We start from the raw sequence: 72,089 nt of genomic DNA, 5'->3' as shown, positions 1-72,089 counted from the left end.
GGAGCTCTCGTATATTAAGTGGGTGTTAGGTTAAGCGAAGTAAGAAAGATAGGAGAAGTCTACATGGAGCAAGTAGAAGGCGTAATCTATGCTTCAGTAGAACCCAACAGAAGAGAAACCACGGGGTGGGATTTTTATTCCACAGAGAAATGGCAGGAAATATGGAGGAGTTTTTCGGCATTAGCGAGGGAGTCGGGGTGTTGTGATCAAGCTAAGCAAGCGGTAAAGATTAACTAGTACAGGTGGATGCGCACACAACTAGCTACGATAATGAAGCCGTAGGCAGCTTCTACGAGAACGTCGAATCAGAAATGAAGAAGGCAGCAACCCAGTTCACGATTGTGAAGGGAGACATTAGGCCAAGGTCGGTACGAAGAAAATGGGAGGAAGGTAAAGGGAGAACTTCTGAATAGGCAATAGCAACCATCCGGAAGATACACTGGTGGGTTTTGCAGAGAGAAACACCCTGAAGTGGATGAACACATTTTTGTACATACAAAACATCAGGAAATGAACAGGGAAAAGCCACGATAGTACAAGAAAACGCTAGGTGGACTTTATTATAAGTGGCAACTCTGGTATAGTGCAAGACGTAGACGCGCTAAATAAGATTCGGAGGAGCGATCAAATGATTGTTCGAAGCAAGCTAGCGCTGCATTTCTAAAGGGAAAGAAGGAAACTTGTGAAAACTAAGAAACTCTGCATGGAGACAGAAATGGCACGATCGCAGCAGTTCAAAATAACTCTTCAAAACAAATTCTTGTTTCTGAACAAGCAGGCAGAGGTCAGTGTAGACAGGCTAAATGAGAACCACATATTGGCACTCAGCGAATGAGCAAGCTGTGGGAGAAGTACCATGCAGAGGAAAAATTAAAAAAATTAGCTATGTAAATGAAGGAACTACTTGCCAAACATAAGAACTTAAAGTTGTCAATTACGGTAGATAGAATTAAGTTAACGGAGATCTGTAAACTGATTATTGGAAATATAAAAGAGACATTCGTGGATATATAATGGCAATGATAGAGCGAACGCTGTAAATAGGGGGAAGCTTGAAAAAAACTAAGAAAAAGGTGGCTATTGACAAAGATAAGATGTACGCACTTAGAGACGAGCGGGGTAACATTATGAGCAACTTCACGAGATAATAAAGGTAGCATAACGATTCTACACTAGGCGTTTTGAGAGCGACGTTAGACAAGGGGAAACTAATAAACGTTCAAGCTCAACTTGCGATGTCCTACTAGTGACCAAAGGGGAACTTGCAACGGTTCTCAAATGCATAAAATTAGGAGAAGCTGCAGGTGACGACGCCATAACAGTAGATCTTTTGAATGAGGGAGGAATTTTGCACTGGAAAGGCTTACTGTACCATTTTCGGTATGCTTGAAGAGTTAATCATTGCCCATCGCTTGGAAAACGCTAACAATATTCTGATTCATAGAAAGGGAGCTCCCAAGGACCTCAAGAATAATCAACCTGTCAACATACTGTCAGTTGTCTAGAGGTTGTTTACCACAGATGTAGTTAGCACCACAGGTGACACCATGAATTGCGACCAACCCATAGAGCAGGCTGGGTTGGTTGCTTAGAGGTTGCTTACTGTACCATTTTCGGTATGCTTGAAGAGTTAATCATTGCCCATCGCTTGGAAAACGCTAACAATATTCTGATTCATAGAAAGGGAGCTCCCAAGGGCCTCAAGAATAATCAACCTGTCAATATACTGTCAGTTGTCTAGAGGTTGTTTACCAAAGATGTAGTTGGCACCACAGGTGGCACCATGAATTGCGGCCAACCCATACAGCAGGCTGGGTTATGGAAAGGGTACTCAACCACTAATTACATTCATTCCGTTCATAAAGTCATAGAACAATCTAGAGAGGCCACTACATCACTTTACATAGCATATGTAGATTATGAGAAACAATTTGATTTCACCGCAGCCTTGCTAGAAACACTGAAGTACGCAAAAAATAGGTAAAACACACAAGAATTCTGGGACGAATATATAAGGAATGCGCGGGCCGAATACCCCCCTCCCCCCCTCCCGAAGCAAAGTGATAAATTTTCGATCCAAAAGAAAGTAAAACAAAAAGATACGATCGTGTCAAAACAATACGAGCATGTCTCTGGAGGGCGTATTTATGAAGCTTAACTGGAAAAACATAGGAATTCAGATAAACGGGGAATACTTGAGCCATTTGAGTTTTGAGATCGACAATAGAGAGTTTTAGCAGTCCATTCGTTCCGTTCGTTACGTTGTTACCGGGTTACCGGGAGCAGTCTGCGTCCGCGCGCTCGGAAGGGTGAGGAGGCGGGGACATGGCGATGGCCGGCCGGCGGAACTAATCCCCCTACCGTGACGAATGCCCAAGTGACCAGACGGGTCCCGGTCAACGCGCTAGCTACGTACGCGACGGAACGTACGGACTGCTAAATCTCCCTAGTGTCCTTCTGCGTGCGAGTACAGAACACATGCGAACAATTCTTAAAGAACTACCTTCATAAAGCACGGCCGTGCGGCTAAAAATAAATATGACTAAATCTAACGTAACAAGGAGTAAGCGTGCCAGAAAGTCTTCTTCAGCTTAGGTAGCGAAACTCTAGAAGAATTGAAAGTATGTGACCACCTCGGAGATATGGTTAGTACTGACCGCAACCACGAGCGATGAATTCGGCGCAGAATAGACATGTGTTGTGGAGCACTGGGCAAGCACTCCCAAATAAGGGGTAGTAAGCTGCATCTGTCACTCGAAAGAAAAATCAACAACGAGCGCATACAGCCGGTGATGAGATACGAAACTGAATCTTGGAACCTTACTAAACAACTAGATAGCAAAATTGCGTCGGCTCAGCAGGCCATGAAACACATAATGCTAGGAATAACACTCAGGTATAGGAAACAAGCCACCTGGATCAGAGAAAAAGATAGAGAAGACGCCATCATAGTTCAAATAAAAAAGAAATGGACTTTGACTGGTCTTGTAGTGAGACGAACTTTCAATCGGTGGACAATTAGGGTAACAGAACAAATACGAAGAGATGGGGCTAGAAGATGGCTAATGAAATAAAATAAAATATTTATGAAATCAAATGGAGGTATCAAAATTAGTGAAACAATGGAGACGATGAAACGATGGAGGGATGAAATTAAAGAAATTGCTAAATAAATTAAACAAATTTAAGAAAGGAAGAAACTGTTGACTCCATCAGCGCAGAACAGGAGCATTGGACGTTAATAGAAAATGCCTTCGTTCTGCAGTGGACCTGAAGAGTCTGAATATGATGATGATAATGGTGTAATGGTGGTGATAATGATAATGATGAAGAAAGCACCTCTGGCAATCACGCAATCTCGTCATCCCCACAGGTTTTCAGGCTTTCCTCCAACAGTCTGTGTAAGCAAATTCTGGAACTCTGCGTCACCACGTAAACATGAGTCGCATTTCAGTATTACATATGCAGGTGTCCTGGCATATATCTTTGAAGGAGTCAAGCAACATCTTCTAGAACAGCAAAAACAAAAGCAGTTTATTTGTTAGCAGGTGCAAAACCACGTTTACGAAGTTTAAAAATAACTCTGAAACCAAATCATGTATGTCGCTCTGTGCCTGGTTCCTGAAAAATAGAGAAGAAAGACAGAAAAAACCGAAATTAGTCACAATTGTTGCCCACCGTTCATGGTATTAGCGTCAAAGCAGTCCTAACATTGCCTAGAAGCTTGCTGACCTTCATAACCAGGGCAGCTCTTTCGGCCAGTTATGAGGTTGCTGGTTTATTGATGTTAGGTATTATTCGGTTCTGGTTAATATAAACCTGCATGTAATGTTGTTTGTGGAATCTTGTAGACTTCTTATTTTTAGTGCATGCGAGCACGTTAGTAACAGAGACACGAGAAAGCACAGCAATTCATATCTCTTATTGTCGCATACTTCGAGCTGTACACTACAAGCTGTAGTAAAAAAAAGACGACTAGAAAACCAGCCGTACTTCTGGCAAGCTATTCAATTTTTGCAACGTCGGGCAACGCAAATGTTCATTAGGCAGTCGAAACAGTACACGAACGTTCATTTATACAAAAGGCTTCTAGCCCAAACTCATTTTTTGTTATTACTCCAGCAAGATTTGCCAGTAACGCAAAAAAGTATAACGCCTCCAGTCGCAAACAACACGTGATTAGGAAGTTATGACGTTTTGTTTTGCAATTTTGTGGTTCTTGTAGATGATATGGAAGCTTTATAATGGCCAGCGAACCGTTCACAAATGGCAAATCCAACGCATTGGTAGAAATCTACGCAAGGCGGTGCAGTTGTAAACGCGTCGAGAACCGCGAGACCCACAAGCGTCAAAAACGACGTTTGGGACTAGTCAGCCACTCTTTCTGTTTTGGGTGGTGCCAGCTTGAGAAACATTTTTTTATTTATTCATTTTTATCCATTTAATTACTCGGACACCCCAAAAGGCCTTTCTTAGTAGGGTGTTACATGAGGGGGAGCATTCGCATACATCAAACAAACCATTGAACACTTGCATACAACTCTCAATATGGACCGACAGATCAAAACATTATCAGCCATTGCACAGAACTGATCCCGCCGCCACTTTCTTAATGCCGAGTGGCCCGGGAAAGCGCAATCAAGCAGTTGTTCCCCGCATTACCTAAACGTCGCTTTTCCGGCCACCACTTGTACAAGGCACGCTGAGTTGCCTCCCCTTACTCTCACGCTTGCAGTGTTCGCGAGCACAGGGAACATGTAGTGTGTGTGCGTGTCCCTATTATGAGACCCCACGGCTAACCTCCAAGGGAACTTAGGACTACGTGCTGATTAGCTCTGAAAATTTGCGACGTCATCGGTCTATGGCAGTCAACTGCCGCGGCAACACGGAATGCAAGGGCTTTAGCGTCATTTGCAATGTCTCCGGCTTGTACGGAACCCTGCGAACGTTTGCTGTAACTTTACGGCTGCGCTGGGCTTTGAGCCTGCTCCTGCGCCTGTGAGTTTCGGTGTGCTCATTAGGATTTCTTATGTTGTTGTACTAGATTTTGTGCCTTCGCTTCCTTGGCTCATTTTTGCCAGTCTCATGTTCATGTGGAGTAGCAAGCCAAACTCGCTGCCAGGCTAACTTCTCTTCATCATTTAAGACATCCTTCTTCCACCTACAAGCGACCATTTGTAGCATTCTTTCTCAAGTACTGCTCCAGCCAGGGCCGTGTAACGTTTGGCGTTTGCACAAAAATGCAGATTTAGCTTAAGTAAAACATTTATTTTTTACAATGGCGTACATGAAGATACATAGGCGAAAATAATTTTGAGAGACAAAAAATTAAAACAAGCAAAAAATGGCTCCCATATATCTGAATGAAAACTGCACGCTAATACACCCTGTGAAAATGTTTGGAAAGCGAAGCTCTAAACGAGACCCATAACGATTACCCATGCAATGTCACTTGAAATCCCCCGCATCGATCTACAAAAACTGAAAGAATAGACAATTAAAAGTTCTTAAATACACCATTTTTTACTTCAAAGCTTTATTCTCGGACAAGATTGAATCAATACATTATTCCTGAACTGTGGTTGATTGAGTTGTATTGGTGCAGCTCATTTTTTTAAATTAGGGCAAGCTCAAACCCGCTGTTAAACGATCTTACTTCTCTTCGGTTGCAGCCGCGGCCTACGGAGGCGACGAGATCGGCGCCAGAGACAGAGGAGAAGTGGGATGCCATGCGTTGGTGTGAGTTTCCCCTAATTTGTATAACTCCTATAACTCCTAGCGCATGCGCACTGCGCGCACGCGGCCGCTACACGTGCTGTATGGGCAGCTCACTGCGGCGCGAGAGGTCGCGTGACGCTATCACGTGGTATTCAGTGATAACGCAGCGGTAAAGACGCAGATGTGCTCGCTGAGTGCGCCGTCTTCCTCCCACGTCTCCGCATGGGCTCGTAGCCCTATCCGTAAGGCAACGGGCTCTCACGCCGTTTCTGTACTCGTTCCAGGTACGATTCCTGGCGGAACCATTAACTTTTTTTATTTGTTTGCTGGAATTTTCTCTTGACACCAACTGTCACTAAACAACCATTGGGGGTAGAGCAAAATGGTTGTCTTAAAAAAAAAAGAAAATAAACAAGTCCGCTCTCTCTGAAAGCAGTCATACTCTGTGCAGGGATTTGCCAATGGGGCTGGGGTGCCCTCACTTTACTGAGTTAAGTATCAGCTCGGTGTAGATACTGAAACTAAGGGGAGAGGGCGCCGCAGCCGCTGGAAAGGCCGATAATGAGACAGTGGGTTAAGTTTTTTTTTATTTTGGAATAATTGATGGGATCAATATTGGTTTTCTCTGATTTCGTACTAATCTGTACTTATTTGCAGGCTAGCAACGGCAGGTTTCGTAGCAAAGGAAAAGAGCAAAGAGAACCTCCAACACTTTGCATATAGGTAACGTACGCACTGGTATTCACGTCGGATTTTTAATGGGAGGCACTCATGTTCGATTGCGACCAGAAGAAGCAGTGTTCTTTTCGTAGCATTTGTTTCGGTGCATGATGTCGCAGGATATGGTTACTCTCAACGAGCTACGACGAGAAGCCAGGACCGGCAAGTGATATGCCGATAAAATGCGCAGCGTATGCATTTGTTAAGAAATAATACCCCCCAAAATATCCGAAAAAAATGTTCGGACTACCAACAAAATCTAGCGAAAATGAGTGAGGCGTGATAGTGCCAGTGTTTCTATATCGATGCATAACTCGCACAAAGTAACAAATCCTTCTCTACAATACCGTAAATGAAAACAATTTGTCCAAAATATCTTTGAAAAACCAAGCATTAGAGAAAAGAAAACGAAACAAAAATTGCCGAAAATCATGTAACATAAAAAATATATATTTATTACATCTCCTGCAAAAACCGAGTACACCGAAAAAACTTCTGATATAAGGTTGGAACGACGAATACAAATACCGCATAACAAACCTCCGAGCAAAAAGCGTTGCGTCTGCCGAAAAAAATGTAAGTGGAATAAAAAATTCATTTATCCACTATACAGGCGTTATTTCCACGTTGAGCGAAAAGAAGTAAACATTACCTAAAAAAAAACCTAGTGACCCCACGTGATTTGCTATTCATGCTTTTGCAAAATACAAGTTCCTTAGAAGTAGCGTCAAAATATTCGGTTTCAATACGAAATTCTCTGAACTGGCCACATAATTTACACAGTTAGGCTTCTCTAAAGCAGTGGAAACCGAATTCATTTCCCCTCATTTTGGATGAAGAGTAACAGAAATTTGTTCGCAAGGCCAGTGATCCTCAGACAGAAGTTTTTGTGGTGGGATGTGCACTTGTGATGACGCCAACGTTTACGCGTATGGGTGCAAAAACGTTCGGCACATTGCAATGCTCACACTTTTTAATTATTCTGATTAAAAATAACCATTGCTTAGTGTGTCAGCGACAATGCACTGTGCCGTCCAAAATAACAAATAGCCAGCACCCGACGAACTGTGCGCTAGACAGTACCCAGAGTTCAAATAGTTCTCATGAAGATGCCATACAGAGCAGTCACACGGTGCCAAAAAGTAAAAACTATTTTTCTCACTTACCAGAATATATCCAATCACATATTTTAAATATCTGTATTTTTTATGTGTCTATAACTACAGGTGAACCTAAATCTGTAAGTAGGTGATTGATTTTGCAAACTTCTGGATGTTATATCTTTTACTTGTTTTACGCTCACTCTAAGCATTTCTTTACTCCTGCTTTTCTCTATGTAATAACTCTGTTTGGAGATTCTAAGGTGTAACCAGTTGTTTCTAATTGTAAAAATGTTCTGCATTTACTTTTGTTACGTGACTGCACGAGACTGCACCCGGCTCAAGTGTACATTACTGTTAGACCCTGTCTATACACTAATGCTGTGCTATTTATTCTGCTTAAACTGGAACTGAACTGAAACTCTTCTCAGAACTAGGAATGATGCGCCTTTCTGAAAAAATTGGTCGCATTGTCGAACCATGTCGTGGGCATATTACGCTTCCTCTGCATTAGGTGTTTCTTATATAAGAGAGAGCGCCTTCACAGGGTTCAGTTTTAATGCGAATTGCACGCGGTGGCGTCAAGCCGGCCGCCTACTGAAGTGCTAAAAGTAATTCCTCGGCTGCTGCAGCAAACAAAAAGGTAAAAAGTATTCTGCGTGTGGTGGGGAGTATTACATGGTCCATTGTACTATACTCACTGCGTACTGTCTAAGAATCTGGACGTTCGGTGAAGTAGAAGGCCATATATAAGTTCTTGGTTCGGGCGAACTGATGAACTTTGTTGTGTCGTCAAACGTTGTTGTCACGAGAAAACCACCATTTGTATTACGAATGTTGATGCTGACCTCCGCATCTCTTTTCACTTTATTGAGTGGGAAGTCGGTGTTGACTGTTTTGGGGTCTGTTTTTTTAATCTGTAGTTTTACAACGAGCCTGAAAATAGCAATTTATTGCACAATTAGGTTTCAATACTGTTTCGTAATTACCAAAACAAAGGTAGAGATTTCAGTTGCGGCTTGGAGCGTATACAGCGCGGGAATAAAATACCACGGAATCTTTTTTTACAGATAAGGCAGAGCTATACGAGGTAAATGCTCTGGTGTGCATGATCTCGGCCAGCGCCATCCGTAGAGAAGAGGTCGTTTAATAGTGAATACGTCTTATTTCGGTTTCCCATCGTTTTCGGATATTTTGTGCATCGCCTTCAGCATTTCTTCGTTTTTGAAGGGAACAGAAACTATCTCACTTGTTTCCGATGTTTGAGATAGGAAACATAGAGTGAGGAATACGTTTAAAATAATTTTCTAGGATTTTGTTGATAGGACTCAGGCCCTTGGATTGAAACGTGTCTCTCAAATTGGAAATGCCACGAAAACGCAAATTGTACCCCCCTGGAGTAGTATGAGTTGAGTGGAGCTGAACCATTTAGCTACAAAGATTGCTTGTAACTGTGGGAGTTTTCTCAGCTTATTCTGACATAAAGACTGCGAATGAATGCGTTGTGGAGAAATTCGCGGCGTCGTTTTTTGTAGTCTTGGAGGGCTAATCACTTGGCCATCGACAATACTTCTGATGGAAACACGCTCACAGCTTTTCACGCAAAATCACGAAAGGAAGATAGGAAGATACCCGCCATGCTTTCGATCTGACAGAACAATCAAACCAAAAACTGGGAGAACTGAACCGGTTGCTAGGCCAAGAAACATGAATAAAAGAAAATTCTTTGCAACAACGCTGTGGGCAGCCTCGTTTGCCGTAGAACGGCTTCACTAATTTAAGTTGGCCTTGAAGATAAAGTTTTTTATACCCGTCAAAAGGGGCTTAAAAAGCAGAACATTTAGGAACGCAGTTCCACTATTCGAGGAAAGTTGCATTTTGCTGAAATTGAGTGTTTCGATCGAATGCGTGAAGCTATCATTACTTCGCAAAGCGCCAAAAATGTTGTGAATTGACCGTTTACATCGTTTTACTTGCCGGAGTTTTTGGTCATTGAACGTTGCGAAACCACACTTTGAACAGGAAAGTAACAGAAAGCTTGCAATTATGCCTACAGCATTGCACCGCCGTAGGCTTACTCTAAAGACCCGCCCGGCGCGGCACATTAGTTCGTTTACGATCTCGAATGTGGTTTGGACCACGTATGGAATTTTTGGCGCAGGCCTGGCCGCACTCGTGATTACTGTTGGGGTCAATGCAACGTGCACCGGATAGTGTTCGCGCCTCGGGTTTCTGAAAAAGCTGTTGCCCCGGCGCAGCTGGAAGCTAGAAATTCGAAGCACTGTGTAGCTTCCCTTTATTTATCCGTCGTATACTGCACTGTTTAAAACCTGAAGAGAATAACTCCTCTTTCAGCGGCCGTATTTCCGCCAGGAAGTGCCTTCTTAAAGTATTTATTTAGGTTCTAGCCGTACAAAACTAAAGGACTCTAATTTATGGCACTAATCAGCATCCCCTGGGGAAGCCATTGATGTGATTTTCGTTTGCAATTTTTTCAAGATCACTTCAGCGATCGCGATCACTTCAGTGAATACTTAGGCTAAGTTCTAGAGCTTCGCATAATTATTAATTACCGGCATATTTGTTTAAGAATACGTGCGATATATTGAGAGCTACCGAGCATTTTACGCTTGTTCTGGAGCCAAACATTCTCATTGTTTGTCGCTCTGCCGACTTACGAATGCTAGGTTGATAACAAAAAATACAGATCTTCGCTGTAAACATCTAAATATCTCGGCATCGCCTCGATGCAACAGATGTCCCTGAGTTCTGCAGCAAATTTAATACAATCAATGCTTTCAGAGGGGTGCAAGCGCGTTGGCGACTTGTAATTCTTTACAGACGAATTGGTTAAACGTTGATTTGTGAGATACATCATCATGCGGCTTGAAGACGGCACTGCCTCGGTCAGTTATTTGCGCGCATTTTCTCGACCGGCTTCCTATCGGCACAAAATTCGCCTTACCAATGCAGAGTTATTCAGATTATAAAGAAAATCTACCTAAGCTAGATTTTCGTTATGGGCTGCCCTTCGCCGATTTGCTACGCTATATCTGCACATAATCGCAGCGCCCCGGCTGGTCCCGCAAATTTAGGAAAATTTGTAGTCTTCCAATTCATAAGTACGTTCGAGTACGGCAGCCGCCGGTGGAAGCTTGACGTTTGTAGCGCAAGCAGCACTACGCTACCTGAGGCAGTCTTCTCGGGTGTTCACTTTTGCCCTTGAGCGCTAGAGGTCAAACCACGCCCCCTCATCCCCCCCTTCCACAAGCGCCCAGCACGGAGAAGCAACCCGATGGTGGGGAGAGATAGGCAAGGAGGGAAAGGAGACTTGCGACAGACGAGTGCGCGTGGCGTGGTCGAGGAAGGCAAGGAGGTCGCCGCCGCAGGGATAATCGCGCGCCAAAAAGGAAGGCCACGAGGCAACGAGCGGCGCAAAACCATGCGCGATAGAGCTAGACGAATATCCAGATTCGGGCCCCAGCACAGTGGCGAAGCTTAAAAAGCACAGCATCGCCACCTTGAAGTCTTTAACATCAGTATGATCTTCCTTTATTTTTTTCTTCATGGCAACTTACGAGCTCAAACCTGGAAATGCTGTCTCCTAGCTTCCATTGAACGGATATTCTTTAATAGCTTGAAGCTACTACCACACCGCTTGCAGTAACCCCATCACAATAAATCGTGAGGATATATTTGCTAGGTGTTCCAGTAGCCATTCACAGAGCCGCAGCGCCCAAGCTCTAACTTCTGTGCGGACCTTGCAGTCTGTGACCTACGTATACCATCTAGTCGAATAAGGCCTACAATGGTAATGGCGATGCGTTCATTCTTGAACTCATGTTCTCAGTCCTAGAAATATCAATTTCGTTTGGGGCCAATCGTTCGATGCACAAGTGTCATATCGACCGATTGACGTCCCAAGGTTAACAGAAGACATCGAATCCGGGAAGTGGGCGCTCACCTCGAAAGACACTGGCAGAAGTGATGTGCCGAAAAAACTTTTTCAACTTGTTGGATCCAAAATACAAAAGAAAGATACATCTCTCCTGAGCTGCTAAAAGTGCTCGATGGCGAACGAGTGTGCTGCCATATATCTTTTTCTCAATCTAATATCCAGGGTAACTGCTTGCTTGAATTTAACTACTGCGACTGCTTGCTTTCCTTGTGCGCGAAGGACAGTACACCTTTCGTTGTCTTGCGAATCCGGGCTCTCCAGTCCAGTCGACCAATAATTATTGTTGGTGCATGGCATAAGGCCGTAAAAAGATCTGTGTCCACACTCTACAATACTTTCTCGCAAAGTGGCTGAAGTGGCTGGTGCAGCTACCGTATCATTGAAGCCAAACTACAGCAGGCAATGGAAGAAAGAGGTTGTGCTTGTAAGGTGGGCATGTGAACTGAGCATTAAAAATGGTGTCGCTCACAAACATTATTCTTCACTATTTCCCTCTGCGGCCGTTTCTGGATGGTGTGGAGGCAGGACTAGATGGCAGTGGACCTAATGTGCTCAAACTAGTAATTCCGCCGGTGCATGTGTTAGGGACATGCCAAATTTGGCTGTGAAGCAATGTATCCGCGAACCTTGCATTGGTTTGTTGATGTGTGTGTTTCGTTTTACCATCTGGCCGCGCCATGCTCTGTTATCTGTGTTGGAAGTGAATCGCCCGTTACATTTTTTTCTTTTTATGCCACACTGGTTATCTGACTTGATAGGGATAGTGTTTTAGCGCTGTCTTTACTGGACTAGAATAACCTTCTGTGATCACCAGTGTTGTAAACGTAATTCGATTGTTCGAGAAACGATCACGCAGAGCGATAGATAATCGCCGAGCAGAGTCATCGCCAGTGTTCTAGATGTATTGCGACGGTTCGAGAAACGATCACGCAGAAAGATAAATGATCGCCGAGAAGACGCCGCGGCATTCGATTCTTCGACACTTGCCTACGCACTCCAGTTTGTTGACTACTGCTTCGGCGCATCTGTATTCTTTGAGTTGTTCAAAGAGCACAAGTTCGCTCCAATAAACGTGCTTTTTTGAACACAGATCGTTATCTTTCGTTACGTGACATCTGGTAGATGTGCTGGGTACATGCACCATAAGCGCTCGTCAAGCGGGCAAGCAAGCCCAACTTGGGTCAGCTGTCGACAGCAAGGTCTTCAGCCGGAGATTGGACTGCAGTCGGGTAAAGTGAACGAAGATGTTGTGAAAATCAACATGAAAAATGCAGGCACCATGACCAGCTCTACCAACCAAGCCATTGTTGTTCGGCAACCCAGGGAGCCCCAGTCATGCGCAGGATTACCTTAGGAGGGTCCCGAAGACTGGTTGGAGCAATTCGAGCGGGTCCTGCGGCTTAACCAACGGGACGACACAGAGATACCCAGGCAAGTGTTCTTCTACCTTGAAGATTCAGAGCGGATGTGGTCCTAAAACCATAAGAGGTCTCAACTGTCTTGGCACAAATTCAGAACGCAGTTTTTAACGGCGTTCACCATGGCTGTGCAAAAAGACAGGGCCAAAGTGTTGCTGCAAACGCAGACACAACACCCTAGGAAAATCATTGACGTGTTCGTGAAAAAGAACTGAATGGTTTTTCAGGCGTGATGACCCTAGCATGACAAGATAAAAGAAGGTACTCTTCCTAATGCGCGGTGTGAAAGAGGAATTGTTTGCTGGACTTCTGCGCAATCCGCCCAAAACCGTCCCCGAATGCACGACCGAAGCCAGCGAAATTGAGAGGACCCTCTAAATGTATGCTCAGCAGTATGACCGCAACTTTGTTGGCACGGCCCATGGAACTACGTCGACAGCATTCGGATTGCGGCATATACCCTTGGCGGGACTATCCGCGCAGCGGTGAGGTAGGAGCTGCGGAAACTGGGAGATCTACAAGGCCACATACGGGAAACTAAAAGCAACAACGTGTGGACGTAAAGCAGCACGATGGCTGACAAATAAAATACCTCCATATAGGCAATGGCTCCCGAAGACCACGATTCAAGACATGCCCTCTGCCCGACCACCCGATCTAACCCGGACGTGAATCGGAACACGTCAACAGTAAAACGGCACGACGCGCACCCGACATGACCGACCCTGCCACTGAAAAGGCGACGACGACGGCGGTTCATAGTGCCCGATAGTCAACATGCAGAAGCGGAGATACGACGTCCCGCCGCACCCTGAACTCCACGAAGGCGGCGTCCGATGTCCTGTTGGCCATTAATGGTTTTGATGTATTCACCCACATAAAACGGGAGCCGACTACTCTGCATTGAGCGGAATATTAGCGTGTAAGCTAAAGAAAGTGACGATGAGGTGGTATGGCGCGCATATACGCACACTAGGAGTCCATCTCGTGACGCAAAGTGGGACGTGCACATCACGCATCACTATAGACGACACCACGTACTCCGCTGCGTTCGTCATTTTAACTAACTGGTCCCCCGACATAATTCTTGGAATGAACTTTTGGATGGACAACGGTGTTACAACTAATCTGCAGAGCAATTCGTTAACTTTTTCCTCCGACCCCTCCATGACACCGGAACCGAACCCCTAATACCGTTCTGGTGTAGGGATCGCCGATGATCGTGTCACCCTGTCACCTCACACAAGACTGCTAATCATCTTCTACTGTGAGGATGCTGCTAATAACGTGGAGTTTATTGTAATGAGCGAACAAAGTACGCTTCTAGACCGTGGTGTCTCCATCGCAAGAGGCATTGCGCGCTTCAATCAACGCCAATCCCACATTCTATTCACGAAATTCACCTGATGCTACTGGAACGGCGGCGTGTCCCAAGCGCTACCAACCACGCCAGCCTGTCGTGTCATGCGCTAAGGCTGGAGCTTGTTCGTGTGCTCTTTGTGCTACGGACGTTCCACCGCTGCAACCTGCCAAGACCTTAGAAACTGCTTCCTAAGGACGACCAGACCTTCCGTGCCACGCTGGTGCCACCCAGCTCCCTCCATCGAACATCAACCAGGCAAAGGTCTTCTGCAAGCGTTCGCCCCTCAGTGCTCCATCGCTATCATCCTTACTCTCGTATGTTACCTCCGCTGGTATGCAAGCTGAAAACCTTAAATAATGTCAAGCTATCAGGGCAGAAATACTAACCTTGAAGCAAGACAATTCACTATTAAAACGCGGAAACAGCCTCCTAAAACAAGAACTGCACACCCCTACCCCTCCGTGCAATCGGAGCAGCAGTCAACTCCTGTGTCCCAGGAGGTTTCCAGCCCTCCCATTTAAGAGAAAAGCCCCGTTTACCCCTACTACCTCCGACACTACACCTACCATATCAGGTGATCACTTCGCTTGGGTAGAGGCTGCATGCAGGACAGCTCTCCTGCAGCAGGAGACAGAATATTTACAGCTCCACCAAATTATCTTAGCTAACGAGGCAGCCATACAGGCAACCATTGAATCGCTTTGCGCCGATATGCGGGGATTCGTCGGGGAATCCTAATGCGGGGAATAGTTACCACTACAAGCGACCATGCGTTTCTGCAAAATAGCCCTTTTTTGACTTGTGAACTTGACGATGAATCAGCCGGACACGGAGTGTTCTGTTTGGCAGTGGAATTGCAGAGGCTTTACCCGCAAACGCTCCATTCTACAGTTCCTTCTCTCGAGAGAACAAAAATCCCCTCTTGCAAGAGCACTATAGAAACATGGACCAAATATTAAGATGATGGGCTATTAGGCCTTCCAATCTCCAGATCACCCATACCCTGCGGTATTGGTTCAACGTAATATTCCCGATGGACGCTCACAGTTTGAAAGAATTCATATTTCATTTTATTTGGTTGACCTCTACCGCCCCCCCCCCAAGGGCAAAGCCTCCCGATTGTACATTCTCAACACGTACAGTAGATCGCGTGCGTACTCACACAAATTGACCTTGACACAAATTGACCTTTTTTACCTTGCTATTCACGCTTTGCAACCTCACACTGCTCGTATTAGGTGATTTCAATGATCCCCACTTGGCCTGATGTTACACACACTGCCCACGAGGGCCGCCTCTTATGAAAGCTTACCCAGGGACAGCGCATAACAATCAAGCCCGACCCCTCCACCCCCACAAGAATCGGCAATGGCGCGAAAAAAGATACTTCCCCGGACATTATTTTCTCGTGCAGGATACCAGAAGTGAAATGGCTCAGCACACCACATACGCTCGGCCGCGACCACTATACGACTCGATCTACGGCTCCGATCTGAAATTGTGCGAGGAAACCGACAGCAATACCTTACAAATCATAATGCCTTTAGGAAAACCTGCGCACTCCTGAAATTTCCTCTTACACGTATCATACCTAGGTCAGTCAAATGCTCGTTAACAAACGCACTCACGACAATCGCGTAGACGCTAAAACACAGCGGAATTGCTAGATGCGTGCCTGCATCATCCGTGGGGCGCTTATCGTAGCATACACCGTAGATGGCGAAAGTAGAAACAAAATAAGGGCCTTAACTTTTGGTTAGCCTCTCTCGCTACAACAATAAAGACTTATATATCTTTACTTCCCTGTGTTCGATGGGGTAAGGTATGTGAACAGATGAAAAGTAGTCTCTGCATGAGGCGTACTTGGTCCCCCTCAATAAAAACGTGTTCAATTCCCGTCACTCACGAACAGCTATAAATAATCAGCTCATGAAAATGATTCAACCATTCCCCGGTGGAGATACACAACTCCAGGACCGTCTTCGTACACCCTGCATAGCCTAAGGTGGTACCATAGGGCTTCCGGCATACGCAGGTGACAATATTCCGGACTTTTAGAAAGCTCAGAAATGGAGGCAAGAGCGGCACTCATGAAGATTTGGCCTGGATTTGCACCTGGACAAGAAGGTCTAACCAAAAAACTACTACGAAATTTAGACAACTTCTTCTGCCTCCTCACACAGTGCTATAATCTCCACTGCACCAGAGAAACTTTGCCTCCTTCATGGAAATACGTTAAAATAACACTGGTTGCTAAACCGGGGAAACCATTGAAATTTTATTATCTCCGCCCCATATCCCTCACTTCATACGTAGGGAAAGTTCTTGAACACATCATTTATGCCCGCTTAGTTCAACCTCTTAAGAAAGCCAATGCACTTTTACACACCATGCGTGGCTTCAGGCAGGGTCTGTCGACACAGGATCACCTTTTGCCACTCACGCATGAGATCGTTATCGCGGCCTCAAAGGCAGAAACAGTTGCTGTTATAGCACTAGATATCACCAAAACGTTTGACAGAGTGCCAGACCGAGCTATACTCCAAAATCTTTCAATGACAGACCCCGGCCTACAGTTATACACTTGTATTAGAGAATATCTTACTACCCGTACTGCCTTTATTCACGACGGTGACTTAGTATGAGACACCATTCAGATGCCCTCATTTGGTACACCTCAAGGTGCAGTCCTTTCGCATCTCTCTTTTAATGTGACTCTCCATAGTCTTCCTAAGGGTTTAGCTCAAATTACTTGTCTTAGACATAGTCTCTATGCTGATGACATTACTCTGTGGGGCACCGGAGGTAGTGATGCACAAATTGAGAAAGCGCTTCAGTCAGGCACAGACATCATCATAGCAGGAGCGGAACTAGGCGGACTGTAATGCTCCCAAAGTAAACCAGAGCTCTTCACCCTCCCTTCCCCTACCGGTAGGGTCCACTCCAGACGTAACAATAACTGTACAGAATGATGCTCTACCATTTGTACCTATGCCCAAAGTCCTAGGTTTGATCATACAGCCCAACAAAGTCAATACACGATATATCTCTCAACGCACCTCACATGTAAACCAATCTATTGGCCTCATACGTAGCATAACAGCTCGAAAAGAGAGAATGACGGAATTTGAGCGCCTCCAGCTGGTTCAAGCGTTTGTGCTCAGTCGCCTGACATCCGCTCTCGCGTACCTTAACCCAAGTAAAATGAAGCTATCTAAATTCAACTGTCTCATACGAAAAATATTCAAAACGGTGCTTCTACTTCCTCAGAGTGCTTCCACTGCCAAACTGGAGAACTTAGGCATTTATAACACCGCTAAAAAGCTCTAGAAGCCCATTCTGTCAGTTAACTTTCCTGCATTTCAACCACTTCTACTCGCAGATACATCCTAGATCGCTCTTGCTTCCTGCACCGATTGTTATTGACCGTAGGGTATTCGTTCCTCCCCACTTGCACAATTGTCTTCTTGTGCGACCGATATGCACCCGGAGTGCAATAATGAACGCCGCGAAAATCGCGCATGCGTCCTAGCCCGCAAGTACCCATGGGCCAGTCCACCGTAAATTTGGACGCCGCTATTTCTACCCGTCACGACGCCTACGCAGGCCCCGCTCTCTTTTATCCAAAAGCAAACTCTTTCCACTCACTGACTATCCGAATGCACTCCACTGCCACTGCAAAAGAGGTGGCTATTGCGCTAGCGCTCACTCAATGGACTACCCCAAGACTCCTCCCCGCTTCGAAAACGGCCGTTCGAAATTTCACACTGGTATTTTTCCCCGCAGGCTTTCAAAATTTTCCTTCAAACTCCTCCCACCTCCCAGGCCGAGCTGATGTGAAGTCCTGCCAATGCGGGGTTGAAAGGAAATGAAGCGGATAACCTTGCAGCTAGAGAGCTAACCCACCGAGCCAGGCCAGGCCACCCCTTTCCCATGAAGCCCTGTAAACCCGCCGCTGCCTTCTGACTTTACATGAATCACTTGTAAATACCGCCTCTCTCGCCGGCGCTACCCCCCATCCTATTGTCACTCCATATCACAAAGGTAATATAGAGATGGCAAGAGATCCCTATATAGAGATTCCTAGAGAAGGCAAGGGTTGCATTGGGCGGCACAAAGTTAGATAGGCAGATAATATCTGGTAGTTTACGGGGATAATTGGTCGCAGTTAGCTCATGACCGGGGTAATTGGATATTAATGGGAGAGGCCTTTGCCCTGGAGTGTCTGTAGATAGGCCGGTGATGATGGTGCAAGTGCTGAAGCACCTTTTCCGCCATAAAACGTGCACTGGCCCACGCCGCTATCCTCGCTCACCCTAATCCAGGACGTACACTCGCACTGATTACTCGCGCCTCAAGTCCTGATGTGGGCACTGTCCTCCAACAGCACGTAAACGGTGCGTGTCAGCCCTTATCCTTCTTCTCAAAACGCCTAACCCCACCGCAAACCCGGTAAAATGTCTTCGCACGTGAATTTTTGGTAATTTACCTGGCTGTGCGTTCTTTGCGACATTTTCTAGAGGGTCGTCAGTTCACCATCTTCACTGACTACAAACGCTTGAGGTATGCCGTTAGCCAAGCCGACACCTATTGCGCCCCACGAGAAGTGCGGCAGCTTGCCTGCTGTCCAATTACACGACAGATATTGAGTATGTCAGTGGTTCTCAGTCCACACTTGCGGATGTTCTAAGACGCGTAGACGCCATTGGCTCCATTTCGCCACTTTTATTTCCACCCGACCTCCATCGACTGGCTACTGAGGAAGCAGACGACACTGAGCTCCTCCACCTCCACACATCGCCGAATGCACTCCAGCTCGAAGACACTACACTCGACGGACAGCAGATGGGTTGCGACTTTTTGACCGGAAAGCCACGACGTTCGTACCGAAAACCTGCTGTCACGAGCTCTTGCAATCCCTGCATAACATGGTACATCATGAGATTCATGCCACGCAGAAACTCATCCCGGCTCGTTGTGTTCGTCCTCGCATGAACGTCGATGTTCGCGACTGGGTGCGCACCTGTGCTCGATGCCAGTGTTAAAATCTTCACCAGTACCCAGTAACGCGAGGACAAAGATGTTCTTTTAACCTTATGAGAGCTTCGCAAGTGTGCGCATCGACGCACCGCTACCGCTACCTACTGACTTGTGTGGAATGATTCACACGCTGGCCTGAATTCACAGCGATACCCTACATCTCTGCGCCCACGGTAGCGCTAGCATTCGCGTCAAGGTGGGTCCGCCTGGCGGTCCGCGGACCGTTCTACTCTACCTTGTTCGCAGAGCTCCTTGGCCTCCTCGGCACGACCCGTTTCCGTACTGCAGCGTACCGGGCACAAACAAATAGACTCTTCGAATGCTTTCACCGGTAGCTTAAGGCCGCGCTCACAGCACACGGCTGCCCAACACAGATGGTCCAACTGTTGCCCCTCACACTTATGAGAATAAGCACCACCTACAAGACTGATCTCACGTGTTCTTCGGCTGAGCTCGTTAATAGCACATTGCTTCGGCTACCAGCCGACCTATTGGATGTACCGTCGGAGGCACCTTCCGTCGCGGACTACGTGAAATTTCTGCGAATGATTCTCGCATGTCTACCACCGCAGCCTACCCGTGAGCGAAAACCCTGAGCAGCGTGTGTACATTGAACAGGTAACACGTGTTTTTACACATTTCAACCACAATACACATTTCAACCACACATTACACATTTCAACCACAATACGTTGGCCCTTTCCTGTGATTAAGCGACACCCTTCGAGGTAAGTCATCGACATCAACAGCTCTCACGACACCATAGCCCTAAAGCGCCTGAAGCCGGCATACGTCACCGTCGCCTAAATTACCCCTAAGAGCCTTCCTACGGTGGTTGCACGCCACCACGCCCGTCATGTTCGCTTGATTGATCAGAGCGTCGCACTAGCTCCTTTCTTGGGGGTGAGCCCTGTATCGGCAAGCCACAATGCCAGCGGCAGCAGGGCGACGTAGGCGAACGAGCGCGCTCACCCGCCGGAGGCCTTGCGCGCGCCTGGCATCAGTAAATGAATACCCGCCAGCATTCAGAATAAATACCCCCTTGGTGCGTGGTCTGCTCCTCTCATCCAGTGTCTCCGTGGCATGCGCTGTCGAAATTAATTTTGGATTAACCAAATATACCTATAAAATTTGCTTCTTACGGTTGTGTGGGGTCTTCCACGACGACCTCCATGATCCAGTACCCGCCTATTCCGCAGGAGGGCTCGTACAGGAAGAAACTCTGACCCTGAAAGAAACAAAATGATTTGTTGAGTGATCGTATGCTGCTGCATTGCTACGTTTCTGTGGCTGGGTACTTCAAGTCAGCATTTATTCGAAGTCTACAGCTTTAGTTTGCTCGTAACGCTCGGAAAAATAAATTAATGAATGAAATGTATTTATGAAAAGGGCATCAGCACTGGTGGGGTTAAGGGGAAAAAGGAAGTGGATGACACTTATTATAGATAATGACTACATGACTTAGTAATCGCTCACACGTTCTGTCCAAGTTAGCTGCAGGCATGGTTTGAGTGTTGAATTACGCACTGGTCTTTGATATGTGAAGCGCTGTCAGGAAGGTTCACACTGGGACAATTGCGTGCAATAACACTTGAAACCTGGTTGACAGTCACTACGCTACTCTATACAGACCATTTTGTCCAGCTGAGTTTGCTACCGCTTCAAGGCTGCATGGATCACCTCTAATAAGCTACGAGTCTGTTGTTAGTGATTGTGGGGCTGCCTGAGACTCTAGGAGTTGCTCTCTGCCCGTTGAGAATTGTGAACAAGGCCAAATTAACGAAACAGATTGGGGTTACTTTGGGCTGCACATAAGGCATAATTAAATACCGAAGAGTCGTGTCTTGTTCATTTAGAAATTATGCCCAGTTTTTAAGCAACATCCGCAAGCACCTTGTTGGCGAAGGCTTCTCGTCTCGATAACGTTTTAAAGGTGTTACAATGCGATGCGGAGAAGCTCCAGCCAGTCGTTGCCTGCTGAGTTGTTTGAATCGTCGGTACTTTTGTTGCCAGTTGGTTGCGAGTACGCCTCTTCGGGGGGGGGGGGGGACGTGGGGGGGGGAGGGAGCGCGCTCAGTGACGACGGGATGACCAAGGGAAGATTTTGTACACACTCCCGGGCCCGAGTATATGCTAGTTAGCTGCCTTGCACTCCCGGAGTATGTGCTGACGTCACACCTTGTAGACTTTTATTCCTGAAAATTGACTTCTTTAACTGTTTTTAGTACGGAAGTGCCGGTAATCTTTTGCATGAGCCATTTGTTAAGCTCCCAGAATGCTCGTACGCGTCTGTTACGACACTGGATTTGTGTGTTGAAGAATGTTTGAAGGGTTTTAGAGTTGCGGAACAAACAGTGATTTTTTAGTGTCAGTTGTTTATTTAGTCGTTTTAAGTTATGCGGTTTCGTCGATGTATTCACATATACCAAGAAAAATCCTCTTCATCAGCCCGGGGAACATGTTTAGTACGCTCGCCACCAGCTGCATTTGCTTACTTGCGACTGAGTCGTCGTAGTGGGCATCGGGCATATCGATGTTTAGAATGGTTATCGCTACCAACACTTCATGTTTACTGTCGGACGATGTCTTCCTCATTAACATCGAAACCCTCGTGTGTTGCCCTGCTCGAGTTGATTTTTTGCCAGAAAGCTTTACATAGATGTAATCCAACCCGTTATTGGGCTAGTGTTGTACAAAAAATGCAGGGAACACTGTTCTGCTTCAGAAATATTTATAAAAAATAAAACAAGACCTTAGTCAGTGACGCGCATTAAAGGGGATAGCATAAGCGAAACTTTTTAAAACAGCCCTCAAAAGTGCGGACAACAAAGGCGCAAATACAGAGTACCGGCGCTAATCCTTTGGATTGTCTTCTTTGTTGTCCATTTCCCGCCGCATTGCTTTACCATGTTTCACTGCTCTAACCGCGTAGCCCCCATTCAAGCATTGACAGAAACAGGGTCACGCTACCAAGTAGGTGGAACTACAGAGAGTGTAGGTGAGAAGAGCCAGGCAGGCTAGGGTACTGAATACACAATACGTTTCTGATGGTGTCGCTGCACTAACCCGGCGAGATGCTGTGACTTGGTAGAAGGCGGTGAGAGAGGCGGCTGGTGCTTGACAGTGGGGACAGAAAATCTCGATCCTGAGCTGAGGTGCTGTTTGTGCGCTTGGTCTGATGATCTCCAGAGGCGACCGTGAAATGCAGCCACGCCCTTGTTGGTCACCGTACGTGGGAGACGCAGGAGGCGGCGATCCCGGTAGCTTTGGCAGCAGCGGCAGCAAGACCTCCGACAATGTTTCTCAGCCTCGCTGCGTAATCTTTACAGTTAAATAAAACGCCACCATGCCGTGACGCGCCGTCGCCGCGGGAAAGTACTTCGGCGTGCGGAACGCCGATCATCGGGATTTATATCAGCGGGCCCAGTCCGAAACGGGACATTGCCGCTATATCAGCGGGCACTGTAGTCGAGTCAGCGTACTATGAGATGCAAGCTGCATATTCCGGCTGTCACGTAGACAGCAGCGGCAGCAGAGGCACCGACATTTTTTCTGAACCTCGCTGCGTAATCTTTACAGGTTGGTGTTTATCTAGACCTTGCAACGGTATTCGAATTTGCTTTATTGCTGCTGTTGCTGCCAAAGCGTAACTATGCTTTCAAACGCGGATTGTCAAAAATCCGAAGACGCATTTATTGAGTCTGATGTGTCTATTGCACATAGTGAATGCGACTGCAGATACCACATTGGCAAGTGTGCTCGTATTTTAGCACTGTGAAAGCATAGGGCAGTAGTCTACTGCAAAGCTTGGAGTTGGGCGACGTGCAGAAGTGAAAGAATGCGCTCACAACCAGAGAGAGAGAAGGGTCTTTATTAGAAGGGTATTAGAAGAAAAAGACGAGATGTTTGCCGGAATTGTGACACTGACATGCTACTCGGCGGGGGAAGGGGGAGGGGAAAGAAAAGGCCCCATAGATTACAGGGCAGAAGAAAGAGGAAGAAAGAGAAGAAATAAAAGAAGACAGAAAAATAACAAGAAAATGACACTCAGTTTGTGAGCAGTGGGATTACAAAGTCTGTCAACTAAACTCTAAATCACTGCAGTGACGCCAATATCGTCCAGATAGTCGAACAACGCCTCCAGTACTTTTCGTTGAGCTGGTGGAGATGGCCATGGACGAAGAAGTACTTTCAAGGTCATTGGTCCTGGGCTGAGGCGCTCTAGTTTCAGCGCAAAGCTGCATATTGCGTGCATGTATGCAGAGCATTCCAGCAGCAAATGCTTCACGATTTCCGGCGACCCGCCGTTGTCGCAGTAAGGGTTTGTGGTGACACCAAGTCGAAAAAGGTATGTCTTCGTAAGCGCTGCTTTGAGATGAAGTCGGTGGTACAATGTCTCTAATCGGCGCGGAAGTACCTCTGGCAGCCTCATCTTGAGCTCAGGGTCTATGTAGCGTAGGACGGCATGGTGGTGATCTGGAAGGGACCAGAGGCGGTTCTGTTCCATTAAAACGAGCGCCTTCGCGACAGTTGTTGCATCACGCTTAGTGAAAAAAATCTTCCTCACATTGTGCATTTCCAGGCCCCTGCGAGCGGCTTCGTCCGCCTTCTCATTTCCTAAAACACCACAGTGACCGGGAAGCCACTGAAACATTATACGATGTCCAGCGTCGTTGGCAAGGTGGTGCAGGTACGTGATGTTGCGAGAGGCATGTTCATGTAGGGTGAAGCAGTCGCTGTGTTGCACGTTTTGGAGAGCCGCCTTCGAGTCGGTGAAAACAGTTCATTGCTTTGGCTGCTGGCGTAAAATGTAGCATATAGCTTCCTTGATGGCGTGAAGCTCGGCGGTCATCGATGATGTCGCACGCTCGAGGCGATAGGAGAACGTCTGGCCAGTTGAGGGGATAAATATTCCGAAGGAACTGCGCTCAGCTGCAGGAGCCATCTGCGAAGATGTGGTTTGCGTCAGAGTACAGCCAGCTGATATGGTGAAGTGTTAATTGTAGGAGTACGCTTTGAGGCATGCTCTTTTTGGAGTCGATTCCGGGGATGCTGCATCTGATATATATGTAGGAGCGAAAGGGTCCAGGGTCGAAAATTAGACGGCATTGCTTTTGGTGCCTGGGAGGAAACAAAAAGATTTAATGTCCTGAGTGTTTGCCCGAAACTCGAATTACTATCTTCAACCATGCGTGTTGAACAGTTGAGCAGGGACGCTGAGATGCAAGAAATAAGAATGTGGCTCAAAAACCATTATTGAAAAGATAGATGAGGTATTCGAAGTGAATGAAACGGTCGAAAACATTTACAATTCGCTGCAATTCATGAGTAAGCAGTATGACGAACTGGTGGCCCATACAGAGCAATTTGAACCGGCCGTCAAACACGGGCGTCGCTTGCTTGACAAACATAAAACGCGAGATAAACAAATCGCTAAACTATAATCTGAATTTGAACCACACTCGAACTCCTCAGCAGGTCTTGTCTCTGCGGCCGGAATACCAGTGAGAGGTTGGAGTAGTAAGGTACTTTTGGGAATGAACCGTCGGTGGAAGTTCACCAGTCTCAAGAACACTCGCAGCTGCTTCATTGTGATAGGCTGTGGAAAGTCGTGGATCTACTTTACCTTTGTATCGAGAGGCCTGATGCTTTGTTGAGTGAGGAGGTGGCCCAGAAACTTTGAATTCTGCACTCAAGACACACCAGCCTTCGTTGTTTTGAAAAATGCTTATCCATCAAGCCGCGTGAAAGGGGTTCGCAAGTGTGCGTACTGCTCCCAATGCGATGGTCTTGGGATCACGATATACTCTACTTAGGCAAAGAAAGCATATAAACAACGACTAACCTCGGCGATGACACGTTGAAAGGGCGGGGTGCCGTTACGTAAGCAAAAGAGCACGCGGACATACTTGAAGCTACCGAATCGGGTGATGGTGTCAGTCTTCGGTATGTGTTCTGGCTTTACAAGTATCTGGTGATAGGCTTTCACCTAAGTCAAGCTTGCTGGATATCTTGCCGCCTGCAAGATTAGCGGTAATTCCCCGCAAATACGGCAGTGGCTGCCGGTTTGTGACGGTGATTGCGTTGAGGCCATGCTAGTGACCGCTTGGCCTGCATCCACTGTGATCTTTCTTGGGTGCCTTGTACATGGCTTACGCGTAGCTGCAGAAAGTAGACAGGTGATCCGCAGTTACAGCTTGTGCTTGAAATCTCGATGAGCTGTAGAGTAACGTGATTCGCTGAGACCACGTGGTCTAGCGAAAATAGGCGGTCCTTTATAATAATATAGTGGGTGATGTGCATCACACGAGACTGTCCGTGTGAGGTGTTGCGATGACACGAACATCAGCAAGGAAGAATGTCCTTGCTGATTTTCGTGTCAACGCAAGATCTGACGCGGACATTCGTTAGTAGAAAATCTTGAACTCCCGTCGCCGGTCTGGGGCGAGGAATGGAAGCTAATGGGTCGGGTTTTCAAGGCGGCTTTTAGGCCCACAAAGCGTGGAGTCCTCGCTCGGGGTAAAGGACGTACTGATGACTGCGGCAATGCTGTGGACCGCAAGTAGTCCGCGACATGGTCCGCCCGTTGCGCGAGCTGGTCTTCTCGCATTTATTAGGCAGCCGCGTGGAACAAAAAGCAGGGAAGGATTGTACTCCTGAGAGATGGGAATTATCGCCGTGTAGTTGCCGCATCCGTTCGAGCAGCTGGGAGGGTCGCCTGTTGCAGAGCTCTTCGGTGGTCATAAGCTACTGCAGTCTGCAGTGCTCCGAATAACACTTCCGCTGGAAGATTGTGTCTTTAAGTTGGTCGTAGGTTAATACAGTATGTGGAGTATCCAGGATGTTGCCAAGATCGTCCGCGGTGCTTCCAGGTAAAGAGGTCGCGACGCTGTTGTATTTCTTTTCTGGATAGTGATGCGCTGCTGACGAACACGCAGTTTGTTTCGCAGAAATCTTGTCCGCAGGCGCCAAGCCCCAACGGGAAAGTCGCAGTGCTGTGCATGGGCTCGGTTGTTGCGTGAGCGGGCAGAACTGCGTCGTGGTTACCGCCGGGCTGTAGCTGGGCTCCTAGGGACCAGCGAAGGCGCGATGGAAACGCTGAGTTTGTTCGATCGTACCACATCATGCCGCCAACGGCGTAGACAAACATACGTCACAGGGAGTTTGCTCGAACTGATTTCTTCATCCAGCGAAGGCGCAGGCGAGTCTCCACCTCGTCGGGAGCACCCGGCTTCACTTCGGCGTTCTAGTGGGCTTGCGCCACGTGAGGTGCTCCAGCCTTCGTCGTCGCCGTCTCGGCACGGAGGGCCCTTGGCGCGCCATTCGCTGCAACTTCATCAGCCATATACTCTACCCTCTATCAACCCCATAGTATACCCTCAATATCTCGCGATGGACACCCGTTACCACTATCTCTGCTAGTGTCCCCACAACCCATGTCCCCTTTTGTTCTTTTCTCATGCTGGGAGGAGGCCCTGGAGAGCCCCAAAAGTAGAGTACAGTTGGAGCAGAATAATTAGGCCGCCCTGTTATAGGAGAAAATGCATCTTCCGCCCCCATCTCCCTGAAACAGCTTTGAATAAAGTGTTTTTAGTCCTGATCATTCAGCTAGTTGAAGTTGTCAAGGGAGGAAAGATCGTCTTTATCATTCATGCCCTGAATGAACGGCTTCAAGAAGGTCTGCCATTGAAGTCGTCGCCAGCTGAACTATCCAAGCTCAGTTTTTTGTAATTTTATGTTTATCTATTGTGACACCGTCGTTCTAGGTCATTCACCATTCGATGGTTTAGCTGCTTGAATAGCCGCCATTTTTTCTGGAGAGTATGGCTGTGCCTAGCCGTTCAGCTCTGCTTATTCAATGACGAGAATGGCACGATCATGTTTCAGTACTCCAGTACTTGGGTATATTCGTCTTCCAGATCACGTTCGGAAAAGAGTGCATTGAACTCATTTTGACAGTGTCGACGCCTGTCCAGATAATTTTTAGCCTGTATGCGGTACCGTCGGCTCGTTCTTGCTGAGGCTATCTTGTATGCCCGTTTGACATTCCTTGACGACACGTGTGGATTGCGAAGGGCCCACAGTGAGTCTACTACAACTGCGATCTATGTTCACCCAACAGCAGAGAAGCTACGTTATCTGCTAACAGGAAGTACATCCAAAAATCATTTCTCGCGGTCTAGCTTGCTTTGAGCACACGGCACGATAAATCGCTCGTTTCGGCAGTTGAAGAAAAATGAGATATCTAATCACGGTAAGCAAATATTTTGTTCACATTCATGATCCCAACGCAGAGACTGAGGAAACAGTAGACCTGGTAGTCCTCACAAGATTTAACTGTGCTTTCCTTTGATTTTTCAACGTTATCGGTAGACGGGACATAGAATCCTCCGAGCGTACACCAACCGTCGCAACTAGAACACCTTCATGTCATAGCTCACGTCATCACTAAGCGCAGGCTATCCCTACGTGGGACGCCCCACCCTAACATGAGTGCCTGAACGCGCAGTGTGCACACATGTTTGTAGGCTCCTTCCCCCTCGCCACTTTCCCTCACACTTCTTGGCCAACCATTTTTCTCCTATCCAGATCGCTGCGATAAATTCTGAGGGCCTACAGGAAATGCTCGCACTGGGAACCAAGTAGAATTCAGGGCTCCACAAATGCTATGACAGCAGAGTCTGATAGACGCCGTTTTAGTAACGCGGGGAACCCAGGTTCAACTCCAAAAATCTCAGTGGTAATACAGGAAAGCATTACCAACCAAGTGAAGCCGAGTTTTGTTTTCGCCAGAAATATCACCTTCATTATATCGGAGCTGCTCTGTATCCTTGGCAATGTATCACGTGACTCGCACGCCGAGCGTCGTTGCCACCACGTGCGCTAGCCGCCGCCGACCGCTAGGCGCATGCGCTCTCCGAAACGCTATCATCGCCAGACCAATGGACTGACTCGAAGCGTGCTTGGACAGAGCAGCACCGCCCTCGCTTAGTCGGTGTGAAATTGGCCATGGTTGAGAGCGAGAACGGGAATTCTTCTTTCAGCGTTTCGCGGGAGCGGGAGGTCCGAGCCGTCATCGGTAAATGGCGTCTGACCACCTTGGGGATATCACCCGGCGAGCTGCTTCACTGGAAAGGGTACAGAATTCAAAGCGCACAGAGCTTGCATCAGAGACTGAGGAAGAAAGAACCAAGTGTATTCAAGGCCTAAACCAGGTTAAACCAAGCATTGTTTCTCTATATCCTGACCCAGCTAAGCTAAGCATCAGGGCCTTTCCAGGCGCACACACCCTGCACATACTCCTAGGCCCCTTGCCTTACCGCTTCTTTCCCTTGTGTTTCTTCGCCTATCGGTTTGCTTCTATCCACTTCACTAAGCTGTGCATTTAGCGAAGCCAGTCACGGAAGAATCTCAAGCTTTACCAGTTCCGGGGTTTAAAAGCTATCCCATTTATTTAGATTTAATTTTCCCTAGTACCAGGACACATCTTTCTTCCGATCATCCGATGGCGACTGCGCGTCTTTGCCCCTCCCGCCGCCGTCGTATTTCTCTGCGCTGCCGGCGAAAGCTCCTAGAATCACCTATTAGGTGCTCTCCGTATCGCGGGCCTCCATTCGTTTCCTGTCGATCGTGCCTGTTCCCGGTTCCGTATACAACGAATCCTGCTTCCAGGCAAGCTCAGACATGACTACACAACCGGTGGTCACGGCGATGGCTGCTTTAACCACCCGTATGCCTTTCACCGCGCTTCACTAAAAGGCATTTATATTCTTAATATAGCTTTTATCCTCCTTGTTTTTACAACCAAAGCTCGGCAATGCAATTTTATTGTGCGCTTTGTGCGCGGCATTGCTAGCCCGGGCGTGAAGATAATGACGTGTTGTCACCACAAATATACATACGAGTGGATGGAAGGTAGTAGCTCGTTGTTTAAAGTACTGGTTGTATTTTCCGGACTGTCCTTTTTATAGCAGGAAACGCAATACAGTGCCAGTGGTGAAAATGGGCCTTTAACATTTGTTAGCCGTCGGCAAAGCTGATGTTTTGCACGCAAAACAAACTGGCCTTCGATAGTCCGCCGACTGCCCCAAAAATGGCACCCTGCCTCTGCACCAGCCAAAGTGAAACTGATGACATGATGGGTGTTGGAATTTATTACAGGTCATACGTAGTTCGTCCTCTATACACGCAAAATATTTAAAGAACTCCCAGACGCGTTTAAGAATAAAACACACAAAAATCAATTTTGGGTACCCGCTTATAGGTCGCCATTTCCACTTGTGTTGCTCTAACCAATGTTGTTTCTGAGATTAGCGAGAGTAACGGAGAGAGAGTGTGTGTTTTTTATTTTTCTGGCGAGGTTTAACCATAAGAGAGCCTAACATCGCAGAAATGAGTATAACATTGGCTTGTTACTCTATTGCGATGCTACCACTCAATATAGTGTAGTCTAGCGGAAGCCGACATTTCCCAATTTTTTGCAGCTCACCGTGATCGTACTAAAATCTCTTTTTGTCCATATCTTGTTTTGTCATCTTTGTGTTTAGAACGAGGATCTTATTCACCAGAATAGTGAGGGTATTATCTGGAAGGCCTAATATTTATGTATAACTTTTATCCTAATTTCACACATAACGCGATTATCGTCGTAAATAACACCGACATGTGAAAACCACAACTAACATAGTTTGGTGCTTTTTTCCAAGGTGCCACAGTGAAATTCTCTGTGTATGTCAAACACATACCAATTTTGTAGTTGTACCAGCTTCCATACTCATGTGTAGTGACAGAAGAAAGTGATATCCTCCTTCCATGCGAAACTGCCAGTCTTGATCTGCAGGTTAGGGGGGAAACAGGCATCATCACCATCAGCATCTTCATCATCATAATGTTATTATAAATAAAACCACATTAACAACATCATTATGCTCATCATTACAGCCTACTTAGGTCCACTGAAGGACGGAGGCTTCTTGCTTTCACATCCAACTGATCCTGTCCTGCACTGCTCGAGTCAACAGTTGGCACCCAAATTACCGTATTCCTTTCCTACAATGAATTACTGGCCTTCCCCTTTTTCTAGACCTATCGTTTCGTATCCAGTCTCTTATCCTATCTACCCACCGGTTGTTGGTTCGCGTCCCTACATGGCCAGTCAATGTCAAGTCCTTTTTTTTAATTTTAACTACTATATAATATACTCAAGATTGTTCTCTGATCCCGATAGCTCGTTCCCTAACCTTGAGTGTAACCCCTAAGGTTATTTGTGGAATGGCTGTTGATCCGACCTAAGTTTAGCACCTAGTTGTTAAGCAAGGCACAAGGTGTCAGCTGGATACGTGAAAACCAGCAGTATGAACTTGGTGTATAATTTTCTTCTGAGTGAAAGAGATAGCTTACTTTTCGTTATTTGGGAGTGCTTGCCGAGTGCTTCCAACCCCACGCCTATTCTGCACCGGATTTCTGCTTTATGGTTGGGGTCAGCACTAGTCATAAGACAATGTAGTTGTATACTTTTACTTCTTCTAGTGTTTCGTTTCCTAAGCTAAGGAGGGCAATGTCGGATGCTTTCTTTTCATTACTTTATATTTATTTGTATATATTTTAGCCCCAATGCCATGCTTCCTATTGTAGTTAATCATTGTTTCCAAGTGTTCCGCAGAATCACTCAGCAATACTGTGTCTGCCGCAAATTTAAAATAAATCGAGTATTCTCCATTTATCCTTACACATATGTTCCTCTACTCAACATTCTAAAAACCCCTCCACACAAGTTGTGAATACTTTTCACAAGTATTCACAAGTTGCGAACAATTTTGGCGAGATGGTATCTCCCTGTCTTCTCTTCCTAATCGCGAATTTAAGGCTTTGCTTGTGGAGCGTTATCATGCCCATGCATTCTTCAGATACGTCTTCGAAAAGTGTAATGCAGGTATTCTACATTTCCTAGTTTTTTCAGTGCTTCAAGCACAGCTGCGGTGACAACGAAATCAAACGCTTTCACACCGTCTACGTATAAACGCCATGTAAAGGGGTTTAGTGTATACTGCGGATTTATCTCTCAGTTGATCGACAACATAAAGGCGATCCGTAGTTGAGCACCCTTTCCGGAACCCAGCCTGCTCTCTTGTGTTTAGGCCGTCGCCTAAGCAGGCTGATACAATTTTGGTAAAAAGCTTGTACACAACAGAGAGTAGGCTGACGGGTCATATTCTTGAGTTCCTTGGGATCTCCCTTCTTATGAACGACAATATTGTTGGCGTTTTTTAGGCGATGGACTCTTTTTGTGCCTTCAGGCATTTCTCAAATATTGCAGCGAGTTTTTCCAGAAAAACACATTTTCACTCCTTCGAATAATCAGTAGTTATGCCGTCGTCGCCTGCAGCTTTTCCCCTGCCCACGACCTTAAAAGGGTTTCTTACCTCCTCTTTAGTTGCTCGTGAAACATCGCAAGTTATTTTGTACTACGCAGTATCCTCTGGTACAACGTCCCTGGCATACAGCCTGGTATAAAATTTTTCTTGTACCTTTATTATCTCGTCCCAATTGTCCGTTAGGTTCCCTGCTCCTCTTTTAGTGCGTGCCTCCTGTCTTTGCCGATGGGAAGCTTTCTTTGGGCTTCTTTCAGACTTCCCTTATTTCGAGTGGTTCTTCGAAGACTGCCATGTTTTACACGCAAATGACGTTTGTTTTCTATCTGTCAATCAGTTTCGACAACTCCACTACTTGAATCTTATCTGCCGTACTTGAAAATTTCAGATTCATACTTTTGCCAAATTGTTTATTCATATTTTATCTAGTTTTCTAGTTTGTTCACAACACGTTTTTTTCTCCCACAGAGGCTGCTGATTCACTGATTGCCGATGTTAGGTTCTCATTTATCCTGTCTACAGAGACCTTGTTGGTTTCGTCTACAAGAACAAATTGGCTTTCACTCACTCATGCCGCGTTTCTGAGTTTTTGCGAGGAGCGCTTAGGCGTGTGAGAATTTAGTGTATGGCAATAGACGAGTAGCACAACACCGTTTTGCTAATGACGTATCGGTTGGGCCTTCAAGGGCAAGTGGCAAACCGTCACACTGGCAGTAACCAAACAAGCGAGAATACGTGACAAGGACCAAAAATAATAAATATGATGGATTTTTCGTGCCAAAGTTTCAGTTTTCTGAAGTCGTTCTTTGCGCCTAAACCTAATTTTTTGGTCGCATATTTACTACCTCACATCAACACAGTTTTTCAGAATAATATGATATTTAGAGTGACAGAATGGGTGGAGATTATACGCGCTCATTTCTAGGGGTCACAACATCACTGCGCATGAACGAACAGACGAATCCAAAAAACGAGTTCACGTTCATGGGACGCTTTTCTAAACTTTCGTCGAGATGTTGTACTTAGCAATAATATCGGAGCCATCTGCATCAGCTGCGCGTGTGGTGCATGGCAGTAAACATAAAACGGCATATTTATTCTACAAATAACCACAAATATTTCCGAGTTCACTACATTGCGGGGAGTGCTTAGGAGTGCGGAAATTTTAGTGACTTCCACATTGTGGCTTTTTTAAGCACCAGGTCCGCTCCAGACGCCAATGAACATCAACCGGTGGGTTAACAGTCATCATGTGGGACGACTAAAAGTGTTTATGCGTACTGGGGAACGTACAAGTGTTTTGCATATCCACCGCAGTGAGTCCGGCGTAGGTGCGGCCAAGGGCTTTGTTCAAACCAATTAGGATTTTTATCCAGCCCCAAATCTCTGCACGCAGAAGTTTATGTTCGCTCTCTTCAGTCAGACGCTTCTGCGGTAGGTATCATGTTCCCCTGAGTGGATATATATTGAATTTTAATTAGGTTTAGTTTCTTTTCTAGGAACCCTAGAATCTCTGCGCTATGCCTGCTACAAATTCTGCTGCGCTGAGATGATGAACCCCTATTGAGCAACCCTGCAGTAGTGTGTGCCATTAGGGTTGTGCACCATTGATAAATAGGGTTGTTCGTTTTCGGGTTCTACTTTTTTAAATGCGGGTGGTAGAAATCGGGTGCTATTTTTCAAAGTGATAATGCGAAAGAAAATTCGCTTGTAAATTCATTCGAAGCGTCGGGTTTTCCCGCGTAAATCTAAAGATGCCCTGCGTATTACAAAATGTTCTTTTATCAGAAGGCGTCATGGGCTTCTTATCTGTAACGCAATAGAACAGGTGTTTGTTTCATGCTAGACATAGGGGGACAGCAGAGTTTCCTAGAAGACATTCTAGAAAATATGGTGTTTCTTTGAAAATTAATCAGTAATGGTGACAGTAACGAGCGTTGATAACGTCTAAGAAATGCAATGTTTTATTTACAGAAGCCTGTTCATCGATTTTTTACGTATCCTTGTTTACATACATTACCATCTGCGTGGGAAACAGGTCGGCCTCAGCTGAGAGAAAGTTCTCTCGACATGACTGCTTTTATCAGCTAGGCGCAACAAAGTCCGTTCACCACTTGTGAGCCGGGGGTAGCCAGCGATGGAGTCATGCTGTACTTATTGATTTTGAGAGTTGTGGTTTTGAGGCTGGCTCTTTGCAAGTGCTCCTTGATGACGGTGGATCGTCAGACCATGATTGTGCAGATTACTACTTTGAAAAGGCCCATTCGAGGAGAAGTCGTCTTTAACCAGATTCTTCTGAAACATGTTTGGGCAAACTGGGTGAACTCGGGGAAACTGGGGTTTTAAAAACGAACGAAACTATTGATAACCCCGGCGAACACCTTTTGCGTGACCCGTCATTCACCACGTGAGGGACTAAGCATTTGTAAGCCAGAGACAACTGTTGAACGCAATGACTACATCTCTTAGCTTGACATCACTTTTCTGCCACAAAAAGGAGGTGTGTTCAAACTTACTAATTACTCCGTTTATGTTGGTTGTGCCTCGTTCGTCTTCATCAAAAAACATCTGTTAACAAGAATTCAAATACAATATTGTCAAGAGAATCTTACATGGAAAGGTGTTGTTACATATATAGCAGATCGATTACGAAATCAGCTTCAGGCCTCGTCCATTCTGTAGTGGCTGCAAAAAGTTTAGGCGCAGTTTGCACTTTATGCAAACGATTTAAAAGCTAGCAATTTGTGAAAAAAAAAACGCGAGTGAGGAAATACATGAACGTTTTGTGCATGTTCCCTTGCACACGCACTCTGCATCGGGATTGCAGCCACGCTGTGAAGGCGCTAAGACGTGTTCTTGCTCGGTTAGAGGTATGCATTTTTGACTAGTCTAGTCGCATATTTATGAATGTTTGGTGGCCGTTGATCCCCTGCTTTTGTTTACGTTGAAAAAGTGAAAATTTCAATCTTCGTGTCTGTTGTGCTACATCGGCAAGATGGGTATTGATGTAACCTGCTACCGCGCTAGAATTGGCACTTTTGTTGCCTGCCACACGTTAGATAGAAAATGTATCGCTCACCCTGTCGGTGCATCCAGATTGATTCTAGCGCTTAGCCCTAAACCGTGTACACTCCTTGCTTTCATGTGCATCGCCTCGCTCTTGATTTGCGCTGCAGACGTTCAAACAAACCCAGTGCCAAAGATTGAGGACGTTTTGGCGCTACTTCGGGACTTTATGTCAGAAGCTAACAAACCGCATGGAAATACGGCTGCTGTTTTAGAAGAAATGAAACAAGGCATTAACGACATTAAGACCCGAGTTGCTCCCATTGAAACCAATCTAACAAGCGTACTCCAGATTTAGAAGATGTTACTACTGTAGGTGGTTCCGTGGAGGAGGTGAAGGTGTCTATTTCACAAGTAAATGAGGAGCTAGTTAATGTAGTGGGCGACCTAAACAATCGGATGAGAAAGAACAACCTTATTATCAAGGGCTTGTCTGAAGAAGTAAAGGAGTATCATACGTCGACTGAACGTATTGTACAGGAGTTCTTCGCGACTAAGTTGAAGGCGATGCTGGAGCCTGGTGATATCGAGCGTGCCCATCGTGTCGGCCAGCCCCGTCCAGACTTCACACAACCAAAAATTGTCAAGTTTTTGAATTTTAAGTCTAAATCTGATGCACTCCGGAATGGTCCCATGGTAAAAGACTTGGAGCATAAAGTATAGCTCGAGGAGGATTTCTCGCACAAAGGTGAGTTGGAGCGAAAAAAGCTGCGGGACTTTGGCAAGAGTAACCATGCGAATAACCAGCGTTAATATATCCGCTCTAACAAGCTTCAGTTGCATGGTATAACTTATCGTTACGACGCTACTTCCGAGCGGGTTGTTCGGTTGGCATCCTCAAACGAAGCGTGGACTTCATCCTCCAGCCATAAATAGCCCAAAGCGCAGTTTGTTTTCTTCTGGCAAATTTCCGCAGTTTACTTCCCAAACTTGTTATTGTAGAAGCAATGGCATGTGTGACTTCAGCTGAAATTATACTTGGCACTGAAACCTGGCTATCAGACAGCATCGAGAACAAACATAAGACTGATACTGACAAAATCACGCGCATGCTATTCAGAGTTTAGTTAGCCCTTTAAGTGAATTGTTCAAAGCGTGGACCCGACCAAAATTGGGTAATCCTCTGGGACAATGTTACAGTGATAAAAGAGGCGTGCATTCAAAAATTACAATTAGAGTAAGAGCTAATGCCCTATGGTTCACTGTAAGCACATACAGGTGCTTAAATCAAAAGAAAAGAGCGTATTGGAAGACAAAGAAAACTAACAACCCTCAGGGCTGGCAGTCTTACAGAGGCATCGCGACTCTGTTTGATGCACTTTTAAAAGCATAGAAAAACAATTATTCCAACTACACTCTCCCCAATTGATTAAAAACAGACGCAAAAAGCTTTGTTCCGACTGTTAACCTGAAGGACACGCGAACGACACATATGCTTAAGCAAAGTAATCGAATGGCTGTTTAGCTGAATGTGGAAGTGTATTTAATGACCATTTCTGCAATGGTTTAACACAAGACTCTGCTATGGATTAATACTTTAATGTGGCCCACCCAACGATCATCCACCCGGCGCGATTACAGGGAACGGTATTTCTCGCGCAATTGAGATTACCGCTAAGATCATGTCCAGGTACCGACAATTTCAGTACAAACCTGCTAAAATTAACTTTCCCATTCTCAGCCTTTCTACTATCGCCAATTTTTCAGCAATCTCTAGACACTGGACGCATTCCAACAGAATGGAATGTCGCTTATGTAAGCCACTATGTTAATCTGGTGATATGAATTCTCGCTCAAACTACAGAAATATTTCTTTCTCCTCGATATGCTGCAAATTGGTGTAACAAGTAGTTTAAACACGTAATGTCATATCTAAATGCAAATAACCTGCTATTAGAAAATGAGCAAGGTTTTAATCATAAACGCTATTTTCAACCCCACTGATTGTAATTAGTAACATACCTTCACGAAGCATGTACATACCAATTATTACGAAGATGCAGTTTTTGTTCACCTGTCAAAAGCTTTTCATCGTGTGCCTCGTAACCGTCTACATCTGAAATTAAACTCTTCAGGACTTGATCAGTGTATAACTTGCTAGATCGAAATTTTTTGTCGGGACCGCCGCAATCAGTAATTATATGCAGCTATGTAAAAAAAACGAACTTGTGTTAAATCGGGCATTCCACCGGTCTGTATCTTCGGCCCTTTGCTAATATTAGTTTATATAAATATTGTAGCCTTTAAAATTTAAACCATATTCAATTTCTAATATTCATTTATATTCAATTTCTGTATTGCAATATTTTAACCTCAATCACTTATTTCAACCATAGGTCTTTTGATAATGACGGTGTTTTCGATTGGCAGAACAATTCACGAGATGATGTTACTAATCTTTAGGACGACTTAACAAAGCTTACTTAGTGGTGCGACGTATGGCAAATGTAGATAAACACCGAGAAGACCAAACAAGTCATGCGTTTTTTTATTTCTGGAACACCGAGAAACGCTTATGTAGCAAATGGTGCTGTTATGAAAAACGTAAACACATTCAAATATTTGGGAGTATTTTTTCGTCCGATCGGTCATAGAGACCTGTTATATATTACATCACCTTCATGAAAACTTTGGTTTTCAAAAACGAAGTTTATTTCTAGCTAACTCTAAGGTCACATTTCACGTTGCACTTCTTAATGAGATCTTCCCCAGAATATGCGTCACTCATCTGGAACCGCCACCAAGCGAATTTCACTGATTTACTCGAGGCAGTATAGAATGAGGCTGGAAGGTTTATTTGGCTTTTTTGCCTTACAACTCCCGAAACCAAAGCGTATCCTTCCTAAAAAATTTCCTTATTCAACATAACCTCAATCTCCGTCGCAAAGTGTGTCGTATTGTTCACATCATTCACTATATTGTAATTGTCGTATATTCAACTTCTTGGTTTCGGTTTCCCGATCGCTGCCGCAGGTGGTGCCAGTGTTGTTTATGTGTATAAACATGCGCAAGTTGGAATAAAGGGTCATTTGTTCCGATGTGCACTCAATTTGTTTACTCGTTCATTCATCGGCGGCACACGCCGTCACTACATTGGCGACGAGGATGCTCGTTTAGGAGGGGGCGTGATTTTATTTATTTTTTATTTATTTATGATACCCTCAAGGCCAAAGGCATTACAGAGGTGAGCGTGGGTAGAATACAGGTAAACAAACAAGGAAAAAATGAAGTACAATATAAGGTAATTATACAATATTAGCTAGATCACCGAGAAAAAAAATCGGGATTTTTGCGGACGATTTCCCGCACCATGAGTGTTTCCGGACCGGCACCACCGCCCCTTTCCTGCCCATGCCTGGCCGCCCTGCTGTTGCCTGGCCGCAATGTATATGCATGTTCGAGAATTTTCTGCTCGCATCTGGTGGTTCGGACTATGCGCCGGGCCGTCGCATAGTTCGCCTACTCCACAGCCTCGGCGTCGAAGGCCAGCGAACATTTCACACTCTACCGCTTCAATCTTCGGCCACCGCTAAGCCCGGTGAGGACACTACTCAGACAAAGCATGAAGCGTCGTCGCCCGATATCGCTGTCACAGTGCTGCATGCGCCCTTCCCGACAACAGCCAATGTTGTGGTCAAACGGCACCGTTTCGGTAGCCGTGTGCAGAAAGTCGGTGAAGCAACCAATGGGGGCGTTACCGCGTTACGTGAGCTTTCTGCTACGTGCTCTTCTCAGGAAGATTTCCTGCGTGACCACTTCGTTGAGGGCGCATTATCTCGGAACTGGCGCGAGCGGTTGCTGCTTGAAGGGTCTTCTCCTTCGTTTGCACGACCTGTACTTATAGCGACGCAGTTTGAGCAGGCAACCCATGATCTCAAAGAATTGGCCACTGCAGATGTTCAGTGCATAAATGATCGTGAAAACACTCTGCCGGCCGCACCTTCTTTCGCCGGCCGCTCGAAGCGTTCACGCAGCCATCAGGAACACTGTTACCACTGCGTTTCACTGCGGCACAACGCTGCTTCATTCCGCTGACCCGCCAAAACCAAGCGGTGTCATAGGTGCGCTGTTATGGGTCATTTTCGCTCGGTATGCAACAGAGACCCCGGTCCGGTTCGGGAACTAGACTTCGAAAATTCGCCAACTGAAGAGGTATTAAGCATTCTGGCTGTGACGACGTCCACTCGTTATGCAATTTACATATAAGTAGTGGTTGATTGAACGAAGATAACTTTTGTCATGAATTCAGGGTCATCAGTTTCAGTTGACGCATGACCTGTTCAGGCAGTATTTTCAAGGACAGGCGCTTTCACCTGCTCGGATTAGACTACTGAATTATTAGAAGAAACCAATTCCACTGTGTGGTTGCTTCTTTGCTGATGTCACGTAGAATAAGTGCACAGTCCTTCTTTATGTCGTCGAACAAGGCACCTCGCACTTGGGTACTGATGCAATCAGGGCGCTCGGTCTGCAGATTGGTGGCTCGTCACTACAAAGCCTTGAAACGACAACGGTGTGTACTAGCGCTCGAACGGAGCACACCGCAGTCAAGGCAAATACGGAGGAGCCCATTCACCTTCTCCAGAATTAGTTGAAGAGTTTGATGCCATTTTCGATCCAGGAATTGTCATTGCGAAGGATTTTGTTCACCGCGTCAAACCACGATCGACAGTACAGCCAGTTGCTTCAAAACTCAGGCGCCTTCCGCTCTCACTGCGGCTACGAGTCTTGGGAAAAATGGACGTGATAGAGCGAATAGAGGCATCGGAAGGGGTGTCCGCCATTGTTGTGGCTGGAAAGAAAGATGTACGTATCCGCCTTTGTGTATATCTTCGACATGTAAACAAAACCGTGGTAGCAGATAGCTTTCCCCTCTCTCACACAGAAGAGCTATTGCATAGTTTAGTGGGGGAAACCCACTTTTCGAAGCTTGACCTTGCATCCGCTTACCATCAGGACATGCTTCATCACGAAAGCCGTGATTTCACGGCTTTTGTAACACATGGCGGCCTGTTTTGTTTTAAGCGCGTGTGTTTGGGGCTCCCTTCAGCCCCATCTGCCTCTCAAAGTATGATGTCGAAAAATTCTGCAGTGTTGAAGCGGCTTCCTAGCTGTTCTATATTCATGACATCATTGTGTTCGGGAAAAGGCAGAGAGGAGCACATGACGAATCTTGCCGCAGTGCTGAGGCGCATATAAGAGGCAGGATTCAAACTGCACACAAAATGCGTCATCGATACGCCGGAGCTTGCGTTCTTGGGCCACAGGTTAACCGCAATTGGTATTGTGCCGTTTAGGGAAAGGTTGCTTCCATCCAGAATACTCCAGCTCCCACTGATCTTGCGAGTCTTTGATCATTTCGGGGATTGGAGGATTATTATGATAGGTTTATTCCCAACTTCCCTAATACGGTTAAACCAATGCGTGTCCTCCAAAGAAAAGGGCAGCGATTCATTTTGTCTCACAAGATAGATGCTAGTTTCAGAAAGACAAAAGACGCGCCCGCATTTAGCACTATACTGAGAATGCTCGATGCATCTCTTCCAGTCTTAATGTCGACGGACGCATCAGAGTGCCGGCTTAGAGCGGTCCTGCAGCAGGTGGACGGACATAAACTGCACACTGTCCCTTCCACGTCTCGAGTTCTTTTGCCAGCTGAGGAGAAATATTCGGTAGGAGATGGGAAGCATCGGCCTTTGTTTGGGCGTTGTGAGCGGTGTCCCGTGTACTTGTGGGGACGCCACTTGACGTTGCTCACTCATCAACAAGCCTTGGATGCATTGCTTTCAACTCAAGGAACAGGAAGGCGCCCCTTGCGGGTAGCGCGATGGACAGAACTCGTACTACGGTACTATACCGTCTAGTACCGCAAGGGGTCGCAAAATCAAGTGTCGGACGCGCTGTCACTTTTGCCCGCGTCGTCTTTCGAGGAAGAAACGCTGTTTGACGAGGTGCTATCAGAGCTCCAAATTCATTCTTGCCTTACCAGAGAATAGTTTAAGCAGGCCCAGTTGCAATATAGCCCACTGCAACAAAGCAAAATTTATGTGCAGTCGTCGTGGCCGGGGCACAAATCCTTACCGGACGATCTTCAGCCATTCTTCAAAGTGCTGACGAACTTTCGGTGGTAGACAATCTGATCTTGCAAGGCGAACGGCTTGTGGTTCCCACATAACTCTTGCAGCAGGTGATCGCTGCAGCATATGGGTTGCATCCAGGAGGGGTGCGAACAAAAGCGCGGCTGAGAGATAAATATTGGTGGCCGGGCATGGACCGCCAAGTTGAGCTAGCTATGCAGAGGTGTAGCATATTCCAAGGTAGACAGGAACGTAAAGGTGCCAGCTACACCCTTGCAACTGGTCCCCTTTCCAGAACAGCCGTGGCTCAAACTAGGCAAAGACATTGTGGGCTCATTTGAGAGGGCGCCCTACGATTGCAGGTATGCAATCACCCTTGTTCATTATTATTCCAAATGGCCCGAAGTGATCTTCTGTAGCAAGACAACAACCAGCACAGTAATACGCTTCTTAGTATCCGTGTTCGCGCGCGAAGGCTACCCATAAGAAGTTGTTTGCGATAACGGTCCACAGGTTGGATCTCAGGAGTTTAAGGCATTTCTGCAAGATCATGTTATCGAGCGGAAACATTCGTGAGTGTACTACTAACAAGCAAAATAAACAAGTGGAGCACTTTAACAACGTAATAAAAAGCTTCATTGAAGTGGCGTTTCTTGAGCAGCCACCCTTGCGCCTGGCGGTAACAGAGTACCTGGCCGTTTACCGATGCACACCGCATGCCACAACGGCAAGGGGTCCAGTGCTTCCGCTTTACGGGCAGCTGCCAAGAACTCGGTTGGATGTCGTCGCGCATCCGTCGGTGACCTTTTGTGATGATACTCATTTGGAACTCCGGCGTTTACGTGAGCGGGTGAAGCAAGAGCAACCGGAAAGCAAACGATACACGGACGCAAGAAGGGCTGCAGGGAAACCATAGTTGACATTGGTGACTTTGTCAGAGTGAAGAAACCCACAACGAGATTTAAAGGCGACCTGGAATTTAGCCACCCAAGAGAAGTGCTCAGCAGGAAGGGACAATCGTCTTTCCGCCTGGATGACGGTAAAACGCGGAATTCATCGAAGTTCTAAAAGGTGCCACGAGCCTATGGCGCCCTGTACACGTGGTGAGGAAACAGTGCAGCTAGGTTAGGAGGGTTTTCGCCTACATGTGAGGGCCCTACCCCGGAGGTAACACCGAGGACTTCAGCTGCTGCTCCTTCGATGGCGCAGGCGCCCACGTCTCCTTCATTACGTGCAGTCACACAGGTGCCCTGCTGCTACGTAGTCGGCCAAGTCTCCCGGAAAGTCACACAGCAACGCAGGGTGCAACCACCAAGGTGGTGACTACCACCAGCGCGTTATCGCTACAACACGTAGTGTGCGAAGTTGTGATAAAGCGAATAGAACTGACATATGCAGCGTTGTAGATTTCTTTTGTAAATGATGTGATATTAGATTAATATATAGCTATGTTCATTGTACAATTTGTATTTTTGTATAGTATTTTTGCATATGTACTAACATACCAACCTACTACATTACTAATCTATACAGCTGTTTTTAGGGAAGGGAATGGGTTGTATGTTTGTCTATTTCGTTTCGGTTTCGCGATCACTGCCGCAGGTGGCGCCAGTGTTGTTTAGGTGTATAAGCATATGCAAGTTGGAATAAAGGATGTTTTGTTCTGGTGGCACTCAAGTTGTCTAGTCGTTCGTTCATCGGCGGCACACGCCATAACTACAATAATCACTTGCAGTTTTCTTCGGAAAATATTTTTTCCAGCGCATCACATTTTCTTACCGGCCGACTATGCGCACAAGGTATTTCCAACTTTTGCCCACACAGAAAAAAATAATAATCTCCCCTTGCCTTGTCAATAAATGATGGGAACCAGTTACCAGGCAATATTGCATCTGCAAGGAATCGGCCTTTATTTGAGGCCGCTTTACTCAGATACCTCCAGACGGGAAGTGTTGCATATCGTCTTTTTGTGAGATGGTTTTTCCGAAAAATGTGGTCTTACTGCGTTCTTCGCCCTGTTTACAGGTTTTGTACTCTTACTTGCACACATTTATATATATAAGTTTGCATGTACACAATTGTTCCTGTTTTATACTTCGCAATTGGGTCTTATAACCACATTCCCACATTGAAATGCCCTCACGCGCCTTTATGGTTCTTAAATAAATAAGTAAATAAATAAAAAGTAAATAAACAAAAATTCATAACTAAATAAAATAACGACCAAACTTAAGTTACCCTATCAAAAAAGATGTGCCAATGCTCTCATGCTAGTTTGCAGGGGTATTTAGTAATATGCTCTAAAATTCTCTGAAACTTGGGCAACTCCTGAACGGTGAGTGCAGCTATCTTTATTTATTCTAATAAACCGTATACAGGGTGAGAAAATCTGTTTGATTTGAATTCTAATGAGTTTTCTAAGGCACATTACATCTGGCATCTGTTATAAAAGTATATCCTAAATGTTACCAGTATTTCTCACATTTCCGTCGTATTAGGTGTTGCGTACTTATTTCATTTGAGGGACGACTGTTGATGTACGTGTGTTTCGGTATTGTTATTTTCGCGTCGTGGGCGTGTTTGTATTGTTATTTGCTTCCTACGGTCAACTAAAAGCCGCCGTTTCCTCGCAACCTCCGCTGCCACAGGCGCCGGCCGCATGTTCGTTTCCTCGAGATATGTATCAGAGCAGTTGATGGTTCGGGCTCTTTGAGGCACCCTCCGATAGGGTTAGTGATTTAGCCAGTAGCGCGCTCTAGGGCCGCAGGCCGCAGCATGGCAGGCGTAGAAGACGGAGCCGGTCCTTTACTGTTTATATCCCCCACCCTCTGAGAAACGCTCGGGGCGATATCGGGAGGCTCACGAGGGGCGCATCTATTCCAGCGGAGTGCGTCGCCACTGTTTCTACAGAACTCGCAGTCAGCGTGGTTATATGGTCGTCTGCCGCATACAAGGCGTTGGTGGTCGGAGGTGGGACCAAGTCAGCATCGCGGCTCCGGGTCGCCACCCAGGCTTGATGCCGCTCCACTCCTTGAGAGCCGCTTTAGCATATCTTCAAGAAAACGTTGTACGCTGTTTACACGCTTCCTCGCAACTAATTTTCACCATGACCTTGAGGTAATTTCTGCTGTAAACTCCCATTAACGGCAATACGCTAGGAAGTATCATCACAAATTGCAATCGTGGGTTTCTTTCTTTCACAGTTTTCATGTGGGTTGCATGTGCTGCGCAACGTGTGCACGTTACTCGTCCGTGACAGGTTGTGGAACTGTTCCCATGCGGCATCTATTTGGAGCAACTGCGCCTGTTTGGGATCTGTGCCAACAAACGTAAATGAATAAAATCTCCAGTTACTGATTGGGAAAGAGTGCTCAAGCCGAAAGTTTGTATTTGTTATGTCGTTGGTCTTTTCTTGCCATCGCGTCGGACGTCTTACTGCAGTTACGCACCAGTAAGGCATGCAATCAGGAGGGTCAGCCTCGGTTATTTTAGACAAATTATAGTCCGGAGCAAAAGCTCTCCGAAGCGTTTAGCCTGCGGTGAGACATGAGATATATCTTGTGGTCTTGCATGACAGCAAGACCTATAAGACCTAAAAGTTTCCTAGAGGGTTCTCACTTATGTACCTGAAAGGTCATGCCACCTGTGTGAGCTTTTGGCCTTGTGTTTTGTGCCAACTGCATTCCCGATAAGTTTCGCTAGTAAGAAGAAAGATTTTCTTCTCACTGATACACTTTGCTACTCGAGCGGCAGCATGAGCACCCTTAGTGATGGTATTTGCGACCCCGTGGACCTCGAGCCCCCCTACATAAGCTGTGACCTACCGTGGTGATGTGTTTTTAAGGTGAAGGGTAGTAGCCTCAAACGGTGGCCGTCGGAGCCCAGGTGAAGCTCCAGCGGATGGGCTCGCTGTCTGTTTACCAGGAAGGGAGCTCTGGGACCTCTTCAGCTATCATGGCAAGGCTGATAAAGGAAATACCCCCGTCTCCCTGCTTTTATACTATGCCGTATTGCATTTTCAACCCCCCCCCCCCCCACAACGTGATCGGCCCCCGAAAAGGGGCCGCACCGAAGCGAATTTCCAACCGCTACTTACCATAGAATTCTCCAAACCTGACAACGTCCCCCCTTTTTTGATCATGGAATCTGCAGAAGCATCGGCAACACTTACGTCTAAGACATTCTTCCACATCGATAAGTTTCTTGAAGACATGCTGTGCAAGAACTACAAAGCAAAAAAAGCTAACCAGTGGTGAAATCCTTGTGGAAATACGGAATCAACAACCGCATAAAATTCTACTTCCACAGATCATGATCGGCAACTTGCAAATTAAGGTCACTCCCAACCGCAGTCTAAATACATGCCAAGGAGTAATTTCGCAATCTGACCTTAAGGACGAAAAAGACTCTGACTTGTCGGAGGTCCTGCGTGAGCAAGGCGTTACTGCAGTCAGACGATTCCCCCGTCCGTAGAGACAACCAGGAAATAAAAACAAAGCACGCATTTCTCACTTCCGACTGTTGCAACCTCCCTCAACATGTAAATGCGGGCTTCATTCGTTCTGAAGGTCGTCCTTATGTTCAATATCCGTGTCGGTGCTACAAGTGCCAGCGGTATGGGCACGGCACTTTACAGTGTCGGGGGAAACTGACGTGTGCCAAGGGTTCTGATCACAACCACCCTCCAGACAATTGTAAAGCCCTTAGCATGAAATTCCCAAAGTGTGAAGGACCCCATGCAGCGTCTTCGGGAACAGCGCGAACTAACAGGGACACAAAAAGAAAGAAGTGGACAGGACTAGCGCTGTCCTGTCCACTTCTTTCTTTTTGTGTCCCCGTTAGTTCGCGCTGTTCCCCAAGATGCAAGTACACCAACTCGCCCAACTCGCCACCCATGCAGCGTACTCGCGTACCTGTGACAGGTTCGACCTCGAAAAACGCATGATTAATTTGAAGGTAACGGAAAACATGTCGTACCCGGAATCTCGCAAAAGGTTCGCCTGCTTCGCTTCTCCAAGGTACGCCGACGCAGCTCGCCGCGGGGGCGGAGCGGTGCCTGGTTTCGGTGGTGACCCAGTTCAGTGAGTCTGATCTGGTCCCGGCCAGCCCAGCCCCCCACTGGGTTTCCTCCGGCAGCCCAACCCGTCACCACACCGCTTGAAAAGTCACCAGCGGCTGTGGTGGCAACTGAGTCAATTGGGGGCGCTGCTGCTTCCACCATTTCTTCTCCACCTGACCAAAGCTCAATTGATGGTACAGAAGAGTTGGAGATGGGGGAGCCCGCGGAAGCTCCCGCCACTGCCACACCACCTGTGCCACTTTTAGCAGTGCCGATACAATCGGTGGCGGCGGTAGCAGAAAAGAGCACCCACAAGGGTGCCAGGTACAAGGAGACCAATCCGTTGGGTACTCCGAGAACGTCCAACGAAGTCATGAACGTTGGACCCTTCCTGTCTGCATTGCAGCGGAAGGAACGGGTACCATCGTCCAAACCATCCGAAAAGCCAAAAAAGGCAAGCGTCACAGCCCCGAAAGACAATAGATAAACACTCATTCTCACACAATTCCAGTCGCCACTGCAAATAATGGGAAGGGAAAATATTGTACAAAGGAACTGTAGAGGCCTCATGAAAAATCTTGACGATGTATATGAGATACGGCATACCAAGCAACCAAGTATATTGTGCCTGCAGAAAACTCATCTCAGCAGCAAAAACACAAACTTCCTGAATAACTATTTGGTATGAGATTTATGCGTACACTGAGATTTATGCGTACACTCTGCGGACGTTGTGGTAATTGTCGCTCGAAAAGGCATTGCATGTTATAGCATCTCCTTAAACACTGTCCTTCAAGCTGTTGCGATTCATTCAATTATTTTTAATAGAATAACAACAGTATGCTCCCTTTACATACCGCCTGACTTCCAGCTCTCGAGCTCGGTTTTTGAATGGGTGGTATATCAGTTACCTTAACCTTACATCTTGATAGGGGACCTGAATGCAAATAATTCTTTTTGAGGCTCTTCCCGCACCGATGCTCGAGGTCGCCTCACTGAGAAATTATTAACATCGTCGGCAGCATGCCTTTTAAACAAGAAACAGCCAACATATTATTATAGGACACAACACTTACTCAGACCTTGACCTGACTGTAGGATTGGCAGTTCTTCCATTTCTTGAATGGGACGTGGACAAGAATCTATATGGGAATGACCACTTCCCCGCTTCATTACCGGGCCCTACGACTTCGCCTTTTCATAATGTGTTCAACGAGGAAGAGCAAGCTGCAATAAATTCACAGAAATATCAAACTACACTACACATCCATAACACTGAAGAAGTGTGTTGGTGCGGGCTTGTTGGTACATAACTGAATATGGAAAAACAGCGCTAAAACGGGACAAAGAACGTGACAAGACTGGGCCCAGTCTTGTCACGTTCTTTGTCCCGTTTTAGCGCTGTTTTCCATATCCATAACACACCTACCCCTACATGAAGCCACCCAACTCCTCATGGTGCATATCCTCTACGCCGCCGAAATGTCCATTCCCGACTCCTCTCGTACCCCGCGCAACCAGAGGAGGCCATGGTGGCATGATTCCTGTAGGCGGGCGCGACAGGCCCAGAACAAGGCGTCTGGTATCCTTCGTCGGTACCCCTCAAAAAGGCAAAGGCGATGGGAAAACGTGTGCGCCGTGGGGCAAAACGAGAGAGTTGGCGCTCATTCGTAACATCCATAAACTCATACACTGACACTCGCAAAACCTGGATACGAATGCGCGAACTAAAAGGACAACAGACACACAGCCTGCCCCAGGTTAGTACAACAGGGGACACACTGAAAGGCAAGGCTAACACACTCGAACTTCCAACACGCGTCCAGTTCAGCACACTACACTAACACTTATGAAACACAAAAAATGGGGCGAAAGGAAGTCTTTACTTGATAACTACAAGTATATCTCTTCTTATAACTCCGAGTTTTCACTTCATGAGCTGAGGGCCACTCTGAGTACTTGTAAACCCTCAGCTCGAGGCCGAGACAACATCACATATACAACGATACAGCACCAACACTCCGACACTCTTTTAACACTGCTCCACCTATATATCAGGATTTGGTTTTCGGGGCACATTCCAAACTCTTGGAGGGAGGCTATAGTTGTAGCTTTCCTGAAAGAGAGGAAGGACCCTTTCTCTCCCGTGAGCTATCGACCCATTGCCCAGAGAGGTTGGCTGTGCAAGCATTTCGAGAAGATGAATAAATGCAGGCTTGGGTACTTCTTCGATTACAACTGACTTTTCTAGAGCTGCCAGGCAGGCCCTAAGGCGCGGAGATCTACAAATGATGAACTCGTTGCTTTAGAATCCTCCATCAAAATTGCGTTTATTTACAAACAGCATTGTATGACACTATTTTTCGATAATGAAAAAGCGTGTGATAGTGCATGTCAGGCAACATGCTAAATACGCTTGCAAGCTCTATGTCGGAAACAACTTTTCGTGTGAGAGTGGCAATACACATTCCCGAGTTCACGTCCAGGAAAATGGTGGGCCTCAAGGGGGTGTTTTGAGCTGCACGCTGCTTATTATAAACATAAACTCTATGGGAAGAGGACTTTCATCAACAATTTCTTACTCCCTTTACGTACACGACATTCAAATCTCCTTCAAATCCTTTAATCTGTCCGTTTGCGAGAGGCAAGTCCAGCTTGATGTCAACAAACTCCCTGACTGGGCAGACAGGAATGGATTTAAGCTTAATCCGGACAAGTGTACTTGATTTGTATTTTCAAGGAGGCGCGGAATTCATGCTGATCCTTATATTAAGCTTAAAAGTGTCTGAATCCCTCTCAAAAAAGAACATAATTTTTAGGCGTGGTACTAGATGAAAAACTGACATTTATTCCCAGATAAAACACCTAAAACAGAAATTTATCTAAACCATGAATATCCTGAAAGTCCTCTCGCACTGCTCCTACGGAGCAGACAAACAAATACTCTTCCGCTTTTTTAGCATCCTTAGCGGCTCACGTTTGGACTACGGTAGTGTCGTTAATGGGTCCACCTGTAAAACTGCTATGAAAATGTTAGACCCAGCGCTGCACTTGGGTCTCCGTCTTGCATCTGGAGCGCTCCGGACTCGACCCATTGAAAGCCTGTATGCAGAGTGTGATAGGTGGATTCTTTAACACCAGGGTTCTTACACTTCATTGCGGTATGTGATTAAGGCGACTTCTATAAAAATCACCCATGTAGTTTGATCATAAACAACATCTCATCCGATCGATTGTTCGAAGCACGGCCATCGATACGCGCTCCTTTCTCTACCCGAGAGAGAGCCCTCACTGAGGTACTAGGAATTTCATTTGAGGAGAGCAGGAAGTCTTCTATTGCTGACCTTATTTCGCCTTGGCGAAGGTCATAAATTTCGTGTGATATTTCTTTTGCACATATCGAGAAACGAAATGCGTCCACAGAAATTATACTACAGCACTTTCTTCAGTTACAACACAAATACCCCCACACCGCCATCTACACCGATGCTTCGAAGCCTTCTTCAGCCGTCGCATGTGCTCCACACGGCCCCAACTGTGGCAGTACGAAGAAGTTACACTGAAATAGCAGCATTTTTACGCCAGAAGCAGATGGTGTCGTTGTAGCAGTGCCACACTGCACAAACCAGATCAGAACACTCCATTGTCTTTACAGACTCGCTAAGTGTGGTAACAGCCTTACATTGCTTCAAACTGACAAAAACATCGTCTCTAAGCATATAATCAAAGGTTTAACCTCTGCTTGTCACTCAAAACTAAAAATAATTGTTAGCTGGGTTCCGGGTCAGTGTGGCATTCTGGGGAAAGAAACTGCTGAACAGAGTGCCGCTGTGGCTGCTCTCCGCCGTAGCATAGATGTACCGTGTGTTCCCTACATCGACCTGAAGCCACGGGTACGGACAGCCTTGCGAAAATCTTAGTAGCAACAATGGGACACACAAACAGAGATGAAACTACAAACTATAAAGCCACACTTAGGTCGATACATAACAGACAAACAAGACAGACACACGGAAGTAGTTTTAGCCAGGCTACAGATAGGCCAAACTTATGTAACAAATTCAGGCTTGCTCACTGGGTCTTCGACACCCCTGTGTGGCAGGTGTGGAGACGGCCTATCCGTAGTTCACATACTAATCACATGCAAAGCACTTCACACCACACGACGCGAACACTTTCGAGAAATATACAGACGACAAATCACACTCCACCAGTCCCACTTCTTCAGTGATGAACCAATGTTTTCTGTAGAACGTGTTTATCAGTATTTATCTGCAGTGAAATTTCTGAAAACCCATACCATATCACGCGTAATCACAACCTGGACCTCTACCCCAGCCATTTTCATTGTCTTTATTTGCTTTTACCTCTGTTGCTATTTAGTTTTAGTATTCATCTTTAATCTGTAGTAACTAGCCAGCTGTTTTTGGGGCTATTTGCCCTAGTTGGCCTACCGCCATTAAAATGCAACCATCATCATATTCTGATACACCTTAATCGATGGACTGTATTACCAGAAAGTGGAGGAAGTTTTCGGATTTAATAAACAATAGGGCTATAGTGGTCAGAAATCGATCACTTTGGCGCCGATTCTTTTCAGTATCCGATAGCCTGTTTTGATCAGGGAAGCTAAAACTATTCGCGATATTTTAAGGATGAACTGGATTTACCTTGATGGCCAGTGAGGTCCGAGAGCCCCTTGCCTTTTTCACAGAGAGGGAGCGTATGGTCCGGAAATTCACCAGGGCTCTCATGTCAGCCGTTCGGGGCTTCTACCGTACGACCTAAAGAAGCCGGGCACGGTCGCTAACATCATAGATGTGAGGATCTCGAGATCCGCGTTGTCGCTACTCCCCATCACCTTGAGTGCACAATGTCCCCGTGTGAGGAATAATTACACCTGTAAAGTTCCAGTTATCCCACTGGAACAATACCTCATAAGGCGTCTTGAAATCTGCTTTAATATTGCATACATACTCTAGGTGGAAATATTTTTAACAGCCTAGATGTTTACGTTTTGAGTTCCGCAGCCTTTCGTAAGCACAAAACTAGACCCATGTGGATATGAGCCCGCATCGTGATAGGCGCTCACCATTGTCCAGCCTTGCAAATGGGAATGCAAAACGTGAAAAGCTCAAACAAATTACCAAAAAATACCCAGCGCGCGTGAGCGTCCACCTCGTTAGGAGCACCGGGCTTCAGCCAGCTTCGCCTTCGAGCAGATACTGCGCAGCATTGATGGCGTGATAACTCGTGTGCTTTTTTCCTCGCCGCTCTACGTGCGTTCATGCCTAAAGTGGGATTAGCAGACGCCGAGTTTACACTACAGGCGCCTGCTCACGAAACCGGGTAATTCGCGAAACCCGGTTGGCGAAACCCACCTGGTTCTCGCCCGGGAACGCAGTCCAGTTTTGGAGAGATGTGAAAGCATGCGGGCGAAACCATCCCCGCCTGCCAGTCATCTAAATGTTTCGGCGACAACTCCAAAAATTTATGTGATATGCAACAGCCTAGTCTCCGAAAAAGGGAGAGGGGTCCCGAGCACTGCGCTTTCTCAGCCTTGCACCACTAATGCGGGCTGAGCTAATTTGTTGAATGCCACCATGAGGAGCCTGATATTTATTGGCTCAGGCCATATTGTGCCTCTACTAGAGTATTTGCTCCTGCGGTGAGAGTGACACCGACGAACAGATGTCTTTTTTGCTAGCCACTACCGGCGTGGCAACACACGCAGGGAGTAGTTTTGGCCATCTATTTTTGCTTCGCTTTTTCAAGGGGTAACGCATTGGAGGTGTTTCTAAACAGATGCACCGTGCCACTTGCTCCAAGGTGGGGACAGTGTTGCTGAAGATTGGCAGAAGTTTGCCTCTCGTTTTTCACGCCATGGCACGTAGCATGTTCCCAAATCAGTACGACAAGACTTTCCCGTTATGCAAGCAGCTCGGTACTCTTCGCCACATGATAGGAGAGTGCGATGTCAGCCCAAAACACCCACCCCTCATCAGCAACTCCTCCACTAAGAACCCCACCCTTACCCCTAGCGAGCGATGGGAGATCTTGCTGTCCAGCCCCGCCTTGGAGGATCAGCTACGGCTGGTTACCAGGGGCCAGGTGGCAAAGACAGCATATGGAATCCTGTGAAGAGGGATCCACTCTCATCCAGCGCGTTTTGCGCTGACATGCTGTGCAATTAAAGTTGTTCCTCCTCCTCCTCTAAGAAAGGCAATCCCGCTTCTGCCAGTAGCAGTGCATTACCCATATTCAAACACGTCGAAGGGGTTATTCCCGCCTCGCCTGGTAAAACTCTGGCTTCGTCGTTTCGAGAGTTTTCTTTGCAGCAGAAAAGACCGCGGACAACCATTCGAACAAAACGGGTTAGCTCTTAGTTATGTTTCCGCAAATTAACGGGGTAGAGCGCTCACAGTGAGAAAAGGCCGTGAAGGTTTGGGTACCAGAAACTGGAGTACCCCAAAAATAGCCATATGGTGAAGGTTTCAATCTTATATTTTGGTGCATATTTTTGTTTGCAGTTATAAAAACTCAGAATTGACAGCAAAACATTGCAATTTCCATAACAATCATACGACGTTCAGGGTATGTGGATATCAAGGATATCGGATGCGGATACCTGCGCTACAAAAATCAAGAAAAGGCTTTTCTTTGTCACTTACCGAAATGTTGTCGGCATCTTTAAAGCGAACGGCTGCGCTGTAGTATCCTGGCACAGAAAGTGTGGCCACACGCGTCTCGTCATGGGAACCTTGTTTATTTTGGGTAAAGAACATACCCGTTCCATGTATTTTCGCCGCTGCATAGTAGTATGTACTACCTGCGAACCTATTCACCTCAAATATTGTTTGCTTTGACCTGAAATGAATAGAATTACATACTCACCATCACCACCAATATTGTCATTAAACAGGTTTATTGAATCGTTCTGGGAAATATTAGAAGTATTTGTACCAATACCCGAAGGGTAGTGTCCAGTCCACTGCAGAAATGCGTTAGTAAAATTTACAACGAGGCAAACCCACACAAAAAACAGAATGCCACACTTATAAAAATAAAAAACACTATAGATGTTGATTCAAAGCAACACATTTTACACTTCATTTTATAATACCTCCAAGATAAGTCATTTCCCACTTCCACGCGGAAGAACGCAATAGACCTTCTTGATGCACATTTTTCAAAAAATAATGTTGAAATTTCTGTTGGTAGGGTGCCTAATCGTACAAGGCCCTAAACAAAACAAGGTAAGCAAGGGGAGATGTGGAGGTTACAGTGGTATTGACCAAAACGAAAATATGTTAGGGACACCGAGGTGTGAAGGAGAACACATGAAGTTGCTCACATTATGCGCTTTGGGGGTTCGAAGGGGTAAAAATGTCATTGTTAACGCTTTTTATGTTAGTTTTCTAAGAGAAGGTAAATAGCTCGCGTGCGTCGCCTTCACGCTTCATTACAGTAATTTATAGGGCAGTGTAATAATGCGAAATATAGGCAGTGGGCATTGTTAAGTGTAAAGTGTTGAGGGGCTTCATTGATGTGTAGCAAGCAAAAGCAAGTTTCCTGCATAGGCTATCAATTTACACCCTATAATTTAGGTGTTATCAATGGAACACACGCTTTCATTTCTGTGGTTGTCAATATGTAATCTAAATGTGTTAAAACTGAGGTGCTTTGATCTGAAATGAAAAATCAGATCTTTTGATTTATCAATATTGCCGTTCAAACAGATTTTTTAAAAACAATATTTATACGAAAGTTAAAATGCAGCTTTGGGGTTACCATACATAACGGGGACGTATTCCATTAGATAACCGAGCGTATAATATTTTTTACAATATAGACGTCAGGTCGATCCAGGACCTCCTGGCGGCAATCGCCTTCGTGTTAGAGACGAACGGACAGAGAGACACTTACCGACTGTCTACTAACAAACGATGAATCACCGGCTCTGGGCTGCCTACCCAATATCTGTCTATCTATGACACCACGTGTCGGTAGTAGGAAGTGACAGCGAAGCAAAAAACTGTAGTAGGGTCATCACTCAGCTGCAGGTTCTAACATCCATTCCTTCTGCCAGCTTCCTTACATTCCTGCAATGTTGAGCTGGTTGGGATAGACGAGTACCCAGTCGCAATCTCTGCTGGAATTCGCGGTGCGGTTCGTTTTGTTCTCGCTTAACTGTATCTGTTTATAAGCAGCTTTAATTGGCTAAAAAAGAACAGCCGCATGTGACAAAACACGAGCAAGGTGCAGCTGCTGCGCGAATCGCTGCGTCTCAGAGCAAATGATTTTGGAAGTTTCTGTATGAATTCAGCATTCATCATTTGGTGGTTGGCTCGCGGACGCGAAAAAAATGCGAGAATAAATGTTGACCTGTTCAAAATGCAGAAAGAAACATTCCGCTGGCACATAGGCTTACTGAAGAGGAGTGGCATTCTATGCGCTACAAGCTGCGACACATATATGGCCGGCACCACCGAGGGTTTAACGTGCATTACAAAGAAAATGCGCCATTTATTTCCTCGCTACCGGTGGTTGTCAGTCAGTGGGCGGTAGCAAAAAGGAAAAAAAAAAAACGATTCCGCTGTCGCAGCCTACATGAGCCAGTGCATGAAGGAGCTATCAGCCAGTGCATCCGCGTCTGTATCAGGCCCATCGCTGTGAGGACATCAACGATCGCCTCATACCTCGATAGCTCCCGAGCAGGGGACAGAAATTTCTGAAGTAAAACGTACAGCATTTGTAAATTTATTGCTACGGGACGACTACGTGTCAGATTAATTAACGTTCGTAGACTTCACGCGCAACAAACACGTAGTTAAGAAAGAGAGCTCTCGATCACGTGCACAATTTTTCCACTCGTAAAGTACTGCAGAAACGTCAACGCCGTAACGCACATTCTAGCGCTTTTGAAAAAAAGAGTGCTGGCACATTAGCCCTGTGGAGGTGTTTGGGAGGCGAAGCTTTATACACCACCTACCACAGCTGACTACGTCCCGAGTGCGCTAATCACATTTTCCACTGTACCTGTCACACCTTATTTATTATTTCACTTCACCACAGCATGCAGACCAGCTTTATGATCGGTGTGATGGACACTCTGGCGGCATTTTTACGGCAGTTTTATTCTTCGTGAACGTGAAGTCAACTCACGTTCATTGAATGGTAGTCGGATGTTTGGTATAGGTTTTGCACACGTGTCCAAACTCTGCGATGACGAAACGGACCTACCATAGGTGAGCAAAACGCCGCTCCACTTCCCGTGGGCAGAGCGCACAACGGCACTAAAGGTCAAGCGACGTTATCACGTGGCATTGCGCGAGAACGCAAGGGGATAAACCGCAGCTGTTCTCGTTCACTACACTGCCTGTCTCCCCCATCCCCGGGTGCGCTCGTAGTTCGATTGGTAGAACACGGGGCTCTACCTCTATTTCTATATTCTATCCTGGTTCCAGTTCTGGCAGGTGCCAGTAACTTGTTTTTTTGTTCGCGAATATTTTCTGTTGACGGCGATGGAGCTACAAAGTTTCGTTTTAAAAGATCGCGCCAGCATCCCGCCAGGGAGGTAGTGCTATACATAATGCAGGCGAAAGTATCTTGGTGATGCGGGGTAATTATAACTGGCATAAACGTCGTGGTCCTAACAGAGAAAAAATTTAACAGCCATAGCATTGTTTACGCTTCACTGCTACATGAAACAGCCAGCTGCCGCTGCAATCGTTGGATTTTACTCCTCTTGTATTGAAAACTTTATATTTCGCCAAGAAAAAATCTGATGTAATTAAGTTTTTAAAACATTTTAATATACCACGTAAAAGGTAGCATAGAATATGTTAAGTTATTCAAAAAGTGTTTGCAAGAAAAGCTGCGCAAAACTAAGCGGCCGGAATGCCCGCCATAAGCCGGGAGTACTTCAGGTCAAAAGGGTTCAAGATGAACTTTTTCTACATAAAACATCTAAGAGCGGGTATCCTCAATTTGCCAGCCGCGGACGGTTCGCGGGCAGTTTGAGGACTACGTCTGGACGGGAAGTTCGAAAGAAATACATTAGGACAATGGATGTGGCTTAGCTCAGCGAACCCTGGATATGCAAAACAAAACCTCGACTTAGTCTTTTGAATCCTGGTTCCACTTGGTTAACCTTCAATGCAGCTTTGTTGCCGACCATGGCCCAACGTCTTTAGGTCACGTGCAACGCTCACAGAAAGAGAACCGCCTCGCTTTTATTCGCGGCAATCGCAGTTTCTCTATTCGCCAGGCGCAGGATGATTCAGGTAACCCGAGACGACTTTGCGGCCCATAAGTGGGAGGCACCGAGGTTTGTCACCTGCTGATCAACTGAGTACGGGTGACCGCGCTGCTCGGCTGATCAGGTGAGCAGAAAAACTGAAAATCGGATATTGTGGGCACCGCCGCATGCCGGACCAGCGATTCGCGCTATGCGCTTCAAGTGATGTGTCGCATTGGTGTGTGAGGTCAAAAGGTGAATCTGCGCATTCGCGGCGAACCCGCTGGACGAAAGTAGTAAAGGTTGGCTTTAAAATCGATCGCCGTATAGCGTGTCGGACAATGCGCGTACTATCCAACAAATACAATCGAGGAGGCCCAGTATGGTCCCTGAACTGTCCTGAGGAGAGTGCAGAATAGGCAAGCTTGCTTGGTACCAGAAGCACAATTGAGTTACTTTTGGAGGGTGTAAGGATTTTTTATTGTCGACTCTGCCTTAAATGAGTTCTCAAACGCATGGCAGAAAGTATTCCTGCACTAAGGAAGGGCATGACCCCCAATTATTTATAATCAAGACACTTTCTTACAAGCAGAGCGCGGTAGCATTGCTGGTACCAAACTAGCGTACCGGTAGGATAGATGGTGCATTTCAAAAATTTTTAACGGAGGTAGTCCCATGACAACGAGCAGGAATACGTAAAGGAACAATGCAGCGGCCGAATTTCGCAATATTTCAAACGTAAAATGGATTCACACTACAAAGCTTCGTAAATGGAATGGCGAAGGAAATAGTGGCGGACCTTCTGGCCTCGCTCTTACGTTTTTCCCGTTTCATGTCCGTTTAGGTGTCCATTTTCAGCGATCCCACATAAAAGCCGGATGTGATCCAACTCAAGCACGGTGGAGCTGTTGCGTTGAACCTGTTCTTCTAAGGCCCATACCGTTTTATACAATGTAATTAATCTGTGACACTCTGTGTTTGAAGCATAGAATTTGGATTAGGTACTTTTGGCTGTGAAAGCATGTCGTTACCGGTCATCGCACTGTTGTTGGCCTGCTGGTTGTGCCACAAGCGTAAAAAAAATGTTGACCGTTATAAAGCCCGCAGAAGCATTTGTCTACAATTCTGTATCTCGAAGAGAACTGTGCGGTGGCTCACAAGCTGCCAGATGACATTGGGTTGACGCAGCCCAGGCTAGTTTTGTGGCGCCGTGCTTCCAGGGCACTGCAGTGAACGACATTCTGAGAGCCAGCGCCCTAATGCGAGCGATCGTCTGTGAGCTAGCTAATGGTCGCCAAGTGCAGTGACCTAAACGATCAACTGAGAGCTTCCCAGGTGTGTAGGAGGCGACCAAAATTACACAAGTACTGGGAACGCAGTTGTAATCTTTGAAAATACATATACAAGTTTATCGCTCGCATAGTTGACGCGAAGTAGAAACGAAGTAAAGAGACAAAATATTTGTGCCCTTCTACGCTCTCAAGAAAAATGACCGGCGAAGCTGGACACAGTCCACGGAGTGCACAAAAAAACACGTTTGTTCGTAATTGGAGATTGAGCATCCTTCCTAGCCGATTAGCTGAGTGAAACTTGGAAGGACCCGAGGCTTGGTCTCACGGACATGAATGGATCAGTCTACATTGCTCCCTCCTCGTAGGCGTCTAACTATTTGTGCAAAATACCGAACCAATCCGCTAGACTACTGAGAGGACACCGAACAAGTAGCATAAGGACGCTTGACGTCCACGTTTAAACCTCCCGCCAACACAACGGATGTGGCGTCAGTGAGGCCATAAAACCTATAGCTTCTCGGGCATGCCTTCACCTTCCAACCCAATTTTCTTGGCAAATGTCTACAAAGAGCTGCTTTTGAGGACATTTGCAACGAAGGGCCAATTTTTATTTTGCCCAGCCTCGTGCCCATACCACAACATTTGGTGTCTCATTTATTTTTCGCGCAGCCTCAGACTGATTTGGCCTTTCCGCTGAAGTTGCTGCTATCACGTGAGACTCTACGTTTAAACAAAATGTCACCCGTTTCTTTTTTGATTGAATACTCAACCGTCCTTGTTGAACCCCTTGTGCACATGTAATACATTAGTATTTGAGTTGTATTTGCATTTGTATTTTCTTGCTTTCCTCCTTTTTCACAGAAAGTTGTTATCCCGTTGGTATTTATACCCATCCTGCATAGGTATTTCGTTTATTGTACCTGCTTTCCACCCCTTATGTGATACCCCCTTTCTTTAATAATAAAGTGATGTGAACGTAATAAAGTGATGTGAAGTGAAGTATGCACAAAATGAGAGAAAAGCTCTTCAATGTTTGCTTTGGTACCTTGACGGTACCACATGGCATACCTATTCTTGTGTCTAGACTCCAGCTTTCAGGCTGCACGTTGGCATATCTACGGCAGCGTTCATGAGTTTGTTTGAGGTTGGTATGTGAATTCGGCTGTCTGTTATTGTGCAGTCAAAATGATGCTCAAGCAAGATGTGGCAAAGGCTTCTAATTTCAGTTTCATATAAGGGAGACGAAGTGCCATGACGACAATGTGCTTGTTGCTATTTAGCCAGCTACAGGTAGGAGGACAGGCTTGCAAAGCTCAAAATGTTGTTCCTTGTCTCTTAGGAATATGAACAACACATTTACGCAAAATTTCCTTGGGTAAATACGTGTTCGCTCTATTTTGCTTCTACTTAAACCCATTTGTCCAGTAAACATAAAATACCTCAATAGATGCTGTGTTGGAACATGAATAATTATTGGGCAGTGTCACTGGCATCGGTTTTAATAAAACGTGCATCTGAAATCCGAATTAGTAGGACAACACTAGTGACACTAAATTTTTGTTCGAGTGGTGCTATAGCGTTTAACATCAGTACTACATGACAGCCATGAAGGTCGCGGCAATCTTTAAGTACAAATTGTTACCGCTAAGCAGAGTGAAGCATATTGTGAAAAAGTAAAAGCGTGAGTGAAGGTTGTTATTTGACCAGTTTAGGTTAAATGCCCATCATGAGTTTGTGTGTAGAACTTTTACGTGTCTGTAGCCGTATGGCTGCATTTAAGGTGGATGTGAGATTACATGCTCACAGTGGCTGATACTGTGCCATATATCCTCATTTGTGTTACTAGCAAAAGCAGCCATCAAGCCTATGTCGTTATGCTAAGCTTAGACCTGTCTGCTCTGAGCACTTTTGAACCAAGAGAACAGGAGCAATGTTCGCTAATGGCGCAAGTAGTCAGGCCCCGATCACAGAGCAAACCATGATATGCGTGTTGCTCATGGCGTGGTATGCACATTGACTGGCATAAACATTGGGCCTGCATGGTTTTTACTGCGTCACACAAGTGCAGTTATCAAAAATCTCTTCGTTCTGAGCTGCCTTGCCTGTGCAAGAATAACAGTTCATTAAAAATATGTCACAGAAAACGGTTACTGCTCAGAATTACTGGCAAATGTTTTCCCGCACACACAAGAAGTGCAGTTTTTTTCGGCTTGTAACTTTTGTGCCAGTACTCTTTCCACGTGGTTAATGGTGTCACGTAGGCAAGGAAAATGCAGGTTTCTTTCAATAAACAAAGTTATTGGAGAAGACGTGTGATCCACAACAAAACAAGCAGAAAAGGAGGGATGAAAAAGCGGCCAACAAAAAAAGTACACCATCTTTCCATGGGGAACCCTGGTGAGGATGCGAAGCATCTTGGGGGTTCCGTGTGGTTCTATTGTGTGGCCGTTATGTTGAGTGATCTGGTATTTCGTAGCGCCAGAGGGAATTCATTGTCCGGGTCCACACCGGTGGCAAATGCACGCAAGTACTGTTGTGTGACAGTGAGTAGGCGGCGGTTCTGGAGGCGCCGAAACTCGTCAATCATGTTCTTGTCGATGTTGTATTCTCTGTGGTAGAATCGGTAGTCTCCGTCAGCTTTGGTGAGGTAAAGGTTGTTGACGTTGGTGCTCCGGCTGAGAGCAACGTATATGCCCTCCTCTTCGCAGCTTTGTCTTCTTCTCCTTCTTCAGGCATTCCCCTACGGGAAGATGACGACGGTGGTTGAACGCGAAGCTCTCTCGTGATGAGGTAGCAACATACACGGCCTCCTCTTCGCAACTTTGTCTTCTCCTTCTTCTTCTTCAGCGGTTTCCCTATGGGAAGATGACGACGGTGGTTGAACGCGAAGCTATCTCGTGATAGATTCTTTGTTTGGCGAATCTTAAGCGGAATCCTGCCACAATCATCATCAGAGGTGCAGCGGACTGGGCACGGAGAAGTGACGTGCCCCCGAGCAAGAGATTATTCGCATCTAAGCGTTGGTGTGCTAAAGGTTGCTGACGTTGGTGCACCGGCTGAGAGCAACGTACACGCCCTCCTCTTGGTAGCTTTGTCTTCTTCTCCTTCTTCTTCAGGCATTCCCCTACGGGAAGATGACGACGGTGGTTGAACGCCACGCTATCTCGTGATTGATTTTTTTGTTGGCCAGTCCCTAGGGGCATCCTGCCACAATCATCATCAGACGCGCTGCGGATGGGGCACGGACGAGTGACATCCCCCCGAGCAAGAGATGGTCCGCATTTAAAATACGTACGGTAGAGCATCGGCGCTCGGCTGCGCGTTTTTAATTACTTTTCTTTCCTTGCTGTACCATGTTGGGTTACTTTTGATTAGTCATTAAGGTGTTTGCAATGCACATTTAGACAAAGAAAGGTGTAGACATTGTTGTGAAAAGACAGCGCTTGAATTGTTTGCATTTTTCCTTTCTGCTTCTTGTAAATGTGCGGTGCACTTAGTTTAGTGGGTTGTTATCCTAAGCTATCAAATAGAAAAAACATCAACCAATACCGCATGCTTTGCCTAGAAACAAAACAATCTAGAAATTGTGTTGCAATGCAAATTTTTTGAATTGTTGCCTTATGTATAAATCAAGGTGGCGTCTTGTGCAAAGCTCTTTCTGTTGATTATGGCCTTGAAATTTCGAATATGTGCGCTCCAGCTCCGACACGAAAAATTATTAAGACAGAATTACGTATAGTTTTATAAACACCACCGGTAATAAAAGGGACGAACTTGTGTATCCCATTTGATGTGTCCTAGTCCGCAAACTGCCCTAATTGATTATTTGCAACCACATATTTATAGTACTAATGACTAAATGTAGGTATGGAATTTTTTTCCAATCAGCCTGGGAAAAGCAGGAACATACTTGGGGCGATCGCTGCTACTTTCGGGGCTAGTTCGACAAGGCAGGCTACTGCTAGATCATGCATTGCTTTACGTTACATAGGACCATCTAAAATGCGTGCATGTGGGCTGCTGTTTTGTATTTAGTTGTAATGCCTACAGACCAAGATTGCTGAACTTGCTGGTAAGGTGGAGGGTGGCCACGACAAGGGTGTGCCTGCCTGGGCCAGCTGTGGCTCCCGCGGTAAAACCAGGTACGGGTCAAGCTGGGGGTGTGGTCGCTTAAGATCACGGCAGAGCAACGGGCCCTTTGTCACATCGACGAGATGGGGAGTGCCAAAGCGGGAGGCCCCTTGCTGCATAACTCGGCCGTCCTTCGCCTCCATGTGGGTGCTGTGTGGACAGACGGTTGGAAATAGCAGCTGGAACGGGCTGACATCCCCGCCGGCCAGAACTGTCGAATGCCCGTGCAGTCCCTCCCACACCCGCTGTTCGAGTGCCTTGACTTTTGGCCAGGGAAGCCGGAAATGCAGGCCGTGCAGAGGGAAGTACATATGCTGGACAAGCTTCTGTAGCCGCGGGGCTGTGCCAGGAAAGGAACGTAGTCCACAAAACCTTGGGCTCATACCTGAACGTCCTGGGACTCCTCCGTGCACTCCGCTTCCCAGCCCACGGATTCCTTAAGGTTAGTCCGTTTGTTTTTAAATTCGGTTGTGTGGGTATGTTTTCCTATCTTCTCTATTTTTATTTTTGTGCATCCTTTCAATACGATCTCACTATTTTTCTTTTATCAGCTTCTCTTCCCTTCATTTGAACAAACACGAATTTTGGTGCCTGGGTTGGCATAGGTCTGCGTGCTGGTAGTGTTTCTCATCACTTTTCTTGGCAAAAATTTGTTTAGTCATTAGATTTGGTAAATACTAAACATTACGAAAGGGCCAATTCTTATACTTGCTTTCTGATGTCCATCTTTGGAGCCAGAGCATATATTGATACCGGTATGGGCAATTTATCTAGCTGTGTCGTTAAATAAGGAGCCATCTTTCTGTGTGGGATCTTTCACTATTCGCATTTTAAACGCTTCGTAAGTTACATAGTACAATATTTTCTACCCAGGCGTCACGCTGGCGCGCGCAACACGGGGTTACATTACGTGAGAATGGACTGCTCGGCGGTTTACAGTGTATAGAATAAAGAAATGGCTCCAATCTACGCTGTGAATGTGGTTGCCAAGCAAAGCTTTAAATGAAACCTACAACAATTGCTCATGCGACGTCAGATAAATCTCCGCACGTGGCTCTGCAAAGGTTGAAACTAGAGATTCTGACAGCCTTTACCTGGGCCCCGCGGGGTTGGCGTCCCTAACGCACCAGCGTCGACCACGGTCGGGCTAGAGCGGTGGACGCCGCCGCTGTACCCGGCCCTGCGTCGGCAGAATAAAGCAGAGAGGAGCGTCTTTCGACAGGTGAGACAACGGAATCTAGCCATCCTGATGTCATAGCACGGGGCTACATCACCGCGTCATACAAGTGCAAACCCCAAAACCATTCGGTAGGTGAGCTTAGTGATTCCTATTTATACGGATTCATATTCAGTGTAGTATATTTGAGAATTGTGACAAAGCTGGAGGAAATTTTACTATCGCTAACAATCAGAATCAGTTGCTCGTTTCGCCTATTCTAATAACTCTTAAAACCCAACCGAATCAGTATTCACCAATTAAAAAAACTGAGATTCCTTCATAGCAAGGAGTGCGCAAGAGGTAGCGTTTCTCTAGCAGGAAGATGTCTGTACGTGGTCTTTACATTTTGTTTTTCCGTCCTGCAAGCGAATCCTTCACGTATCTTTGCCGTAACCTAATTCCGTCGGGTCAGGGTTACAAGGGAGGGACTTCCAAACAAATTAATCAAGCCGTGCGAAGTAAGTGGGCACTGGACTTCAAGCTGCGCCAAAACTGGCCCAGAACAACCGTCGTTAAAGCAGAAGCCAAAGCTGTACCACCCACACGCCCGCCGCCGTGAACAGGCAGCTGTGAGCATGGAACCCTGGCTTTGAAAGAAAACCGCCCTCCGCCTCACAGCCGCATTGGAGTTTCTTGTTCCGCTGAGCACGGTGAAACCGTTGGCAGGTTGCGGCAGGTAGAGAGGTCACACATTGTCTAAGCGGCCTATGTCCTGGTGGCCGTAAATGGGGTTCTGGTTGATCTGGGATGTATTCAGGCGTGTATTCAGGAGATGTCAGGGCCGGGCACGTAGGCACTGTGCCGTGCGAGGGGAGGCCAATGATGGGGCGAAGATCAGGCGGACGAGTAGTCCAGCTTCCGCAGGAGTACAGAGTGCGGGATGTTAAAAGTTTGAATGAAGAAAGCGAGGTGATTGCCTCGCGCGAGGACAAGTCCATTACGAATGTTTAACGTCGGGATAGAAGCCGCCCACTGTACAGTGGGGCGTGCCATCTGGGGTCATTATATAGCGAAGAATTAGGTCACAAGGGGGGGAGGAGTTCCGAGCCTGTCGGATATAAGTGCCTTCGCGGCGCGTGAGATCAGAAGGAGGAGGAGAGGAAGGTTGCCGCGGGAACAGCGAAGGTCTGTCAGCTGTTGCACCCGAGGCTGTAGTCCTTAGGCCAGGGTTGAGGATCGCTCGGGTTTCGATTCGGCGGGCAAGGGCATGAGCCTTTTCATTCCCTACAATTCCCTAGTGTGTGGGGACCCATTCTGGAAACAAGTCCAAATGACTGTGGGCTGCCATGTAGCATGCCAGGTCTTCATGGATGTGCACAGGTAAGGAGTTGGTTGCCACTTGCGAATAGTTGCGAATTAGAGTTAGAGTTAATTGCGAAGATTGAAGTGCGTATAGTGGCGGAGGGCTCCTTCAGTATCCGTGCGGATGGTAATTTGGTGAGTTAAATGGGTTTGCATCATGATCGAAGCGGCAATGGCTTGAATTTGAGCAGCTGTAAAAAAAGGTATATTACAATGTTGACCATTGACCTCCTCACGGAGATCTGCCGCGAAAGTTTGTAGATGTGTTGACTGTTGATATGTGTCATGTGATGGGCTGGAAAGATGGAGAGCTCTGCTGCGGCACCGGCCGGGGTCTGAAGACGGGTCCATATGACGCGGCATGGCTTTGATCGGTATTCTAGGAATAGTATCTCATGGTGGAAGTTCTTTCGGTAGAGGAGATAAGTGAGATATTGCAAACCCTATACAGCCAGGATGGTGCGGCCATAGGTTAACGTCATGAGCCTGTACCATTGGGCAGCGATGTGCGCGGCTACTTTCTCCTCAAGAGTACTGTAGAGGGCCGTGTCTTGTATTGTAGAGGGCCGTGTTTGGGGGTCCGAACCCCTCCCGAAATCTTTTCCATGCAGCGCGTAAGCAATACTTACTGTTGCGTTCGGCAAAACTACCCCCTTCCAGAAACCCATACCCCCCCCCCCCCGAAAAAAAGTTCTGGCTACGGCCCTGCCGAGCTCCGCTCATATGCCTTTCCCATTGGCGATCCCCAATGTATTCTTTTACGTATTTGTCTTGTTTAAGGGGCGGAAGGGCGCACAAAACTGTGGAAAAGATACATCCTTCCACTATCTTGCGAAGCTCGCGTTCTTTGAGGCCGGTGTTGTGGCGGGTGACTCGACGACGTATCTTATTGATTAAAGTGATGTGAGTGATAATACGTTCGGTGCATATTGTGCTCTTCCAAACTTGTTGCCTTATAAAGCGGTGGGGATTGGCAGGCCGTTAACAGTGAGGCTTGTGAGGTAGCTATAGAGGTCTGTTGGTTTATTGCTCTCATTAAGAACAACAACGTATTCAGATTTTTAGTGGAGCATTCCAAGCCCACGGATCTTGCATGAGGTTAAAGAATATCCAAGCTGTCCTTGAGGGTACACTGGTGAACACCCAGACAACCTCGGAAGCTATAGGGCCGATTTTTTATAGCTAGAATAAACACGATAGGCGATAGGTTGTAGCCTTAAGGCGTATTACGGCATATGGAGAAGAGGGCTGATGGTTGGCTGTCAATCACCAAGGAGGACGACAGTATCACGAGTACTGTCAGTACGGATGAGGCTGTGTAGTAAAGGCAAAGGTGCTGGAGGTTGGTTGTGGCTACAGTACACATTGGTGACTGTGCGTCGATGGTCGCGTCCCATTGTAGTAGTGCTGATATGTTCGTGCGAGGGTGTACTCACATGTGTGTTGTCATTTTGGGTGGTATCGAGTTCTTTACGCACGCAGGTAAGCGTCATGGTAGGTGTGGCGCTCGTATCTATGATGCCTCGGCGTTGTGTGTGATACTAACTTTTGAAAATACTTCATAGCCGTGGAGTGGGAATGACCCTACAGCTGCTTGAATAAATAAAATATCACTGTGTTTCGCAGTAAATTCTATGTGTAGTAGGATAAGGTTTTTCTTTCTTTGGAGCCCACGACAATGCCATTGCCGAAATATGATGGAATTAAGGAGATGTGGAGGTTTTCGAGTCAAGGCCGTATTGTTCGTTGTGCATCGAATGGTAATCTTCGGCCGAGTGGGTGTGCTTTTGTGCGGAAGGCAGTCAACCTCACGCGAAGCAAGTGTGGCAGTAAGGTGTTGAAGAGCAGTGAGAATAGAGATAGAGCTTGAGATACGATAGAATAGAATATTTTTTTTCAAGTGAGGAGGGGAGGATTTGATCTGAGGTGGCACGACCAATTTTTTGAATAGCGATGAGCGCACAAATTGGCTCTAAAGTTTGGGAACACGACGTAGGGGCGGAGAAGGGGTTAAATTGTGGGGTAGGGGCAGGTAAAGAATAGGTTGAGCTTTGCTTTAAAAAGTACCAGTTAAAACTACTGTGAAATAGATCGAAATAAATAACTCACACAATTTTTTAACTGTGTGGTTGTTAGCAGAACGAAAAAGTTTATCAAAAGTCAGGATGCCCGAAATGACAACAAATTGCACAAAAGTAAAGCAAGCACAACAGTGGATATATCTGGACTCTGTAACGGGGCGTATTTAACCCACCACGCGCCCGGCAAAACCACGAACACATGATGCCGGGTAATGGGCAATTGACCCCAAGGGTTCAATTACCTTGGAATATATACATCATCAAGCGTGGGTGTGTTGCCCTCTCTCAGTAGCTCACACTACATCAATAGTCGCCGTGGTGCCCTCTGTCTGTACAGCAACACACAACATCCCCCCTTGCTTAGTGATGAACACCACTGCACGCTCAACACTTCACTACAATTCACGACACAATCACAAGTCCAGTCTTCTGGGCCCGCGGATCATTCTCCCATACCTAGAGACACGAATAGGTGAACTTTGAAACTGGGACTGTGATAAAGTCACCGAAGACTGCGTAGGAGGGACAAACTCTGCCCCTCCTGTCTCTGCATTAGTGTCTCGAGTTGTTCTTCGGTGGCAGGCTCGACCGGACTTTTCGTCACTGGTGTGGTGGACATTGGGACGAACTGCAGCTGATTACGTTTTATAACTCTCTTCGGGATCTCTACGACGTCAGAACGAGGACGTCGCACTGGCACCAGAACCTACGCAGGGCTATTTTGTCTTGTACCCAGACTTGCTCACCAGACTTGAGAGGGCGTTGTGAGTGAGCCGCATGCATTCGGTTGAACTCCCGAGCCTGCTTCCTTCGATTGGCTTGATCACCAAGGTAGAAGGGCCGAGATGGAGGCCAGGGTGGCTCAAGCTGCTGCGAAGTCTTGGGAACTCTTGTTGGCAGGCGTGTGTCCATGAGAAGGTGTGCAGGGCTTGCCCCATTAACGCCTGGGGTGTCCCTGTAGGCGATCAGTGCGAAGTAAGGATCGTCCGCCTCCAGCAGCAGGTCCTTGACGGTCCATACCATTCTCTCCATTTCGCCGTTGGACTGCGGGAACTGGGGACTGCTCGTGACATGCTTGAAGCCGCAAGCCTGTGAGAATGTGGAAAAGTCTTTGGATGAGAACTGTGGCCCGTTGTCGCTGTGGACCACCCGTAGGATGCCATGGCATGCAAACACCCTCTTGACGGCTGCAATGACAACCGGTGCTGTGACAGAGCCCAGAGTAATGACTTCAGAAAAGCGCGACCTGCAATCGACCAGGAATATATAATCTCCACTTTTCAGGTGGAAAAGGTCTACTCCAACCTACTCCCAGGGAAGACTTGGAGTATAAGTAGGCATCGTTGGCCCTGTGCGTAGAACGCGGGTTTTAGCATATTTTGCACAGTTAGACACCAGTGTCTCGATGTGGCTGTTGACTCCCGGCCACCATACAGACTACCGAGCAATGGCTTTGCATGGGTTGATACCCTGGCGCACGTCATAAAAGAGATGAAGCAGAGAACGCTGAAGAGCCAACGGCACCACAATGCGGACTCCTTTAAAAAGTAGGCCCTCACAGATACTGAGGTCTCCCCGATGCTGCCAGTACTTCTTGACGTGAAGCGGCAGCTTTGACTGCCGAGGCCAGCCCTTGATGCAGTACTCAAGCAGGAGATTGCACACACCATCGCTGGGTTGGGCATGGCGCATCTCGTCTTTCCGTGAGGAAATGAAGTCTGGGAAGGAGTGAAGAAGCTCTCCAATAAAGAGCTCCATATGATCAGCGTGCTGTGTCGTAGGACCATCCTGTGGTGCACGTGACAGTGTGTCCGCCATGGCTAGTAGGTGGCCAGGTATGTAGAGGACCTTGTACGTAATCCGCATCAGCTTCAGCCGGAACCGTTGAATCCGACGAGGCAGGAAGTCCGCATCCATGGTCCCCATGAGCGCTGGAAATGGCTGGTGATCTGTTTCAATGGAGAAGTTGAGACCACGGACATACTCCTCAAACCGAAGCACAGCCCAGCATACAGCTAAAGCCCTCCGTCCGACTGTACCAACTTTTCGTTGGCGTAAGCGACCGCGATGCAAAGGCGACTGGTCAACGCTCACCAGAAGGTTGCTTCTGTAGCAGGGCGGCCCCAAGACAGAAGGAGCTGGCATCGGCTGATACTGCCGTCTTGTATGCTGTGTTCTACCGAGCCAGGCATATTTCAGATAAGAGCCTTTCTTTGAGCTTGGTAAAGGCAGACTGTTGAGCGCCACCCCAGGTCTACTCAGATTCGTTCCACAGCAACGCTCGTATCGGTACCATGGTTTCTGATATAAGAGGCAGAAAGCATCCGATGTGATTGACCAGGTCCAGGAGGCGACGAACACCTGAGATGTCTTGCGGTGCTGGCATGTCTTTTATGGCTGCTACCTTGTCTGGATCCGGAGAGATGCCCTCTGTACATAGAATGTCACCGAGGAACTTGACGCTGCTGGCTGAGAAGGTGCACTTGTCACGGTTGAGCGTGACCCCTGGGTTTCTTGGCCGAGTAAGAACTTCTTGTAGGCGACGGTCGTGCTCATTGCGTGTCTTGCCGAAGACAAGAATATCGTCAATCGGGTTCACTACCCCCGCTTGGCCTTCCAGGATCCCAGACATGTGTCGGAGGATGTACTCCGGAGCTGTCGCGATCCCAAATGCAAGCCTTAGGAAACAGTAACGACAAAACGGGGTGATCAACGTGGTGAATCCTGTCGTTCGGGTGACATCTAACCTGGTGAAAGCTCGATGTGGCCTCCAACCTAAAGAAAACTGTGGCCTCCCCCAGCGGACCAAGGCAGCATATCTTAACTGTGGATAACATATGGCGTTCCCGCAGAATAACCTTGTTGGGGCGGGTTAGATGCACGCAAAGTCTGTAGCGACCACTCGAGGTCTTGAGGACCGCGAACATTCCTGCGCAGCAGGGTGTTGGTGTGTCAACGTAACGAATCACCCCGTCCCGTTCCAGCTGGTCCAACGCCGCCTTGATCAGATCCCGAAGGGGCAGTAGGAGGCATCTGGGTACGCTTAACGAGAATGGAGTCGCATCTAGTATGTGGCGGATAGTGTATACCTCGGGAAGAGTTCTAAGTGCTTGAAAATGGGTTGGGTCGAGGCGTAGCTGACCGCAGGGTTCTGGTGCCTCAGAAACTTGGTCTAAACACTTGCAGATGCCCATGGCTTGAATGGCTGGAAAGCCAAGAAGAGGAACCGTATCTGCTTCCAGGACATACAGCTGCTCTTTGATCGACTTGCAATGCCACGTCAAAGTAGCAACGTACGTGCCTAGGACTGCTAGGACGTTACTGCCCGGCCCCTTTAATTTGTCCTCAGGATTCTGAAGCTTGGCCGGAATGCGAGGAAACCCTCTCGGTACAACTAATAACTCGGCACTCGAATCCACTTTGAAGGACAATGCGCGTCAGTCTACGAGCACTTCAATGAACTTCGCGCTCGGGCGACGCCCCCGCGCGACAGGGTGAAGTTCCACCGAATTGGCCGAAGATTTCCGTTTTTGCTTTCCGCCCACTTTTTTGTTCATGCAGACCACCTCGAAGTGGCCACTCTTGAGCAAAAGTTGCAGAGGGCACGACGGTCGGGGCACTCGGTCCGTGGATCAGATGCGCGTCCGTAGAACGAGAAAAGACGGGCCAGCCAATCGCCAGAGGCCAGCTTCCCTTTCTGCACTCGCGTAGCGTCGATGGCAAGCAAGGATGATTCTTCCCAGTTCCGAAGTTTACGTTCGTTATCTGCGTCTTTGTGCTGACACCGGGCCAAAGCCGGGCCAAAGCCTCTTGCAACGTTAGCTTTAGGCTCCAGCAATTCTGTTCCGATACCTCGCGGTCGAGCAACCCAGATACGAAGCGAGCCCCAACGAGTCTATCTTCAACAGCAGTCGATGCCTACTTGCAGGGCTTTAACATGGTACAAAGCGCGGTGAAAAAAAGCATCTGCGGTCTCCCGCGGTTGCTGTGCCGCCAGTAGAAGCGAGTAGACTCGTACAACTCATTGACGGAGTGGACGAAAAGGTCGGTGAAGGCCTTCTTGAGAGCCGACAAGTCTTTGGTGTCGGCTTCTGACAGTGCTGTTGACGCAAGAACCGTTCTTGCTTGCGGCGCCATGCAGTGGAGCATGGACCGTGTTTGCACTTCCCGCTCTGCTATATAAATAAGTCCCGTTGTATAGCTGAAGTCCTCGAACTGCACCAGCCACGCCGGCAAGGTACATGGACTGTCTAAGTTTAACGGCGGCGGGGGGTGTAGTGCAGCCCCGAGTGAGGAATGAGCGGCGGCGGCGGCGTTCATGGCAAAGAGCGACGGATCAGTGGCGTCGCGATCAAACTTCTGACACCATGTTGCGGGGCGTACATCCACAAGCACGCGTGCGGCTAACCACGAACACATGACGCCCGCTTACTCGTAACTGACCCGAAGGCTTTATTTACCTTGGAATATATAGATGAGAAATCGTGGCAGTGTTTCCCACTCTCGGTAGCACACACTACATCAGTAGTCATCGTGGTGCCCTCGTCTTTACAAGCACACACTACAGCCTCCACGTCACATACTACATGCACGTCCATTTCTGGAGTGAAGTGGCGACAGGGGTTAGCTAAAGCCAATCATGACTAGAGACAATTTTTGGCAAATACGCTATTGTGCCTAGACCTCCAATTACCAAGCTTCGATATATGTGCATAAATGGAAAGTTAACAATGGATTTTGTGATGTTTTATACTGCCCATAGGTTTCTATTTTGTTTGTGACTCGGTGCACATATTTAGAATCGTCTCCTATTTGAACAAGTTTTAGCTAGAACTTCAGCTTTCGAGTGGAGTGTGTATGACCTAAATGCACACACTCGATTGCACCGGCCGAACACATATTGAAACCATACAGGTTTCAATACTGATATGTATATTATCAACACATAGAGAGTAAAAATTTGTTGGCGGCATTGGTTTCCAAGAGTGTACATCTTGATGATGAATAGTGTACAGCAGAGAACCCCACCACGCACAAGCCCGTTTTTGTGTGTGTACGTATTTCTGAAAGTGCTGCACCAACCCTTATCGAAAAATGTGCTCAGACAGGTAGCTTTCTTGTGTGTCCAGCATGTTTGTTTACACACCGCACGACTTCAGGTCGTGCAGAATACGGTAACGCCAAGCAGTGGCGTACGCTTTTTTATAAATCGATGAGAATAGACATGTAGCGCTTCCTGTAAGCGAATGCACTCTTGATGCGCGACCCCGAAGCCACCAACTGTTAAGCCATGCGTGTGCCCGACTGAAATGGTGCCTGGCGGCTATCGAGGATTCCTTAGTATTTCAAGTAATACATGTCTTCCGCTAATCCTTTTTTCTAGCAACTTGCTTAGCGAGCTAGTCAATAGGACGATAACTAGGTGAGCACAAAACATTCTTCCCTTCCTTGAGAATCGGTACGACAATCGAATCTCTGTACGCCTGTGGAAAGCGTCCGACAAACCACATTTATTAAAAAGGAAAAGGAGAGCGCCAATTGTGTCCGCGTGGAGGTGTCGTATAATCTCGTATGTGATTAGGCCGGGGCCAGGTGCAGAAATTTTACATGTGCCAAGCCAGCCCGAAGCTCCACGAGTGAGAATAGGGCGTTGTACGAGCCCTTTGATGGCATGTTGTACATTATGGGCTTGAGCTAAGCAGACTTTTTATAATGCATAACTGTGCTTCTGTAGTGTGACGAACTTGATGCATGTTGAAAGTGCTTAGCAGGCGTGTTTGCATGGCGCTCAAGCATGTTACCTGCGCTGCAGAAAAAATCTAAATGGTTTGTCTTGTTTTCTTAAAGATTTGGTATTCCAATGTATAGTTTTATTGGGAGGGTGCAATTAATAATAGATGGTATAAACGATCTGCAGCTGTTTGTTTCGCTTGA

General features: G+C 46.7%; 2 protein-coding genes across 2 annotated transcripts; both read right to left on the bottom strand.

Moving 5' to 3' along the window:
* Positions 1 to 20,442: 20,442 nt before the first annotated feature.
* LOC144157826 (uncharacterized) lies at positions 20,443 to 52,751 on the bottom strand. The gene is made up of 4 exons (XM_077688565.1): positions 52,562 to 52,751; positions 34,205 to 34,256; positions 30,063 to 30,151; positions 20,443 to 20,545 (listed from the first exon to the last, which is right to left on the bottom strand). Exons 1-4 carry the CDS (start codon positions 52,673 to 52,675, stop codon positions 20,456 to 20,458), a joined length of 345 nt encoding a protein of 114 aa, XP_077544691.1. The 5' UTR covers positions 52,676 to 52,751; the 3' UTR covers positions 20,443 to 20,455.
* A 14,070-nt stretch (positions 52,752 to 66,821) lies between these two features.
* Positions 66,822 to 68,072, bottom strand: LOC144159926 (uncharacterized). Its single transcript, XM_077691578.1, has 2 exons — positions 67,715 to 68,072; positions 66,822 to 67,342 (listed from the first exon to the last, which is right to left on the bottom strand). The coding sequence occupies exons 1-2, from the start codon at positions 68,070 to 68,072 to the stop codon at positions 66,822 to 66,824; spliced, it is 879 nt and encodes a 292-aa protein (XP_077547704.1).
* Between the last annotated feature and the right edge of the window lie 4,017 nt (positions 68,073 to 72,089).

This window comes from Haemaphysalis longicornis, unplaced genomic scaffold (assembly GCF_048455015.1).
Source record: "Haemaphysalis longicornis isolate Haplotype H1 unplaced genomic scaffold, Haemaphysalis longicornis Haplotype H1 scaffold_10, whole genome shotgun sequence".
Lineage (NCBI taxonomy): Eukaryota > Metazoa > Arthropoda > Arachnida > Ixodida > Ixodidae > Haemaphysalis > Haemaphysalis longicornis.
This window is presented reverse-complemented; position numbering and strand designations above follow the sequence as displayed.

What these genes read in the sequence shown, in the direction of transcription:
- LOC144157826 (XM_077688565.1), bottom strand. Translation starts at nt 52,675, where the DNA reads ATGTTCTTTACCCAAAATAAACAAGGTTCCCATGACGAGACGCGTGTG. An exon ending in AAGATGCCGACAACATTTCG is followed by an intron (nt 34,257 to 52,561) that starts GTAAGTGACAAA and finishes TCTTGTTAACAG; the next exon opens with ATGTTTTTTGATGAAGACGA. An exon ending in CAACATAAACGGAGTAATTA is followed by an intron (nt 30,152 to 34,204) that starts GTAAGTTTGAAC and finishes CCTAACCTGCAG; the next exon opens with ATCAAGACTGGCAGTTTCGC.
- LOC144159926 (XM_077691578.1), bottom strand. Translation starts at nt 68,072, where the DNA reads ATGGATGCGGACTTCCTGCCTCGTCGGATTCAACGGTTCCGGCTGAAG. An exon ending in TCGGGGAGACCTCAGTATCT is followed by an intron (nt 67,343 to 67,714) that starts GTGAGGGCCTAC and finishes TTGTCATTGCAG; the next exon opens with CCGTCAAGAGGGTGTTTGCA.